Source organism: Lactuca serriola, chromosome 6 (assembly GCF_051521515.1).
Source record: "Lactuca serriola cultivar US96UC23 chromosome 6, Lser_US96UC23_V15, whole genome shotgun sequence".
Lineage (NCBI taxonomy): Eukaryota > Viridiplantae > Streptophyta > Magnoliopsida > Asterales > Asteraceae > Lactuca > Lactuca serriola.
The window spans coordinates 24258062-24330150 of NC_136413.1; the positions used below are offsets into that span (position 1 = coordinate 24258062).

General features: G+C 36.5%; 2 protein-coding genes and 1 long non-coding RNA gene across 4 annotated transcripts; 1 reads left to right on the plus strand and 2 right to left on the minus strand.

Moving 5' to 3' along the window:
* Window positions 1-25477: 25477 nt before the first annotated feature.
* Window positions 25478-26483, plus strand: LOC145059579 (uncharacterized). Its single transcript, XM_079007409.1, has 2 exons — window positions 25478-25746; window positions 25859-26483. The coding sequence occupies exons 1-2, from the start codon at window positions 25478-25480 to the stop codon at window positions 26481-26483; spliced, it is 894 nt and encodes a 297-aa protein (XP_078863535.1).
* A 570-nt stretch (window positions 26484-27053) lies between these two features.
* LOC145057812 (jacalin-related lectin 2-like) lies at window positions 27054-29574 on the minus strand. 2 transcript variants are annotated; one of them, XM_079005715.1, is made up of 3 exons: window positions 29449-29574; window positions 27696-27935; window positions 27054-27582 (listed from the first exon to the last, which is right to left on the minus strand). In XM_079005715.1, exons 2-3 carry the CDS (start codon window positions 27891-27893, stop codon window positions 27298-27300), a joined length of 483 nt encoding a protein of 160 aa, XP_078861841.1. In that variant the 5' UTR covers window positions 27894-27935; window positions 29449-29574; the 3' UTR covers window positions 27054-27297. The 2 variants fall into 2 exon arrangements, with proteins under 2 accessions (XP_078861841.1, XP_078861840.1); XM_079005714.1 differs by having other exon boundaries at window positions 29222-29573.
* Window positions 29575-42212: 12638 nt separating this feature from the next.
* LOC145058276 (uncharacterized) lies at window positions 42213-43454 on the minus strand. The gene is made up of 3 exons (XR_013686305.1): window positions 42895-43454; window positions 42624-42758; window positions 42213-42495 (listed from the first exon to the last, which is right to left on the minus strand). It is a non-coding gene; the product is annotated as an uncharacterized LOC145058276 (long non-coding RNA).
* Window positions 43455-72089: the final 28635 nt, after the last annotated feature.

Below are 72089 nucleotides of genomic sequence, written 5' to 3' on the forward strand. Positions count from 1 at the left end.
TTAATTTATTAGTTTTAATATATTGTTGGATGTAAACCATTATCATTTTAAAGGTATAATTTTTGAACAATTTATATAAAATACTTAAATTATTAATTAAAATATAACATTGTAGGCTCAACTTAAATATAAATTTTATTTAACTTGAACAACCAAAATATTATTTTATAAATAGTTAAAAGTGATAAATTGTAGTGTCTTTCTAATAATGATTGTAAGTTAGTTAATAAGGTTAAATAAATATCAAACCTAAAGTGTAACCATAAATAGACTAAATTCAAATTTTAAAATAATATCTTTACTTCTATTTATAAAGTTATGTCTTTAAATTTTAACATATTATACTTAATTTATTAGATTTAAAATGTTGTTGCATGTAAACCATTATCAATTTAAAGCTATAATTTTGAACAGTTTAGACAAAATACTTAAATTGTTAATTTAAATATAATATTACATTGTCAACTTAAATATAAATTTTAGTTCCACTAAAAAAAACCAAATAATATTTTGTAAATAGTTAAAACTGATAAATTATAGTGATAAATGCAAAAACTAAACTGTAATATCAGTTTAACTAAAATATTTCCTAAATATATTTATATAATCGTTAAAAATTTTCAAATAAGTAGCTTAAAATAACTTATAATAACAATAGTTAAAAATAACTTTATATAGATGATGATATTGTTACCTTTAAACTAAAAACTAATGTTTGATGTTTTAAATAATTATAATGATAGAAATTAAAATATCAAGCAAATAAATTTTAAAAAATTAGTTACAAATAACAACTATAAATAATATTAAACCATATATAATATTTAATTTTATTGATGTGTAACTCGCGAATATTATGACGTTATAATAGATTTATATATTATCATATCAAAATAATCAATATATTATATCAAATTAATATACGAATTATTATATCAAATTTAACAACAACGTTAGTGTTATACTTTAAAAAAATATATATTTGTACAGACTTCAACTACATAGGTGTTTCTGCGCATTAAAATGTCAACTCAAATATAAATTTCAGTTCCATTTAAAAAAACTAAAGAATATTTTGTAAATAGTTAAAAATGATAAATTTTAGTGATAAAAGCAAAAACTAAATTGTAATCTCAATTTAACTAAAATATTTCTTAAATATATTTTTATAATCGTTAAAAGTTTCCAAATAAGTAGCTTAAAATAACTTACAATAACAATAGTTAAAAACAACTCTATATAAATGATTATATTGTTAGCTTAAAAATAAAAAAACAATGTTTGATGTTTTAAATAATTATAATGATAGAAATTAAAACATTAATCAAATAAATTTTAAAAAACTAATTAACAATAAAAACAACTATAAATAATATCAAATCATACATTATAATTAATTTCATTCATGTGTAACTCGCGGGTAGAAGTTATTCAAACGATTGAGATTATGAAGGTATAAAAAATGTATATATTATCTTATAATTCAAAATAATCAATATATTATATCAATTTAGTATATAAAAATTATTATATCAAATTTAACAACGACTTTATTGTTATATTTAAAAAAATCATATATTTGTAAAGACTTCAACTATATAGGTGTTTCTGCGCAACGCGCGGGCATTCGCCTAGTATATTATATGTAGTTATCTAATATCGGACATTAAAAAACATGTTATAATCTCTTTAGTTGGGATACAATAACATGAAAAATATTTAAAAATAATATTTTATATATATAAAATAATTTTTTGGGGGTACTGTAGTACCCCCAACGCCCATCAAGCTCCGCCACTGCTCATGTGGGCTTTAGGAGTGGAACAACACTTGCTTCAAAGTTGCCTTATGCAAAGCCGACAAAACAAGAGAAAACGCAAATGGTAATCAATATTTGTTTATAAAAGGTTTTTACATCGAAAGATTGTAACAGCCCGGATTCCCAGGTATTATTTATTTATTTATTTTTATACTTTGTGAGGAGACTCGGCGAGTTGGAGCCTAGACTCGCCGAGTATAATCGCGGATTTGGACGCAGGTTCGTGTCCGGACTCGGCGAGTCCAAGAGTGGACTCAGCGAGTCCATGCTGTTTAATGAAACCTTAATTTCTCGGGTTTGAGGCGTATTTAAAGGGCCTTATGGCCGTCATTTGCACTCATCAGTCCCCAGAGAGAAACCCTAGAGCGTTTGAGTGATTCAAGTGAGGGAAGGAGCCATTATTGATCTTGGAGTTGTTGTCTAGCAAGGAAAGAGGAGATCTAGCCAAGAGGAAGCAAGAGAGGGGTGGATTCTTGAAGATTTGAGGTCCAGAACATCACAACTGAGGTACAATCTCGAATCATTCTCTTTTATTGTGATGTTCATGTAGATTTAGGGCTTTTGAACCCATTTGTGGCTAGATCTAGTGTCCTCATGGTCCCTTAGCGAGTTAAGGTCCTGGATCTGGACCCATAGAGGTCCAGAGCACCTCATTGCCAAAGCTTTATATGCATCCATGGAGGTTTTGGCTTGGGATCAAGGTATTTGAGGCTAAAACACCATTCATGAGCTATTCAATGCTTGATGAGCATCAAGACTTGGACTTTACGTGGTCAATAAGCTTAAGGAGACTGGATCTATGAATTAGTGAAGCGGATCTGACCTCAGAAGGTCGTTTGGGGTTGTGCATGGAATGCACTCGCCGAGTCCATTCCCCAGACTCAGCGAGTTGGTGTGGGTTGTTCAACAATTATGAACCGGGGGTTGAGTAACCGAGTTGGGTGAGTGACTCGGTGAGTCGGAAGAGATTCAGAGGGATCGGGTTTCCGTAGGAACTCGGCGAGTCCATGCCAGACTCGGCGAGTCGGGTTGACCGTTGACCGTTGACCAGTGTTGACTGGTTTGACTTCATGGTATTAGTCAGCCAGAGTCAAGTAGTATTAAGTAGAAATACACTTGTGTTGTAGGAGGTCGATAGCTCGGGAGATCGAGCACTAGTGGTTAAGAGATTTACGAGTTACCGAGACGCGCGAGGTGAGTCTTCTCACTATATGTTACCTTGAGTGGTATTCTGAGTTGACCGGAGGGTCTTATGTGTTATGTATGAGATTATGTGTTATATTTGAGATTACATGCTATGTGTTATTTGTATGATGTATGACTATATAGACCGGACCGGAGGGTCCAACGATTCAGACCGGGCCAGAGGGCCCAATGAGCTATGACTGGACCGGAGGGTCCGACGAGCTGCGGGGCTGGAGGGTCCCGCTGAGACATCTTGGCCGGAGGGTCGGGTTAGCCTCGAGTGGCGTATTTGTGGTATGTGGTATTTTGGGGAACTCACTAAGCTTTATGCTTACAGTTGTTGTGTTTGATGTCTCAGGTACCAGCGAGGACCGTGGGAAGGCGACAGCTTGACACGTACACACACCGATGGAGTTTATTATGTGTAGAGATCTTGGGATTTGTTTTTGAAAACAATATTTATTATGGATTTTGATTTGTGATGTGATACATTATGTGATTTTGAAAAAGAAAAATTATTTTGAAAACCTACGGTGTTACAAGTTGGTATCAGATCCTTGGTTTGAGGGATTCGGATGCACCTTCGGGCGTATTTGAACTCAAACCGAGGATTTGAGAAATTTTACAACCAAAACTACAAATTTTCTAAAAAGAAAAAAGAAGTTTTGGAAACGAGCAGAGTGGATGGTGTGTACGGTCAGCCAGCGCCCGAACGGTGAATCCCCAAAATACCCTTACATTATATGTTATGAGTTATGAGATATTATATTGTGCATGTTAGAGAGGCTAGGCATTCCTATTAGGACTAGAGTGGGCCTGATTTGTGATGCCTTAGCTTAGGAGATCACTGCTGCTATGAGATACTTTGAGAGTGAGTAGGTAGCAGTGAGGAGCTCAGGAGAGGGCTATTGAGGGTAGCTAGTGCATAGCGACAGTAGAGTATTTGCGACTTGGGATCCTAGGAGGAGGACTTGGATTGTATATTGATTCGATGTGGACAATAGTATTGGGCCCGTACTATTAAAAACACCGGATTGGTGCGCAGTCCAAGTAAGAATCCTTGGGGTACCAGGAGAGAGGATGTTTGAGTTATTGAGTGTGAGTATACTTGAGAGTATCCCTGATATTTTTATGTTGTATTTCAGAGGTTGATCATGGTCGGGACACGCCATAACCCCGAGAGCAGTGGGGTGAGCGATGAGGAGATCCGTCGGATCATCCATGAGGAGGTGGCTGCTGCCATCAGAGTCGAGATTCCGGAGATGTTTGGGTCTATTAAAACCACACTGATCGAGACATTTGACGAGCGTTACGCTGCTTTGACTGATGCTGTTGTTGCTGCAGCCACCGTAGCTGTTGTTGCTGTAAGACCCCAGGGTGGTAATTCGTTGCTGTACCGAGAGTTCAGCAACACGAAACCACCGGAGTTCGATGGTACACAGGATCCGATCGCCGCTATGAGGGGGATCTCAGGAATGGAGGGGTGTTTCTATACGTGCTCGTGTCCGGAGCACTTGAGGGTGCGATTCGCACTCAACCAGCTTCGCTTGGGGGCGAAGGACTGGTGGAAATTTGTGACCGCGAGCTATTCTACGGCTGAGCTGACTGCAGTGACCTGGGAGAGGTTTACTGCAATGTTTCGTGACGAGTATGTTCCCCAGGTGGAGAGGGAACGTTTAGCTCAGGAGTTTCTGACCCTCAAGCAGGGGACCGAATCGGTGACAGTGATTATGAGGATGTTTCATGAGCGGGCGCTGTTTCGCCCGGAGTTAGTGTCCACTGAGCAGGCTCGCATGAGCCGTTATTTGAGTATTTTGAGGAGGGACATCCGTGAGTTCGTGGCGAACTCGACTTATCAGACATTTGCCGAGCTCCAGGAAAATGCTAGGAAGATGGAGATCGAGCTTGAGACACAGGCAAGAGAGGAGACTGAGTTGCAGAGGGGTGATCGGCGACCGGCGCAATCGCAGCCGGCCGCCAAGCGGGCAAAGCCCGCTGATTCGAGGTCAGGCAGATCGAGGGTCCGTACTTGTGGGTGATGGGTTTTATGCATAAGAAACATTCTTATGTGCTCATACAAACCCTAATACTTGGATCTAGGTTTCACTATTGAACATGCTTTGATTCCAAGACTTACAAACCCTAATCTAGCATATAAACAACAAAACTAACATATAGAATCAGATCTAGATGTTTACCTCTTCAATTGTTGGCTTAGATCTTATATATCTTCTTCTTTTGAGCCTAGAGTCACAAATGCAACTCCTCTAATGGTTCACAAACCCCACAAGCAAGAGGGCAATATGAGAGAGGGAGAGGGAGGCTAGAATTCGGCCTAGGGTACTCTTAGAATCAAGTGGTAGCCAAATTCATGCCCTAGGGGTCATATTTATAGTTACAGGTTACTAGGGTTTCACTCTAAACCCTAATGGACAACTTAGCCACCAAGCAGCCCATGGAACCTTCTGGAATAAGGCCCTTGGACGAAAATATGATGGTTACCCATCATAATTTCGTTCCCCCTTAAGCCCATTAGGTTTCCTTAACCTAAAACTCAACTATCACACATTTGACAGTTTATACCCCTTTATTCAATTAATCTCTTTTGACCACTAAATTAATTCCTAATTAATTTATGACCAATACTAATCAAATAAATATGATTTCTCCTTTAATATATTATTCTTATAATATATTAATAAATCATAATACTCTCTCTTTCTCCTTAAATTACCTTGTTAAGTTGCTATGGAGAAGGCAACCCAAAAGGACCATACACAACCGGGTCAAGTACATACCAAATATAGTTACGGGCTTAGACACTATTCCAACAGTCTCCCACTTGGATAAGTCTAGTAACTATATCCCACATATGACTTCAGAATCCGATTAGCAATCGTAGCTCTTATACTTCGCTGTCAACTATGATCAACTTGTCCTTTAGATAAGGGATCGTATAATCCTCTGTTCTGGATATCATGCTGACAATGCTTATTGTCCAGCAGTAGTTCCTTGATTTCCGATTTGTTTGACATAGAATTTAGTTGAACACGTCAACTTCATTCTGACCGGGCCCGTCACATAAGTCAAACCAAATCATCAAGTGGCCAATATATCACTTTTATTCTCATAGAATAAAAGGAACATATCAACTTCGACTCATATGCATCTATCATTTGCTAATGGATCATACACAATAATGCGTTTTATAACATCAAGTTACTGATGCATTTACACATTATCAATGTATAACCAACCAGCAAACAACAACCATATCTCTAAGTTTTAAGACTATATGATGTTATCACTTTGCGATCACTTAAGATAAAACACCACTAAGTGATACAGCAAACTCGGGTTTATTCCAATGCTCAACTCATATTCACAAGCACTCATGAACTTTGCAGCAAACCTTTGCTATGTCCAAAACCTTTCAGACAATCTACAAACAATTCATGACAATCTTAATTCATACCTACTTCCAAAATATGACCGACTGTGGACCTTTTGAATAATCATATCATTCAGGAAGTCAAAACATGCAAAATGGAAACAATAGATAAATAACCAACATAAGATAGTAACTTTACTCATAAATAACACAATTTCATTTATTCATCAAATGTCAAGTACAAACTATCTATTACACATTTCCTATCTAATCCAAACTTATATCATCCTTCAGCCCAATGCTCCTAGCGTGCTGCAAGTGTTTGACCCTACTCAGTCCCTTCGTAAGGGGATCTGCTGGGTTCTCTTCTGATGATACCCTCTTCACAACGAGGAGTCCCTCTTCTACCCGATGTCTGATGAAATGGTATTTTCTGTCAATATGTCGAGATCTGCCATGATCTCTCGATTCCTTGGTCAAGGCAACCACACCTTCATTATCACAGAAAATTTCCATCGGCTCTTTTATGGATGGCACAACTCCAAGGTCTCCAATGAAGTTCTTCAACCATATAGCCTCCTTTGACGCTTCACTTGCCGCAATATACTCTGATTCGCACGTTGAATCAGCTACGGTCTCTTGCTTGGAACTTTTCCAAGTCACTGCTCCTCCATTTAGGGTAAAGACCCAGCCCGACTGCGATCGGAAGTTATCCCGATCCATCTGAAAACTAGCGTCACTGTACCCTCGTACCCATAAGTCATCACTCCCACCGAGGACTAGAAACCATTCCTTGGTCCTCCGAAGGTACTTAAGAATATTCTTAACTGCAATCCAATGTGCTCTACCAGGATTCCCTTGATATCTGCTGACCATGCTCAAGGCGAAGGCCACATCAGGGCGAGTGCAGGTCATAGCGTACATGATAGAGCCTACTGCGGAAGCGTAAGGTACTCGACTCATATCAGCTATCTCTGTCTTTGTACTCAGGCTCTGAGTCTTACTCAGCTTGGTATTGCTTTGGATTGGCAACTCCCTTTTCTTGGAATTTTCCATACTAAACCGCTTTAGTACCTTTTCCAAGTATGTATCCTGACTGAGTCCTATCAGTCTCTTTTCCCTGTTTCTAACTATTCTTATTCCCATAATATAAGCAGCCTCTCCGAGGTCCTTCATAGCGAAACATTTCCCAAGCCAGGACTTGACTTCCTGCAAGGTTGGGACATCGTTTCCTATGAGTAGTATGTCGTCGACATACAATACGAGGAAGCTTACTATACTCCCACTGGCTTTGACATACACACAAGATTCATCTTCGCTTCGCAGAAAGCCAAACTCTTTAACCTTCTCGTCAAAACAAAGATTCCATCTACGAGATGCTTGTTTCAATCCATAAATGGATTTCTCAAGCTTGCATACTCTATTTGGATGCTTCGCATCGACAAAACCCTCTGGTTGATTCATGTAGACATCCTCAGTCAACTTTCCATTAAGGAAAGCAGTTTTCACGTCCATCTGCCATATTTCATAATCATGAAACGCAGCTATGGAAAGCATCACCCTAATAGACTTTATCTTCGCAACTGGCGAGAAGGTCTCATCATAGTCAACTCCGGGAGTTTGAGTAAAGCCCTTCGCGACCAATCGCGCTTTATAAGTATGCACTTTCCCATCCATGTCCGTCTTCTTATTGAAGATCCACTTGCACCCGACTATCTTACGACCCGGTACATTCTCAACCAAATTCCAAACTTGGTTGTCGTACATGGACTGAATCTCACTGTCCATAGCCTCTTTCCATTTTGCAGACTCCGGGCCTGCCATGGCTTCCTTATAGCTGCTAGGTTCATCCAGATTTACTAGTGTACTATCACTAATAAATGTATCCCCTTCAGTAGTAATATGAAAACCATAAAACTGGGGTGGAACACTAGCCCTAGTGGAACGTCGAAGAGGTAAGGACTCATCAACAGGTTCAACATGAGTTTCCTCCTCAAGTTGAGCGCCAGTGTCCGAGGTTCCTTCATCGCTTTGATCTTGAATCTCTTCAAGTTCAATTTTCCTCCCGCTGTCTTCTTGGCCTATCAATTCCCTTTCTCGGAAAACTCCTCTTCTAGCAACGAAGACAACATTGTCACTCGGTCTATAGAAAAGGTAGCCAAAAGACTTCTGCGGATAGCCGATGAAATAACACTTCTCACTACGAGGTTCTAGTTTGTCGTGAGTCTCTCGTCTTACGAAAGCCTCGCAACCCCAAACCTTGATATGTGCCAACGAGGGAGCCTTCCCTGTCCACATCTCGTGAGGAGTCTTGGAAACCTTCTTGGTGGGAACTAAGTTAAGTATGTGGGCGGCAGTCTCTAAGGCATACCCCCAGAAAGCTATTGGTAACGAAGTCCGACTCATCATAGAACGAACCATGTCCAACAAGGTCCGATTACGTCTCTCAGCCACACCATTCAATTGTGGTGTTCTCGGAGGCGTCAATTGCGAAACGATTCCGCATTCTTTTAGATAGTCGTGAAACTCAAGACTCAGGTACTCTCCTCCTCGGTCTGACCGAAGCATCTTGATTTTCCTGCCCAACTGATTCTCCACTTCATTCTTAAACTCTTTGAACTTTTCAAAGGTTTCCGACTTTTGCTTGATCAAGTAGATATATCCATATCTGCTATAATCATCTGTAAAAGTCACGTAGAAGCGGCAAGCATCCCTTGTGGTGGATCTAAAGGGCCCACACACATCGGTGTGTATGAGATCCAATAAAGCCTCACCCCTTTCACAAGTGCTAGTAAAGGGTGACTTGGTCATCTTCCCAAGTAAACAAGACTCACACGTGTCATCGTCCCTAAGGTCGAATGACTCCAATACTCCATCCTTTTGGAGTTGGGCTATGCGTTTCTTGTTGACATGGCCAAGGCGACAATGCCACAAGCATGCTTTGTCTAGACTAGTAGACGAATCAATATTCAAAACATTATTTCCAAAATTATCAACAATCATCACAGATTCATAGATCCCATTACAAGGTAATGCATTGAAATAAAAGACACCATTCAAATAAACATTAATAGAACCATTACTATTATCAAAAGAATATCTGAAACCTTGTCTAAACAACCCGTGAAAAGAAATAATGTTTCTTGCCATATCTGGCGAATAACAGCAATTCTCTAAATCTATTCCTAACCCATTACTCAACACTAAAGAATAAACACCGACTTTGGTCACAGGCAACGATCTTCTGTTTCCCATAATCAGGTTCATCTTCCCATGCTCCATCTCCCTACTTCTTTTTAGGCCCTGCAAATCAGAACAAATGTGGTAACCACATCCTGTATCAAGAACCCATGAAGTATCAAATGATGAGTTATTAGATTTAATAGAATACATACCTGCAAATGTGGGCTTGATCTTCCCATCTCTTATGTCCTGCAGATATTGTGGGCAGCTTCACTTCCAGTGGCCCTTTTGGTGGCAATAGAAGCACTCTGCTTCTTTTGGATCGGAAGAGGGTTTAACGGGGCCTGCTTTGGTCCCACTTGAGGACAAACCATCACGGGGCTTCCCCTTATGGTGGCTCTTACATGGAGCCTTCCTCTTTTTACCCTTTCCTTGACCTATTGCCATCACAGGAGCGGCCACAGCAGGGGACGGTGCAACGGATTTTTCTTTGAGGTTGCTCTCAGCAGTCCTCAAAAGTCCTTGGAGCTTGCTTAAGGAGACCTCCTCTTTATTCATATGGTAGGTCATCCTAAACTGATTGTAGCAGGAGGGCAAGGAGTGGAGGATTATGTCGATAGCCAAATCCTCATCAAACTTAACATTAAGTTTGAGAAGACGATCAACATACCTCTGCATTTTCTGCAAATGAGAGGTTAGGGATTCTCCACTCCCCATCTTAGCGGTGATCATGTTAGTAATGATCTCATAGCGCTCTTGCCTCACGCTCTAGTGATACCTGTCCAACAAATCCTGATGCATTTCATATGGATACATGTCCTCATAGGACTTTTGGAGTTCGAGGTTCATGGTGGCCAGCATGATGCAGTGAACTTTCGTGGCATCACGCTCGTGGGCCTCAAAGGCGGCCAATTCCTCAGGAGTAGCAACATCTGGGATGATCTTCTCAAGCTTTTCATCGAGGACATATTCTTTGTCCTCGTAGAGTGTGATCATGAGGATATACCTCATCCACTCGTTGAAGTTTGAACCATCAAATGTCACTTTCTGACACAAGTTCATCAATGAGAATGACCCAGAAGCGTTGTTGTTGTTGTTGTTAGCAGACATCTGAAAAAGAAAGGAACAAAGTTTGATTAGAAATGAATCCCTAATTAAACACCCAAATGAGAAATTAGGGCTAGGATCCAACAACATTATTTACAACTTAGAAAGGGATGCCGTACTCTAAAAGTAAATAATTTGAAGGTAAGTGAATGACAATTCACTATTTCTCACCATGAAAAACGAAAAAGCAATTTAGGTTTTAAATGTATTGAAAACTCCTAGATCTTTGAGATTCATTGAACTTTTCAATGGCATGTTTAAATCTCGATATGCATTTCAAATTTGCGATTGGGATGCCGAGGATCGCAAACAAATTTTGTGAATAACCATGCGAATCAATGTGGTGCACTCAATGTCTTTATCACCTAATCAATGTGCCGGTAAACCACACACGCTCCATTGATCTATGACAAACATCGTGTCACCCTTCGCTACCTATGTCATCCCCAAATTGATGTGTCGGTTAACCACACGCGCTCCATCAACGTTTGACAAGGGTACGAAGTGTAATTCCATGGATTAGCATCATTTTCACATTTTACCCTAAAGTAACTAGGAATGGGAATTTGTAAAAAAAAACATATAGTTACTTTATATTCAACATTATACTTTTAATGAGGAGATGGTTGCCCTATCCTACCCGTTCGGCTAACGACCCTCCACCATTCAAGCAAACGGTAGATGTGAGTGTACACCCATTAAGCGCCATTTTATAGGCAGCAACCTTATACCCACCTTATAGACCAGCTTCGTGAATGAGGCCTACTAACGGTAAGACTAGCATTTAAGTTATACATATATATTAATTAAGCTTGTAATAATATATAATAGTATAGGGTTGAATTTTAAACTTGTAAAATTCTAAGGGTTTGAAATTTAAATTATTCAAAATTAAACTTTTAATTACAAAATTCAAATTTCAAAACTTGAGGGCAAGTTTTTGAACTTTTCAAAACATAAGGGATCAAATAACAAATAATTCAAATAAACCAATTAATTTCATAATTATCTATATTTGACCTAATCTTAATTTTTAGTCATTAGATAATTACCAAATAACTTTTAAATAATCCATATTTATCACATAAATAACTAATATTTAAAGAGATTTGAAACTATCTATTCTATTGGCAAGGATAAACACTTAATTTAGATAAAATTTGGATTTTAACGTCATAAAAAAAATTAAGCATCAAGTCCAAGTCAAAGCAGCAGCCAAAACCCGAAAATCCCTCTTTCTGACGAACAGACTCGCCGAGTCAGGCATGGACTCGCCGAGTCAGGGCCAACTCGTCGAGTCCATGTACTGACTCGCCGAGTTGAGTTGGGCAGGGACCAAAAAACGTATTTTCAGTAATTAAAGCAGTTAAGCATCACATACAGCTGAAACCAATCAAAGCTCTGATACCACTGATGGGTTTTATGCATAAGAAACATTCATATGTGCTCATACAAACCCTAATGCTTGGATCTAGGTTTCACTATTGAACATGCTTTGATTCCAAGACTTACAAACCCTAATCTAGCATATAAACAACAAAACTAACATATAGAATCAGATATAGATGTTTACATCTTCAATTGTTGGCTTAGATCTTGTATATCTTCTTCTTTTGAGCCTAGAGTCACAAATGCAACTCCTCTAATGGTTCACAAACCCCACAAGCAAGAGGGCAATATGAGAGAGGGAGAGGGAGGCTAGAATTCGGCCTAGGGTACTCTTAGAATCAAGTGGTAGCCAAATTCATGCCCTAGGGGTCATATTTATAGTTACAGGTTACTAGGGTTTCACTCTAAACCCTAATGGACAACTTAGCCACCAAGCAGCCCATGGAACCTTCTGGAATAAGGCCCTTGGACGAAAATATGATGGTTACCCATCATAATTTCGTTCCCCCTTAAGCCCATTAGGTTTCCTTAACCTAAAACTCAACTATCACACATTTGACAGTTTATACCCCTTTATTCAATTAATCTCTTTTGACCACTAAATTACTTCCTAATTAATTTATGACCAATACTAATCAAATAAATATGATTTCTCCTTTAATATATTATTCTTATAATATATTAATAAATCATAATACTCTCTCTTTCTCCTTAAATTACCTTGTCAAGTTGCTATGGAGAAGGCAACCCAAAAGGACCATACACAACCGGGTCAAGTACATACCAAATATAGTTACGGGCTTAGACACTATTCCAACAGTGGGAAGTGCGGCAAGAGCCATGACGGGCTGTGCAAGACTGGGGTATGCTACACATGCGGGAAGGAAGGACATTTTGCGAGGGACTGTCCGAAGGGGTTCTCGGTTTGCTTCCATTGCAACCAGACCGGCCATCGGAAAGCCGAGTGCCCCCAGCTTCAGAGGTCAGCGCAGGGATCTGCGCCTGTGGTTCGAGCTGCTGAGACCCGGCCAGTGAAGGCCGAAGCACCGAAGGCTAGGGGGAGAGCCTTCCAGCTGACTGCGGAGGAGGTCCGCGCAGCACCTGACGTCGTGGCGGGTATGTAATCTTTATCTATTTTATATTGAGTTTATGCTATTGTGATTGCTATATGTTATGCGTAGGTACTTTTCTTGTGAGTTCTGTACCTGCATTAGTTTTATTCGACTCGGGTGCGAGTCGGTCTTTCATATCTATGACTTTTAGTCGGCACATTAGTAGATGAGCGTGAGACGTTGAGTCGACCTCTGCGGGTTTCCATAGCAGATGAGCGTGAGGTATGTGCTACCGAGGTGATACGTGGATGCGTGCTGGAGATCTTCGGGGTGGAGTTCCCGATTGATTTGATTCCGATTGCTATGGGGGATGTTTGTGTCATAGTAGGCATGGATTGGTTGAGCCGTTTCGGGGCTGTCATAGATTGCGAGCGTCAATTGGTGACGATCCGAGATCCTAGTGAGGGAGCGCTGACGTTTTATGGCGAGGGGACTCGTGGTGGTTCGGTGTTCTGTTCGGCCGCTAGAGTGAGGCGGAGTTTGCAGCAGGGTTGCAAGGGGTTCGTAGCCTATGTGTCGGATGTACGAGAGGCCGCTGGGAGGCCAAGTTCAGTGGATGAGGTGCCGATAGTGCGTGAGTTTCCGGACGTGTTTCCTGAGGAGTTGCCGGGAGTGCCTCCCGAGAGGCAGGTGGAGTTTCGTATCGATTTGATTCCCGGGGCTGCGCCTATCGCTAAGGCACCATATCGGCTAGCACCGCCAGAGATGCAGGAGTTATCCTCACAGCTGCAAGAGCTGTTGGGGAAAAAGTTCATCCTTCCCAGTAGCTCTCCCTGGGGAGCGCCGATCCTTTTTGTCAAGAAAAAGGATGGTTCACACCGGATGTGCATTGATTACCGGGAGTTGAACAAGTTGACGGTCAAGAACCGTTATCCATTACTGAGGATCGATGATCTATTCGATCAGTTGTAGGGGGCGTCTTGGTTCTCCAAGATAGACCTGAGGTCGGGATATCACCAGATGAGGGTTCAGGATGAGGATATCCAGAAGACGGTGTTTAGGACTCGTTACGGGCATTACGAGTTCGTGGTGATGCCATTCGGGCTCACCAATGCACCCGCGGCTTTCATGGACCTCATGAACAGGGTGTGTAGGCCGATGTTGGATCGATCGGTAATTGTATTCATTGATGACATCCTAGTGTATTCGAGGACCAGATAGCAGCATGAGGAGCATTTGAGGGAGCTCCTCAGAGTTCTGAGATCGGAGAGGCTATTCGCCAAATTCTCCAAGTGCGATTTTTGGTTACGGGAGGTCCAGTTCTTAGGACATCTCGTTAAACAGAATGGGATATTGGTTGACCCGGCCAAGATCGAGGCTGTGATGAGTTGGGAAGTGCCGAGGTCACCTGTGGAGATCCGGAGCTTCTTGGGGCTGGCAGGCTACTATCGGAGATTTATCAGGGACTTCTCCAAAATTGTTGTGCCACTTACCAAGTTAACCCGGAAGGGTGTTACTTTCTCATGAGGTCCGGAGCAGCAGACCTCATTTGAGACCCTTCGCCAGAGATTGTGCGAAGCTCCCGTGCTTGCATTGCCGGAAGGGATGGAGGATTTTGTGGTGTACTGTGATGCATCGATATCGGGGTTGGGAGCGGTGTTGATGCAGAGAGGGCATGTGATCGCGTACGCGTCGAGGCAGTTAAAGCCTCATGAGACAAGATATCCCACCCATGATCTGGAGTTGGGGGCTGTGGTTTTCGCCCTCAAGATCTGGCATCACTATCTGTGTGGGGTTCGGTGTACGATATACACGGACCACAAGAGCTTGAAGTACTTGATGGATCAGCCAAATCTGAATATGCGGCAGAGGAGATGGTTGGATGTGGTAAAGGATTATGATTGCGAGATCCTGTACCACCCGGGCAAGGCTAATATGGTAGCTGACGCCCTGAGTCGTAGGGCAGAGAGTGCCCCATTTCGAGACATCTGTTTGAGGTTGACGGTGATGACCCCGATTTTGGACACCATCCGAGGGGCTCAGGCTGAGGCTGTGAGATCAGAAAATCAGAAAAGAGAGTGGGTGGTTGGTCAGGTATCGGAATTCGTTACCGATAGTCGGGGACTTATGATGTTTCAGGGTCGGATTTGGGTACCGTTTGTGGGCGGGACGCGTACCATTTTGATGGAGGAGGCACATCGATTGAAGTTCTCGATCCATCCTGGGGCTACCAAGATGTATTTGGACCTAAAGAAGGAGTATTGGTGGCCCTGTATGAAGAGGGATGTTGCTTGGTTCGTCGAGAGGTGCCTAACTTGTCGCCAAGTCAAGGCCGAGCACCAGCGTCCGCATGGTATGCTGCAACCGTTGGAGATTCCCGAGTGGAAGTGGGAACAGATTACCATGGATTTTATCACCAAATTGCCAAGGACTGCGAGAGGAGTCGATGCAATTTGGGTGATCGTGGACAGGTTGACGAAGAGCGCTCATTTTCTTGCTATTAATAAGAGCTCTTCTGCTGAGAGGTTGGCAGAGTTGTATGTGAGGGAGGTGGTATCGCGGCATGGGGTTCCGATGTCGATTGTTTCAGATCGAGGCGTGCGATTTACTTCCAGATTTTGGAAGAAGTTTCACGAGGAGTTAGGTATGAGGCTGCATTTCAGTACCGCGTACCACCCACAGACCGATGGGCAGAGTGAGCGGACGATTCAGACGCTCGAGGACATGCTTCGAGCATGTGTGTTGGACTTTAGCAGGAGCTGGGACGCGTATTTGCCCTTGGCGGAGTTTTCCTACAACAACAACCATCATTCGAGCATCGATATGCCACCCTTTGAGCTATTGTATGGGAGGAGATGTCGTACCCCTATTTGCTGGGGTGAGGTAGGGCAACGCGTGATGGGTAGTATGGAGATTGTGCTTCAGACGACCGAGCAGATCCAACAGGTCAGGCAGAGGTTGTTGACCGCTCAGAGTCGCCAGAAGAGTTATGCAGATAGACGTCGAACCGAACTCGAGTTCCAGGTCGGTGATTATGTTCTCCTGAAGGTATCTCCTTGGAAAGGAGTGATCCGATTCGGGAAGAGGGGCAAGCTAGGACCCCGGTATATTGGACCGTTTCGGGTGATCGAGAAGGTGGACAGGGTAGTATATCGCTTGGAGCTACCCGCGGAATTGGAGCGGATTCATAATACCTTCCATGTGTCTCAGTTGAGGAAGTGTATAGCCGACGAGTCGGCGGTAGTGCCGTTAGGGGACATTCAGGTGGATACGAGCCTGAATTACGCGGAGAGACCAGTTTCGATTGAGGATCGAAAGATCAAGGTTCTACGGAACAAGGAGGTGCCCTTGGTTTTGGTTCGGTGGCAACATTAGAAGGGGTCCGAGATGACTTGGGAACCAGAGCGTGAGATGTGTGAGCAGCATCCAGAGTTATTTGTAGAGCGAGACTTCGAGGGCGAAGTCTAGTTCTAGTGGGGGAGAATTGTAACAGCCCGGATTCGCAGGTATTATTTATTTATTTATTTTGGTACTTTGTGAGGAGACTCGGCGAGTTGGATCCTAGACTCGCAGAGTATAATCGCGGATTTGGACGCAGGTTCGCGTCCGGACTCGGCGAGTCCAAGAGTCGACTCGGCGAGTCCATGCTGTTTAATGAAACCCTAATTTCTCGGGTTTGAGGCGTATTTAAAGGGCCTTATAGCCGTCATTTGCACTCATCAGTCCCCAGAGAGAAACCCTAGAGCGTTTGAGTGATTCAAGTGAGGGAAGGAGCCATTATTGATCTTGGAGTTGTTGTCTAGCAAGGAAAGAGGAGATCTAGCCAAGAGGAAGTAAGAGAGGGGTGGATTCTTGAAGATTTGAGGTCCAGAACATCACAACTGAGGTACAATCTCGAATCATTCTCTTTTATTGTGATGTTCATGTAGATTTAGGGCTTTTGAACCCATTTGTGGCTAGATCTAGTGTCCTCATGGTCCCTTAGCGAGTTAAGGTCCTGGATCTGGACCCATAGAGGTCCAGAGCACCTAATTGCCAAAGCTTTATATGCATCCATGGAGGTTTTGGCTTGGGATCAAGGTATTTGAGGCTAAAACACCATTCATGAGCTATTCAATGCTTGATGAGCATCAAGACTTGGACTTTACGTGGTCAATAAGCTTAAGGAGACTGGATCTATGAATTAGTGAAGCGGATCTGACCTCAGAAGGTCGTTTGGGGTTGTGCATGGAATGCACTCGCCGAGTCCATTCCCCAGACTCGGCGAGTTGGTGCGGGTTGTTCAACGATTATGAACCGGGGGTTGAGTAACCGAGTCGGGTGAGTGACTCGGTGAGTCGGAAGAGATTCAGAGGGATCGGGTTTCCGTAGGAACTCGGCGAGTCCACGCCAGACTCGGCGAGTCGGGTTGACCGTTGACCGTTGACCAGTGTTGACTGGTTTGACTTCATGGTATTAGTCAGCTAGAGTCAAGTAGTATTAAGTAGAAATACACTTGTGTTGTAGGAGGTCGATAGCTCGGGAGATCGAGCACTAGTGGTTAAGAGATTTACGAGTTACCGAGACGCGCGAGGTGAGTCTTCTCACTATATGTTACCTTGAGTGGTATTCTGAGTTGACCGGAGGGTCTTATGTGTTATGTATGAGATTATGTGTTATATTTGAGATTACATGCTATGTGTTATTTGTATGCTGTATGACTATATAGACCGGACCGGAGGGTCCAACGATTCAGACCGGGCCAGAGGGCCCAATGAGCTATGACTGGACCGGAGGGTCCGACGAGCTGCGGGGCTGGAGGGTCCCGCTGAGACATCTTGGCCGGAGGGTCGGGTTAGCCTCGAGTGGCGTATTTGTGGTATGTGGTATTTTGGGGAACTCACTAAGCTTTATGCTTACAGTTGTTGTGTTTGATGTCTCAGGTACCAGCGAGGACCGTAGGAAGGCGACGGCTTGACATGTACACACACACACACCGATGGAGTTTATTATGTGTAGAGATCTTGGGATTTGTTTTTGAAAACAATATTTATTATGGATTTTGATTTGTGATGTGATACATTATGTGATTTTGAAAAAGAAAAATTATTTTGAAAACCTACGGTGTTACAAAGATAGATGTCAAAAGGCTCGAGACCGATTTTAAATGATTTCGAGCTTAATATTAGGCTCGTTTGTTAAACAAGCTCGAACCTAATCGAGCCTATATATAATATAATTTATTTTTCTTTTATATGCTGAAATAAAGCATATTTGAGGAATTATAAATTTAGGATATTAGTAAACGAACTTCTTAACGATTCTGAACCAAACTTAAACTTATTTAGGCTCTGAAAGAAAACCAGCCGTATAATCCTTGGCGAGTTCAAGAGCTCCACACTATAAAGTACAAATCGAGCTCCATATAACTTAAAGGAGCCGAGTCAAGCTTAGACAGACTGGGCTCGACTCAACTCGGTAGCATCCAAAGAAAATACCATGATCCGCCAGAGTTTATTAACCGGTTAGTTATGTTGATAAACTGTAGAATTACTTCCAATTTAACTTGAAAAAAAACATGTAACATGATATTATAATCCACAAAAACAAAAAATAAGCTCAAGTAATTTAGATTCAAAAGTACATAAATAAAAAATAGATCAAGAAATTTAGAGTTTACAAAATTAGATTAAACACTTAAACTTACTTGACTAATGTGTCAGTCTAATTCCACTAGGACGGGGGTGGAGAGACAAAAAAAAAAAAAAAAAAAACTTCATCGGAGTGTGGATCGTGCTCGCCTTGTCTCGTCGTCGTCAATGGTCGAAACTAGAAGAAAAAAGAGGTAAAGGCCATAGACACATAAACGTGTGAGTTGAAGATTCGTATTTTTTCACTTTTGAGTCAAAATTAAGCACCTTTATTGATATATCTTATAAAAACATATTTAACGACTCAAATTTTGGAATTAAGAAAAAATTGGTCCAATCGTAAAAAAGGTTGGTAGGAAAGAGAAGAAAATCTACAACAGTCTTTTGATTTGATAATTTTTTTTAAAATGACAAAATTTCATAAATGTTGCTTATAGTTATCATTTTCTCTTTACAAAAGTCCTTATTAAACCATTTTTTGCTTGAATGGTCCTTTTAGGGCAAATCTTTGCTAAATTGATATGTTAATTCGAAAGAATTTTAGACAACAATCATTTTTATGTATGTTGTGAAACTCTGTCTAAAGACCATTTGTGAAATTTCACCCAATGTCATTTGTGAAATTTTATAAAAATCAATTAAATCTCGTATTAATTATCATAAATAAAAAGACAAAAAATTAAAATATAAAAAATGTAATATTTATATAAATAAAAAAAATTAAACTTACAAATTTTAATCATCATACAAATATATTTTATTTAATGTATAAAATTTTTTTGTTGTCTAAACTTTATCTAAAATATTCAAACTACAATACATTATCAAATATTTTTATTTTCTATTTTTTATCTAAAAAAATTTGAAGTATCAAAACATAATTCTATTACTTTTTAATTTTAACATGACATGATTTTCAAGATTTATCTTATACAAATATAAAAAAAATTCGTTGTTATAAAAATAATAGTATGCTGCTATTTTATTCTAAAAAAATATAAATATGTAGTTTTGAGTTAAAAGTAAAATATGTTTGGATTTAGGTTTCATAACATAAGTACATTAAATTTTATATTGATTCAATATAAATTTTTGATATTAATTTTTTTTTAAATTAGTGTTAATAAAATTTGAATATATTCTTTAATAAAGACATAAACTTTTCAATACAAAACTAACTACATTGTTACACATGTTAAAATAATCAATCATAATTAACAGATGTTTTTTTAATTTTTCTTTGAAACGTTTGTATTTATTAATGAATAAAATTAAATATTTAAAAAAAAAAAAATATCAAAAGTTTATATCGAACCAATATAAACTTTATCTTACTTATATTATGAAATCAAAATCGAAACATATACTTACATTTAACTCAAAACCACATACTTATATTTCTAAAATAAAATAACAACATACTGTTACTTTTATAATAACACATCATATTTTTTTTCATAAAAATATATATAGTTGTATAAAAAAACAAAGATAAATCTTGAAAATTTTATCACGTAAAACTTATAAAAAATGATGTTTTTATGCTTCAAATTTTGTTAGATAAAATATTGAAAACGAAAATATTTAATAATGTATTGTAGTTTCAATATTTTAGATAAAGTTTAGAAAACAAAAATTATCAATATATTAAATAAAATATATTTGCATGATGATTAAAATTTGTAAGTTTTAATTTTTTTATTTATATAAATGTTAAAATTTCTGTGAGTTCGCACAGCATACTTGTGCACTAAGAAGGAACATGGAGGCCACCTAGTACGTTGGACGTACCCCTTGGTATGATGGGCGTACTAGGCTCAGTTTGCAAACCCTAATAATTTTGATGTCCTTATTTGAGGAACATGATGACCTCATTTCTAGCCACCTATATCAGCCTCCAACCTTTCCTTAACCCTAAATCTCGAGTGTGTGCTTGTGGGTGTCATCCAACTTAAAGATCCAACCTCCAACCTTGAATCAAGTGTTACAAAACAGGAGCATGATTAATGTACATCTTATTGGAGATGTACATCTTGGTGAGAGTCTAGTACTTAAAGACGTACTATATGTTCCTAGGTTCCATTTTAATATGATTTCCGTTGGGCTTTAATAGCTGACAAAAGTTTATTTGTGGTTTTTCGTTGGAACTTTATTATAGTTCAGGAGGAACTACCCATCAAGAGGATGATTGGCAGGGGTAATAAGCAAGTTGATCTATATATGTTAGATACGAAGAGTTTACATTCTATCACAATTTCACACAATGTCAATTTAGTTTCATTTGATGTATGACATAAAAGATTTAGGCATCCTTAGGGTGTCATACGTTCCTGTAAAAATGCATAATTGCCACATAAAGATTTGACTTCTGTTTCAAGCACTCCATGTATGGTTTGTCCACAAGCTAAACAAAGAAAACTACCATTTGTTTCTTTGAATAATATTTTAGAACATCCATTTGATCTTATACACTTTGACATATGGGGACTATACCATGACCCATCACACCAAGGACATAGATTCTTCGTAACAATTATTAATCAAACATAAAAGTGATGTGCAAACCATTATTCCCAAGTTCTATAACATGATACTTTCTCAGTTTAATGCCAAGATCAAAGCTTTTAGATCAGACAATGCTAAGGAATTACAATTTCATGATTTTTTAGCGATAAGGGAATTCTTCACCAATTTTCATGCGTTGAGCGACAACACCAAAATTCTGTTGTTGAAAGGAAGCATCAACGTTTACTTAACGTTGCAAGGGCGTTACATTTTCAGTCAAATGTCCCATTACATCTTTGGTCTGAGTGTGTTCTCACAATCACTTTCTTGATCAATAGAACTGTTGGATTAGGTATCTAATCCCACAACTATAATTGGGATGTACTTGACCCGATAGTAGCATGGTCCTTTTGGGTTGTCTTGACACTGGTGACTAGACAGGATGACTATTGAGGAGAGAGGCTGATTTATTGTGAAGAATAATAAATTAGGGCATAAATATGTCTTATTAATATATTATAAGAATAATATATTAATTAGAAGTCATATTATTAATTAGTATTTAATCATAAATTAATTTGGAATTAATTTTGGGATTAATGAAAGTGATTGAAAGTGCAGGGGCTGTTTTGTAATTATTTGATAGTTGAGGCTTTGAGCCATTGGATCACCTTATTAAGAAAGAGCCAAAAATCCCTAGAAGGATCTAGGAATTTTCATCCAACGCTAAAGGGTAGGAGGTCCATGGACTTTCTTAGGCCCTAAGCTAAGGAATTAGGGTTTCCACCCTAAAACCCTAGCTAGCCTCAAGTATAAATAGACCCCCTAGGCTCTAGATTTCGAAAAAAACGCCTTGTAGAAATCCTAGTAGAGCCGTTTTTGGAGCAATCTACCCTCTTTCCTCTTTCTCATATTCATCCTTTCACCTAGTGTGTTTGTGAGCCACTAGAGGTACTATATTTGTGGTACTTGTTCTCACGAGCAAATGAATTCAAGAAACTAGTTGTTATTACTAAATAGCAACAAAGGTATGTATTCTATTCTTTGATTTGTATTTTTTGAAAATAGTAGATGCATGCTAGGTTTCCTTTTGTGTTCATTTGTTGTATTTCTAATAGAGAAAACATAGATCTAAATTAGGGTTGCATACACACATAGGATTATTTGTATAAAACCCATCAAGAACACCATACAAGCTCCTTGCACATAAGTCACCATTTCAGAAACTTTATAATAAAGCCACTAATTATTCTTCATTTAGAATATTTGGTTGTTTAGCATTCACTACAACTCATTCTTTACAACGTACAAAGTTCGATTCAAGAGCAAAAACTTGTATTTTTGTTAGTTATCCTTTGGGAATGAAAGCCTACAAACTCTATGACGTGGAAAACAACTCGATTCTTATTTCAAGAGATGTGGTATTTCACGAAAACATTTTTCGGTTTCATATTTCTTGCAATAATGAATCTCTTGAGAATTTTCCACTTGTGGTTATTCCACGCATCCCTATCATTGAACCCTTAGACTCATCGCATCTAATGGTATTTCTATATCAATTTTTATTCACAATCGTCTATCGACCTTACTTCACATCTTGTCGAACCTGCTATCCTACAAACTTCAAATGTACGACAGTCCACATGACCCCACCATCTACCTTCTTATTTGAGGGACTTCCATTGCAATCAAGCATCTCATACAAGAATTGATGACAAACCATACTCCATTTCAAAATACATATCATATGACAATTTATCTTTGCCATATAAAGCATATGTTCTAGCTTTATCATCTCATTTTGAACCTAAATTCTATCATGAATCAGTTCAACATCAAGTATGGAGAGATACAATGAAAGTTGAGCTTAATGATATGGACGCCAATCATACATGGAGTGTAGTTCCTTTACCTCCAGATAAACATAGTATACGATGTAGATGGATTTACAAGATTAAACAAACAACTAATGGCACTGTGGAACATTACAAAGCTAGGTTGGTTGCTAAGGGTTTCACCCAACAAGAAGGGGATGATTTTATAGACACTTATTCTCCCGTGGCTAAACTTGTTGCTATCAAAGTTCTTCTAACACTTACTGCTCAACGTTCTTGGCCTTTGATGCAACTAGATGTCAATAATGCACTCCTTAATGGATATCTTGATGAAGAGGTTTATATGGATATTTCCATGGGATATCTCACTAAGGGGAGAAACAATCTAAGACTAAACTTGTACGCAAATTACATAAATCAATATATGGCTTATAACAAGCATCCAGACAATGGTATACCAAATTTTCTTCCTTTATTCTAACAGAAGGGTTTTCTTAGTCCAAAGCACTTGTTTTACAAAGGTACAAGCTCTACTGACATTGCACTACTTGTCTATGCTGATGACATTGTCATCACAGGTGCCTTTCTTTCGGAAAGCAAGACTTAGTACTCATTTTAAGCTTCAAGATCTAAGCTCATTGAAAGATTTTCTTAGTCTTGAAATAGCAGGTTCTAATACTATAATCTTTGTAAGTCTAAGACATTACACTCTTCAACTTCTTGAAGATGCAGGTCTTCTTGCTGCCAAACCAAAATCATGCCCAATGGATCCATGATTGCGATCGGCACATCATGAAGGAGAGATTCTTATTGATCCATCTCCTTTTCGTAGGCTTATTGGAAGATTAATATATTGAGCTATCACACGACCCTATATTACATTTTCAGTTCAAAATCTTAGTCAATTCATGAGTGCTCCCCATGTTAATCACATGCAAGCTGCTACGTATTTGCTGAAGTATCTCAGAAATAGTCTAGGTTAAGGAATAATTTTATCTTCAAAATCTCCTCTACAACTTAAAGCCTTTGTGAAGTGGGAAGAGTTATTGATTCATCACTTCGGTTAAAAGCTTTTTCTGATTCTGATGGGCCACATCCCAGGATATCAGAAGGTCCATCACCAACTACTATGTTTTTCTCGAGGATTCCCTTGTATCTTGGCTTTCCAAGAATCAACCTATTGTCTCTAGATCGTCCACTAAGGCGGAATATAAAGCAATGGCCTCTACTACATGTGAACTTGTATGGCTTAAGCAATTACTTCATGATTTTGATATTACACATGATACTCCTGCATTTTTTTTTCTGTGATAATACTTCTGCTATTCGCCTATCAACTATTCCAACTTTTCATGAGCAAACCAAACATATTGAGGTTGATTGTCATTATATACGTGACAAGGTGTTGGATAACACCGTCAAACTTATGCTAATTCATACTCACCTTCAACTAGCGGACATGTCTATAAACCCTTATCACAATAAAAAAATACTAACATTAATGTCCAAGATGGCTCTCAAGGATATTTTGGTCGCTCATCTTGTGGAGGAGTTTTACCCTTAGTTACTTAGTCCATATGTTAATATATGTGAGAATTAGAATTAGAATAGAACTAGAAGTTTGTTAGAGTTTCTTTATTAGTCTAACTAGTTACCACTTGGTTACTTAGTCAATAAGTCAAATGTATTTATCTATAAGTAGCATGTAATGCTTTCTGATTATTTCAATTTCTCAATTTCTCAATTTGGTCTTCCTCACCTTTTATCCAAGTCACACTTTCACAGACTTGTGTCATGTAATATAGGGTTTAGGGAAGGTATGGCATATAGCTATATTAAAGTTGCAAAAATAGTTTTAGACCTTACCTAAATCAATTACAAACAATTATGAAGCTTTAAACCACCCATTTCAGGCACATGGTTATCTCTGTAACATAATGATATCAAAAAAATCACAATCAGAAAAAAAAAATTGATGATGACAAAAAAACCTCGCATATTAAGAAACTCAATAAGCATATGGAATTGATTAAAAAACAAAAGAAAGTGAAAGTAATGACTCAATGCAATTAAGACCATTTGGTACGGGTCCAACGAGAAGCAACGGGGGGTGAGGTGGCACCCCTCAACGGCGTTATGACACGGGGAACACCGCCCCCTATTCGTTATTTCTCGTCGAGAGTGGATCTCGTGGCCAAGGCGACATGATGCAACGAGTAAATTTAAACGTTTGATAATGTTTAAATTGCAACGGTTATAAAAAAAATTAACTATTAAAAAAAACCATTTATACTCTATAAATACCTACCATTTTATAAAAAAATTTACACATTTTCTCTTCTCCTCTCTACATATTATCAATTATCTTCAAAAAAAAAAATATGGATCCTTTCGACTCGTCCGATGATTCAGATGATGATATTTTCTTTAGAATGATGTATCATTATTACACTACCGACCTGCTACAACCAGACCCAACCCCGCTACTAACAAGACGTGCGATGTTAAACAGAAATCGCGAGGAAGGACACGGACATCTATATCGCGATTATTTTACGGATAATTGTGTATACGGGGCGAAGGACCTCAAAAGAAGATTTCGTTTGAGTAGGGATGCGTTCTTACGAATCGCCAACGCCTTGGAAAGCCGGTATCGCTTCTTTACTATACTTTTATACAAAATAAATAAAGATGTACTACATGTTTCTGTAATTTTACAACATATGCAATATATTTTTAAACTATAGTTTATTTATGTTTAGGTACGAATTTTTTCAATTAAGATATGATGCTAGAGGTAGACGAGGGTTTACAACGTTGCAGAAATGTGCTGCGGCCATTCATTTGATGGCTATGGGGGAGTCACCCGACACCATTGACGACTATATGAGAATGTCCGAAAGAACCGCAAGAGAGAGTTTGTATACATTGTCAAGGGGTGTTGTTGAAACTTTTGGAGACGTGTATTTGCGGAAACCTTCGTTGCATGATTTGCAAGAATTGTATGCGGCACATGAAGAACGCCATGGGTTTCTCGGAATGATAGGAAGCATTGATTGCACACACTGGAAATGGAAAAATTTTCCGGTAGCATGGAAAGGGCAATATGCAAGTGGTCATCACGGATCACCTTCGTTGGTGTTAGAGGCTGTCGCTTCTCAAGATTTATGTATTTGGCATGCATTTTTTGGGGTTGCAGGTTCCAACAATGACGTCAACGTTCTTGATCAGTCGCCAATATTCGACGATCTTTTGAATGGAAAAGCCCCGGATGCTCCTTTCACGGTAAATGGAAACAAATACAAATATGGGTATTACCTTACAGATGTAATATATCCTCAGTATTCCAGATTCGTGAAGGCATTCCGCCACCTAGTTGAAGAATGAGACATTTTTTAAGAGAAGACAAGAAGGAGCACGTAAGGATGTGGAACGTGCTTTTGGAGTGTTGAAGGCGAAGTGGCATATAGTCGAACATGCAGCACGACCATTGGATTTAAAAACTCTACGATATATCATGTATGCATGTATCATAATGCATAACATGGTAGTAGAAGATAAAGGGATAAATATTGCATACTATATTCCAACAGAGCCCAGACACGTTCAGTTTCAGCCAGGAACAACAGATTATTTGCATCACGTTGTTGACATTCAGGACGCAAATAAACACAGACAACTTCGAAAGGACTTGGCGGATTATATCTTCTATGGTAACAATAACGATAACGAATAGCGTTGTTGTTGTTGTTTTTTTTTTTTTTTTTTTTTTTTTTTTTTTTTAAATTTGGATGTTATTTCTTTATTTGTTTTTGGATATTATGTGTAATTTAGTCTTTATGTTAGTTTTAATCTTTAAAAATTTTTAATTGTTTTTTTATAATTTTTAAACATTATGTTTTATTTATTATTTATATTTAAAAAATATTTGTATCAATTTAAAAAAAAAAATCGAAATAAATAAAAAATAAATTATAAAATGGAAAAAAAAATTGATGTCATAACAAGATACAACATGTTGCTCATTTTCCCACTTGGTGTTATAACACCATTGATGATGTGGCATGTGATGTGGCACCAAAATAGTATTACATCTAGTTGCCCACACCTTACACTAATAAAACAATAACCTTACACTAATAAAACAATAAAACCGATTTGCTACTTTTAGCCCATCCATCATGAACAAATAGTACTTTGATCATGCATCTTCATCACCTTTATCAGGTTCAACATTCAATCCAAGGGGCCTAACATAGACCCCAATGGAACACAGACACGACTTGTAAACACTACCATGAAATCCCCCAAACGAAAACGCGGGTATGAACTTATACACAAACTGCTGATCCCAACTCTTAAGAGTACTTCCGTAGGGTCCATACGTACTCTTGTTGGTGCCAAATGTAATTGAACTCAATTTCTTTTTTCCATATTGACCACTTACACAAGTCAAATACTCCCCTTTTTGCTCATCAAACATCACCTGCATTTTTCAATTTCCGAAAGTAAAAACAGAATTCCGTTCAATGAAAGAAAAGTTAAAAGAGAGATGAGTATATATATGGACATGGTAATTAATAATTAATTAATACTTACAATATCAAATTTTGAACCATGGGGTTTTCCATGAATTGCTGAAGGACGCATTACCCCATTTACAGCATACACAAACTGGATCGAATAGACCGTATTTTTTCCATATGAAATTAGAATTTGCATGAGTTTACTCTTGCCACCGTCATCCCATGTTATTCCTTTCATTTTTTTGGGACCCAACTTCAAAATTTGTTCCATTTGACAGCTTGTAAAAGATGCTTGAGGTTCGATTTCAAAACCCTGAAGAATGCATGGGGATGTTATTAGCATTCATATATGTAACTAGCAACTTCGGTCCAAGTTTTTTATTTCGTTAAATTGGCGAATCATAATCATTGGGTCAACACAAGATAGTAACCGAATCACAAAATACAAAAGACGTATATAAAATCCAAATCGTAGTGGATGTTTAATGGAACCTAAGAAATTCTTCAACCAAAATTAGAAATCGAAGTTGCTAGAAAATGAAACCACCGGTGTAATACAAAATCCACGGTATTCAAATGTCGTCGAATCCAACTCCATTAAACACACATGAAACAAGAGCAGTGTTTGGATTATAAGAACCAAAATAAAATGGATTGGAAATATCAATTGTGGCAGATTAAGGTGATGAATTGCTGGATGCAGACATGATTCCAATTTCCGAAGATGAAACAAAGAGAAAATCAACAAAAAAAAAAAAAAAAAGACGAACAAGATGAATGATTGTGGCAGAATAGATCTCTAGACTTATACCATGTTAGATTTGAAACTGATGAAGAATTAAAAAAGAAACTTTTCTTCTCATTACATTGAAATGAAAAACAGAGCATAAGTTCAAATATATAGACACAAAGCAACTGAAATACCTTTCATGGTGATAACTAACTTTGTGGTCATGGTGATATACTTATGATATACAAACTCGATTGAAAACACATCACATGAGAAGGATTATGTGATGTCTTTAGAGTCCAGTTTCTTTAGATTTACGGATTAAATAAAAACTATGAAATTAGAATTTGTCAGCTTTTGCTCTTTTCATCCCAAATAGTCCCTTTCATTTCTTTGGGACTCAACTTCACCATATTTTCCATTTGACTGTGGGTAATTAGGAAGCTATAATTAGCATTGTTGAACCATTAGAGAAGTCACTTCGTGAACAATGTTGATTCCCAGCCGTTGATTAAAAGGCGAAATGACAAAGCCGTTGACTGTTGACAAATGTATAAAGTTGATTCTTGAAAATAACTAAGCCATTGCCATATGAAATTTTCAATAGTTTATTAGATTTAGAAATATATATTTTTCTTAGACTAAATACATTATGATCTGCCGATTTCTATACTCAAATTAGACAGCTATTAATGAATTTGTGGATCTGGATCATCAAATTATTATTATAATAAAAATAAGAAGAAGAACTGTAGTTCAAGTAATGTAGATTCATAATCGCATATAATACATAACAAAAACAACGTCAATTACTGTAAAGTTTGAAATTTTGAATTTTAATAATCAGGTTAAAGCACTTATAAACTTACTTGACTAAAATGTTGAATTGCACTGGGCATTCACGACGAGAGTGCGAGATAAAGAGCTTAGACAGATGCGAATAGTGATAGCCTCTTCAAGCCGGATAGAAAATAAGAGGCGACATAGCGACGTGAGAGTTGACTTTAGATAGAATAAGTCTAAAACCGGAAGAAACTCACAAATTCCTAACTTAATTAGTTCATTTAAAAAGGAATCAGATTGTTAAACATCATACCAATACATGAAAATCTCTCTACAAGAACAATGAGTCTCTCAAGTCTCAAATTTTATAGAATACAAGTGAACGGCTTACAGAGAGAAAATGAGAGATCTACACCTAACCTGTTTGGGTATTGTTCCCATACGGAAGTCATTTTATATACAGCTACACAAAATATCTCTATTTACCAGAAGCCCCAATATTAATTGAAATGTTACACTTTCTATCCATTTTATTAGTACCTGCATAATAACAAAATAAATAATAAAAACCAACTATAACAAACTATTGAATGTTTTATGTTAAGTTTGTAATAATAAAAAACATCATTTCTCAAAACCCACTCTCAAACTTAAAATATTATCATCATGTTTTAAAAGAGGTTCTAACAAGCCGAGTCGATTTGCTAAAAAATTATGTTGAGTGTAAATCAAAGATTTTGTAAAGATATCTACATTTTGAAAAGTTGAACTAATTTTCAAATTAAATCTCCAAAATTCCATCCATAACCTTTTCTCTAACAAAACATAAATCTACTTCCAAAATGTTTTGTTTTTACATGAAAAAAATAATATTTAAAAGTAACTTTGTTACAGAATAATAATTATCACAAAAAAGACATAAACAGGAGTTAGATAATCAATATGTAAATGTTTAAAAATAATTAACACCCATATAAGGGGGAGAATGTCACTTTAACGCAATAAACTTTTGCTGTTTGTCCGATTTGATCACTAAATTTTTTTTTCTTGCTTAATAGACCATTAAACTCATTTATAACCTGTGAATTAAGCAATTTTGTTGGAATTCAACAGGTTACCTGGTAGCAAAATATTGATGTGGCATTAATAATTAAATTTTTATAGCCATGTCATTAAAATAACTAAACTAGTTACCCACCCTCTTTCCTATCTGTATTCTCACTTCTTTCTTTCTCATCATATTTAATAAACATCATCGCTATCCTCCACCTTCTTTACTGGAACCACCATCCAGCCATCAAATCCAACACAATCACCCGAGTACCCTCCTTCCCCCTTTCCTGATTATAGCTTCAATTCGCCACTAAAAAAACCACCTTATCAGCACTTTCCAGTGTCTTCATCTTCACCATCACACATCCAAACACGATCCTTATTCCTCATTTCAATCCACTACCAAACCACAAACCATTCTCCATCTCCACTCTATAAAACCTGTAATAAATACATCTACGATCAATCAGCCACCATAACCAAGATGGAACCAAATACATGCCCTATCTCCATCCCCTTGATTACTATGATTTATCCGTCACCATTATCCTTTACAACCGATTACCCTCGCCCGGCCACTAGGGGATATTTGTTCATACGCAACCATCATCACCAACCCTTACCTGTGCAAAAAAAGAAAAGACATAAACAAAATAAGAACACCGAATACATAGTTGCACACACAAAGGGGTGCGAGGCTAGCCTTATTGTTCAATTTTTTTTACCTGCACTTCGATCCAACAAATCAGCAAAAATATCCCAAAGGAAGAGAGAGGGGTGCATGAAGAAGAAGCATAGGAAGAGATGGCACCCACTTCGAGTCTCATAGGACTCGACCAATTACCATATTTTGATCTATCATCGAGTCCAAAAACGGTAAACAAAACAGAGCTCTGATGATCGGCATCTGAAAGGGTTACCAGAGATCTGTTTCACTTAGAATCGAGAATGCTTCCAAAGACATCAATTTTGACTTTAATGTTCACATCTTTGACTTTTCTTGAACATCTATACCAATTCACGCACCAAATATGTTCATTTTACTAAAAAAAAATTAAAAATATTAATATGATTGACCAAAATGCCACATTGATGCGAATTCACCCATATGACCGGGTGACCCTTCATATCATGGTGATATTCCCCTTTTTAATACCAAATTTGAAACTTTAATGACTTAGAATGCACAAAAAAAAAAAAAAAAAAAAAAAAAAAAAAAAAAAAAAAACTTGAGTGATCAAATAAAATAAATTTGAAAAAGTTTGTTGAGCTATACTGATATTAATCCTTCCACTTATTACATTTCCATGTATTTAGATTTAGTAGATAATCAGGATATAGTATTCTGTTTTTTTAATTCTCTAAGAAACAAGAGAGTTTTCAAAATAAAGCAAATAACCAGTAACAAATCTACGAGTAGCTAAACAAAAAACCTAGTAAGTATCAACAAAACGATTTAAATTCAAACGGTCGCTTTTAGTTATTGAAATATCTTTTCCAGGATTACCCTTTAAATAACTAAGTAACCAAAAAGAACATTTAAATGAGATTTTCTTGGCTTATGCATATATTGACGAAGGATTTTGAGCAGCATATGAAATATCAAGCCTTGTAGCAATAAGGTAAATAATTTTTCCAATCAAATTCTAAAATTCAATTATCCTAACCAAATAACTATCATTTTTATCACTACCATCACGACTAACAAAAAAATTGGCATCTAATGGTGTTTTAACATGTTTACATCTAAGTATACCAAACTCATGTAATAATTCTAAACGATATTCTCTTTTATTTAAACAAACACCATTGAAAATATCAATAAATTCAATTCTAGAAAAAAATTTGATCTTTCTTAATCCTTAATAAGGAATTAAGATTTGTTTACTTTATCTATTTCATCCTTATTATTACCTGTAAGAATTATATCATCAACATAATTAAGAAAACTAACAACAAAATGATCTTGATTTCTTACAAACAATGGAATAATCATTTATACTTTGTTTAAACCAAAACTAAAAAAAAAAATGAACAAAGTTTTTCATTCCATTTTCTAGGGGTCTGTTTAAGCCCATATAAAGCTTTTAACAACTTACACACTCTAGTATCTCCTTTAGAGTGATATCCTTGAGGTAATGTCATAAAACATCATTAAAAAGATCACTATAAAGAAATGCATTATTAATGTTCAGCTGATAAAGGAGCCAAGATTTATTAACTGCAAGTGTTATAATAATTCTTGATGGGTTTTGAGCAAACAATCCTATGTGTGCATGCAACCCTAGATTTGGATCTATGTTTTCACTATTAGATACACAACATTATGAACACATGAAGAACCCTAGCATGCTCCTAGTATTTTTGAAATTCACATAGAAAGATAGATCACATACCTCTTGTTGTTATATTGTAATAACAACTCAAATCTTCAAACCCTAAATCTTGAAAGCAAGTACCACAAGTGTAGTACCTCTAATGGCTCACAAACACCACAAACAATTGGAGAGGCAATAGAGAGAGAAGAGGAGAGGTAGAAATCGACTCTAGGAACCCTAGGGATCAAGTGGGGACGATTTCTATGGCCTTAGGGGTCTTTATATAGGGCAGAGATTAAGGTTTCAGTCCTTATCCTTATCTAGTTGCTTGCCCACCAAGTAACCAAAAGATAAGCCTTGAAAGCCCTATCCTTGGATGATCTCATAGATTCCTTATCCCTTGAATTCGTCCAACCTATATCTAGGGTAACCATTGCCCTACTTTGCAACTATTACATAATTACAATTCAGCCCCTCTAGTTTAATTAATTACACTTGATCACAAAATTAATTCCTAATTAATTATTGACCAATATTAATTAAACAAATATGATTTATCTTTTAATATATTATTCTTATAATATATTAATAAATCATAATAACCTCTTTCTCTATTTATTTCTCCAGTCATGTTGCTTTGGTGAAGGCAACCCAAAAGGACCATGAACAACCGGGTCAAGTACTTACCAAATATGTTTACAGGCTTAGACACTAATCCAACAGTCTCCCACTTGGATAAGTCTAGTAACCACAAATGCAAGTACAACTCGATTAGCAATCGTAGCTCTCAAAGACGCTGTCGAACTCTGATCTCATCAGTAACCTGTCCTTTAGATAAGGGATCGTATAGCCCTCTGTTTAGATATCGTGCGGACAATCTCATGAAACATTGTCATACTTATTGTTCCAGCAATCAGTTTCTCGATCTCAGATTCATTTGACATAGAACTTAATTGAACACATCAATTTAGTCCTGACCGGCCCCGACACATAAGTCAAATCAAAATCATCGAGGGGCCCTGATATCGCTTTTACCCTCTTAGGATAAAAGTAACAGATAAACTTCGACTTATATGCATTTACTATTCACTAATCCATTATACACAACAATGCATTTTATAACATCAATTTACTAATGCGGTTTTGCATTATCAATGCACAATTAATCAGTAAACAATAAACCATATATCTTGGTTTTAAGACCATGTGATATGATCATCTTGCGATCACTCGTGATAGATGAAGTGATTCTAGCAAGTGCAGGTTTATTCCAATGCTCAAAACTTATTTATAAGCACTCATGAATGTTGTAACAAACCTTTGTTATGTCTAATACCATTCAGACAATCAACACACCAATTCATGACAGTCTTCATTCATACCTACTTCCAACATATGAACGACTGTGGACAGTTTGAATGATTCGATTATTCTTAATAAACTAAATCATTCTGGAAGTCAAAACATGCAAAGTGAAACAACCAATTAACATAAGACAGACACCATTAAATAATAATCCATTATTTAATCATCAAATGTCAATTACATTTATCTATTACAAGTTTCCAAACTATCTAATCCAAACTAATATCGTCCTTTAGCCCAATGCTCCTAGCGTGCTGCAAGTGCTTAACCCTACTCAGTCCCTTCATAAGCGGATCTGCTGGGTTATCCTCTGACGATATCCTCTTAACTACGAGGTGCCCTTCTTCTACTCGATGTCTAATAAAGTGATATTTTTTGTCGATATGTCGAGATCTACCATGATCTCTCGGTTCCTTGGTCAAGGCAACTGCTCCTTCATTATCACAGAAAATTTCCATAGGCTCCTTTATGGCTGGTACAACTCCAAGCTCTCCAATGAAGTTCTTCAACCATATCGCCTCCTTTGATGCTTCGCTTGCTATAATGTACTCTGGTTCGCACGTTGAATCAGCTACGGTTTCTTGCTTGGAACTTTTCCAAGTTACTGCTCCTCCATTAAGGATAAAGACCCAGCCCGACTGCGAATGGTAGTTATCCCTGTCGGTCTGGAAGCTGGCATCACTATACCCTCACACCTTCAAGTCATCACTCCCTCCGAGAACCAGAAAGCATTCCTTGGTCCTCCGAAGGTACTTAAGGATATTCTTAACTGCGGTCCAATGTGCTTTGCCAGGGTTCCCTTGATATCTACTAACCATGCTCAAAGCAAAGGCCACATCAGGGCGAGTACAAGTCACATCATACATGATTGAGCCAACTGTGGAAGCGTAAGGTAATGGACTCATCTCTGCTTTCTCGGCTTCGGTACTCAGACTTTGAGTCTTACTCAATTTGGCATTACTTTGTATCGGTAATTCTCCATTCTTCGAGTTTTCCATACTAAAACGTTTTAGTACCTTATCCAAGTAAGTATTCTGACTAAGTCCTATTAGTCTCTTACTTCGTTCTCTCACTATCCTTATTCCTAAAATATAGGAAGCCTCTCCGAGGTCCTTTATAGCGAAACACTTCCCGAGCTAAGACTTAACTCCTGCAGAGTCGGGATGCCGTTTCCTATGAGCAGTATGTCATCAACATACAAAACGAGGAAGCTAACTATACTCCCACTGGCTTTGACATATACACATGATTCATCTTCGCTTTGTACAAATCCAAACTCTTTGACTTTCTCATCAAAGCAAATATTCCATCTGCGAGATGCTTGTTTAAGTCCATAAATGGACTTCTCAAGCTTGCACACTCTATTGGGGTGCTCTGCATCGACAAAACCCTCTGGCTGAGCCATGTAAACATCCTCAACCAACTTCCCATTAAGGAAAGCGGTCTTGACATCCATTTGGCATATCTCATAATCATGAAATGCAACAATGGCTAGCATCACCCTAATAGACTTTATTTTAGCAACTGGTGAGAAGGTCTCATCATAGTCAACTCCGGGAGTTTGAGTAAAGCCCGTCGAAACCAATCGCGCATTATATGTGTGTACATTCTCATCCACGTCGGTCTTCTTCTTGAAGATCCATTTGCACCCAACGGTCTTACATCCGGGCACATTGTCAACCAAATTCCAAACTTGGTTGTCATACATGGACTGAATCTCGCTGTCCATCGCCTCTTTCCATTTTGCAGACTCTAAGCCTGACATGGCTTCCTTATAGCTGTTAGGTTCATCCAGATTTATTAGTGTACCATCACTAATATATGTGTCCCCTTCAGTAGTAATATGAAAGCCATAAAACTGGGGTTGAAGTCTAACTCTTTCGGAACGTCTAAGAGGTAAGGACTCGTCAATCGGTTCAACCGGAGTTTCCTCCTCGGGTTGAGCGCCAGCGATAGAGGTTCCTTCATCATTCAAATCTTGAATCTCTTCAAGATCGATTTGCCTCCCACTATCTCCTTGGCTTATGATGTGTGTAAAACCCACTAGTTTTAAACCTACTTTTAATTATCAAATAACACACAAAAGGCAGTGAATCTATCAATTGTGGTATAGCTAAATAAGCAAGGTATCAAACACAGGGAATGGCAAATTAAACTAAAAACTAATTTAATCTAAGTTAATTAAGAAGCAGGGGTTTTTCTCTAGTTTTACAAGACTAGAAACTTACTAATTATTACTAATTTAAAGCTAGAAAATAACGATTTAACTAGATTTAATAATTGGAAAGGAACTTCTGTTTAGTTCAACTTGGTTAACTCTATGGTTGATTTTCAAGGTAATAGTGCAATGGATTAATTCTTTCGTTGGTTACCGATTCAAATGATTATATTTGTGTTCACTACCCTAATCCTTAGCAAATAAACTAACTCAAACAGTGGCCAATTGTCTAATTTAATTATATTTACTAGATTAATTATTCGGGTTAAGTTAGACTTGCAATGGTTAACTAATTTAGTCTTTTTAATTAACCTCTTGTTTGATAGTCATCTTACAAGCTTGCACATGAATTTACTCAATTTTCTTATTAATTCTAGTTTTATATTCATTAATCCTATACATATAACTATGTGGTCACAATATATCATATGAGGACAATAATCAATAGATGTTCATTCTAATCAATTATCTTCCTATTAACAGGAAATTAATTATTATTCACACACAAGGTTCTTTAGCAAGCTAAAATAACAAAAATTCACCAACTTAGAATTAATCCTACCAATCAATCAAACCATATTGTCAACTTTGTATCCCCAAACAGAAGTCTAAAGGTTTTAGCTCATAATTAAAGTAAATAACAGCAAACAATCAAAGTCAAATTGCTTAGTCATGATGAATAAACAAAAGAATAAATGGAATGATGAAATTTTGCCTTAATTACTCTCCGGAATTGAATTCTAGCTTCCTTCGTCGTCTTCTAGGCTTTTTTAGGCTTCTCAATCGTAGCAAGATACTTCTGAATCGTCCCAGAACTCCCCCTTATCGATCTGTGGAGTTATCTTTAAATAAGCGATCCGACTCGTCGAGTCAAGTGATGACTCGTCGAGTCCCTCTCACATTCCCCGTATTGCGATAACTCTCTGGGATTCCGAATCATTATCCTTCTGATTCCCCGACCGGACTCGTCGAGTAGCTATCTGACTCGACGAGTAGAATCTTTTTTTAGTGTTTTTCCTTCTTCATTCCACTCTCGAGCTCCTAACCGCTTCTCTTGCTTCCTTTTGCTTCCGAGCTTCATCTTTGGACTGAAAAACATAATTTAACACTTTTAAGTACCTTTTGTCCATAATATGCGATAATTTAGCTAATATATGAATAAAAACTATACTAAATACACACTAAATATGCACATATCAGCTTATGAGTTCTCGCTCTCGGAAAACCCCTCTCCTTGCAACGAAGACAACATTGTCACTCGGTCTATAGAAGACATATCCAAAGGATTTCTGCGGGTAGCCGATGAAAATACATCGCTCACTACGAGGTCCGAGCTTGTCGTGAGTATCTCGTCTTACGAAAGCCTCGCAACCCCAAACCTTGATATGTGCCAATGAGGGAGCTTTCCCTGTCCACATCTCGTGAGGTGTTTTGGCAATCTTCTTTGTAGGGACTCGGTTAAGGATATGGGCGGCAGTCTCTAAGGCATACCCCCAGAATGAGATAGGTAATGAAGCACGACTCATCATGGAACGAACCATGTCCAACAAGGTTCGATTACGTCTTTCTGCCACACCATTCAGCTGTGGTGTCCTAGTTTATAAAAAAACTATTATTTAACAATTTACCATATTGTTGTAAATCAACTAGTGTAAATTTTTCTTATACGCATTATGATTGTTTTACCTTGAAATAACCAGTTCACACAAAAAATACTACATTATACAAAATTATATGACTTTTTTGTGACATTGTATATTATAGCAAGCACGTTATAAAATTGTGTAGTATATCAAAGATTTAAGCTATTACTAGGCATGTTCATTTATATGTTTAAGTACACAACGTTTATACATGTACATATGTTCATTAATTTGAAACATTCATTTTTATAAAAGCAAGCACATTACATTTTTACACACATGTCAAACATGTTCAGCTTTTATAAACCTTATACATTGATATTCATTATGCCTAGTGACTTAATCACAATTAAGTTAGAGTTGAGAGTTATTCACCAACTTTTTAGTTAAGGCCTTTTTAGTTAGATGTTATGTGATTTATTAGTTGAGTCTAAACACTTAGCATATGTACATTACTGTAACCGTTAATCTTTGGAACCGATACATATGTATAGATCAATATTGGGTTGACATTCCCACCTGTTGTTGCTAGCTACAACCCTCGATTGATCAATGGAAACGGGTGATAGGTGTCTAGAATTTTTACTACAACCTCCGATGAAGCGTTGTAGGGGGGTACACACAAGTCATATAGCTCGGTTATAGGACTCACTATAAACATTAACTAGAATATATATATATATATATATATATATATATATATATATATATCCCTCTTACTATCAGCCGTGGGCTTGGTTGCCTTCAAAACTATTTTAAGTATAGAATTACTTATGTAACAGTGCAATTTGGGTTTAAAGATATTCAAAAGTTTATTACGAACACAGTTTAATGTATGGTTTTACATACATAAAAGATACAATTTGGCCTTCAAGGATTTATCACAAACACCGTTTAAAGCATGAATTTACTTATACTGAAATAAATTTTGGGCTTTTAAAGACTCATTGCAAATATTGTTTGAATTATTATTATACATACAAAGATAATACTTTTTAGACATATTAAAAGTATTACTCCTTTTAATAGAAAACCTGTAACACTCACCAACCTTGTATTGACCCTCAAAACTACATGTATTCTCATGAAATCACTAAACAGACATTCAAGAAAGATTAGATTACAGGTGACCTAGTTAGTTTACTGGCTGTATTATATGCCTATCTGTTAAGGCAATTCATGTATTATTATTATTTGTAAAAACCTTGTATTCAAATATCATGATGGAACATGAATGTTATTTGGTTTATTGTTGTACTTGTGCTATATATGTTGGATAAGGTATCTAAGTCCATAACTATATTTTTATGTACTTGACCCGAGAGTAACATGGTCCATTTGGGTTTCATTTCACCAGAACAATCTGATACAATGGACTTTTGAGGAGAGGATATTTATGATTTATTAATATATTATAAGTTCTAATATATTAATATGAAATCATATTATTTAATTAGTATTGATCAAGAATTAATTTGGAATTAATTTAGTGATTAAAAGAGATGAATTAAATATATATGATTGATTGTGTAAATTAAAGATTCTTATAATGTGGACCAATGATCCAAACCGATTCCAGATTAATTCTGATTAATATTTAATCCATTCTAACTGATTTCATATTAATATATTAATTCTAATTAATCCCAAATTAGTTTTAGTTATTTAACAATTGATCTCATATTAATTTATTAATCACATATTAAATTAACAAATCAAATATCTATTTACAATTAATATATTAATCATATAATATATTAATAAATCATTTCCTCATAATTTCTAACTAGTTTATTAATCATATAATAATCTAATAAATTATCTCTCTCTATAAATGTCATTATAAGAAAGTTCTAGTTATAAGGGCAACCCAAAAAGGATTTTGCTTCTAATTACAAGAATATACCAATTTAGTTATGAACTTAGACACCTTAATACAACAATATACATATCTAGGTCGTTTGAGAGAAAAAGTTAAGGTGATAGGTGAAGCACTACACAAATCATCAGTCATCCAGCTTAACGAGTGAGTGCATAGTTGTTTTCAACTTACACATAGATATCAAGTAATTAATTTGCTTTAACACCTTATGTGCTTACCGTATGTGTATCTTGATATTTGTAATAAATGAGATGATATAACTTGAGTTTACTTGAATTAATAATATATGTAATTTACCGTATTTATAAAAATATTGGGTAGGAAAGGGTTGAGAAAGAGATAAATTAGTGGTAAGAGAGCATGCCAGAAATAAAATAATGGTGAGAAACCATGTCAGAGATAAAATAATGGTGAGAGACCATGCCCAACATTATACTAGTCCACTAGTGAGAGCAGTCATCTAGCAGAGCATTGATGAAGATCACAAGCTCTTCTAGACAATCTGATAGAACGTTAGCAGACTCGTAATCTATATGTGTTAATGAATCATACAAACCGAGAGTATGGAGTATGTGTTCATTCGAGTACTCTATCCCCCTCATGGTTGCCTTATGGACATATATTGCTATAGAATCCCCAAAGTAATATTGTTTACTCGTTACTTCCAGCAATCCTTTAGGAAAGGTCCCTTTAGATCATCAATTTAGGATCATAGAGTAAGAATAACAAGATGGATAATCGGGTACACTTTGACGATATATTTAAGAGATTATAATTAAATTATTATGGATTGAAAACCCTATATGCTCACCAGGATCTCAAGCCTGACCCACTCAGTTTCTTTTTATCACAGGTAATGGTATGAAAGTTCAAGGATTTTGATGTTTGACTCTGCCAAGAGATTTAAGGAGTTTTAGGCCATTAAATGATTTGATGTAATGCATATAAAGACTAGTTTACGCTTATGTTTATGTATCGTTTATGACGTCCCAAAATTTTGAATATTAATGAAAAATATTTCTTCAAAAATGCTTTTGATATTGATATCATTTCTCATTAATAATGTTTTGAGACAAATTCCGCACTAATAAAACATAAAAACAATAATCAATTTTAAATAAACATAAAGACATTTTTTTAATCAAATGTAAAATTGGGGATGTCACACTTGCAATACAGCCTCTCATTCCTCAACACCCCAAGTAACTCTCATCGGTGCTCTTCACTGTGACATTCCAGAATTTAGGTTAAAGATTATAAACGGCCAAGGTCATAGTAAATTTATTTGTAATTTTATGCATTAAGTTTTAATGCATCTTATGTGATTTAAATGAGATATTTCAACTATTACAAGACACCTGAAGGTATATTACTTCCAAATATTTAATCTGACAAACAAGACAAACAGCTCAAACGACAACCTTTGGAATGCGTCTGAAAAAATGAAATTTCGTATTAAGCCGTTTTGAGAATAACAAACACTCTGGTCTCGAAGTACGTGTTTCCTTGTTTCTGAAAATATAAAAAACGTCCAAAACGGAGTTTGTATGCAAAAGATACGACTGTTTTAAGAATCCAAAACCAGTATTATACTGTTTTTCTTAAAACCACTAAAACTGTTTCTATCCGTTGAGGGACATGCACATCTCGAATGGAAATTCCGAAAGCATTTTTGGACGCAGGTTATAGCCTATAATTAATTTCATATTTGATGTATATATATATATATATATATATATATATATATATATATATATAGTTAGATTCAAATGTTTTAATATCTAGTGTGGTTATAGGATTTATTCTGGACCAATCATTTTAGTTATTTTAAGAAAGTAATTAATGTATATTAAATGCTGAAGATCTAATTAATGCTCATTATATCTTTAACATCTAATATTCATTGATTATTTTCTTAAAATAATTAAAATGATTGGTCCAGAATCAATCCTAAATACACACAATAGATATTTAGAACAATATAATCTAACCCTATATATATATATATATATATATATATATATATATATATATATATGTTAAAAATATCATGTGTTTTTAGATTATTAATCGCGAAGTCTTAAACTATTAATTTCGACATAATTTCTATTATTGGTAATGTATTCCGGCAAAATATAGGAATCCAAACCAGTTGTTATGGATTTTAACGATGAAAACAGCCCAACACTCAACAGTTTCATGAACAATTTTATATATATATATATATATATATATATATATATATATATATATATATATAATTGTTCACGAAACTGTTGAGTGTTGGGCTGTTTTCATATATATATATATTATATATATATATATATATATATATATATATGGGTATGGACATTTGTTATGATCAATTACACGTGGTTGATTAAATTGTTATAAATATGCATTATATATGTTTATTTTAAATTTAACAAAACAAGGTTTAACAAATTTATAAATTTTACATTCCTAACGTATGACTTTAAAGTCATATATACGTATTATACAAGTTATATAACAAATTAATGATAATTGGAAATAGATAATATTTATTAAGAAATGATTTCTAAATGTTATATATATATGCTAGAGGAAAACACCAATAATATATACAAAATCAAACAAATAAACGCAAATACATACCCAATTAAAACATACATCAATACTCACACATTACATGTTGAAACAAATACATAATACACAAAATACAGACACAAAAAAATAAAAAATAAATAAAAACAAAAATAAAAATAAAAAACCTTATACAATACAACTTATGCCTGTTAGTGTACAACCAGTTACCAGTCACTGATTACTTCCGAGCTTTATCCTAAACAAAACCGCAAGCAAAGTTCCTGTTATACTTCCATTGAAGCCATTCCATCTACTGAACATTCAAGGAGGAAAGGAAGAATTAACACTCAAACTCAACTTAAAATTAAATCAAATCTAAGGATCAAATTCTTTTTTTATACAATCAAAAGTTAAAATGTGAAATAAAAGAACGCCCTTCACCTGTTCATAGCTTTCACTGCCTTCAATCATCCCCATTGATTTTTATCAAACAACCAAAACCCAAACACCTCCATGTTTCCTTTCATTGTGCATCAGTTCCAGTCAAGAACACAAGAGCAAACACCCATCGATTCCCTATCAAACATCAAACAATCCAAAACATCTATTTTTTTATTCTATCAATTTCTGCCCAATAAATTTTGATCAATAACAATAAAAAAAATGAAAGAAGAAGATCAGGGGAGCTGCCAGAGCAGCCCCGTTCACATACCTTTCAACCACCGAGAACAAAACCCACCGAAGTGGGTGTTTCCCCAGAGCCCCTTGTCACCACTTTCGTCCTTCCCCTGCTCCATTCGTCAATCCTTCCTTCTCCTTCCTGTGTTGATGACGATCGAACCAGCCAAGAAAACGAACCCCTTTTACATTCATATTCTTCCTTCTGTGCTGTTCCCATCGACGACGAAGCCCCAGAGACCACATCGACTTGCGAAGCCGGACCACGCACCTCGCAGCCGGACGGGAAACAGGGAGAGCCTCGCTGGTTTTACCTCTTCTCTTCCTTCGGTTCGACCAAACACCGGAGCGACGCCACTACCCTCGTGCGCCTCTTCCCCGCCGCTTCGATCTTTTTCCCCTTCGGCCTCGCAAACGCCGGAGACAGCCTCCACCTCGCAATCGATCCACTGTTTCTTTTGCTCAAGTTGAAGAAAACGGAGACCCGATTCCCTTTTTGCCTTCGTCGTTCCTCCTTGATACGGGCGTTCAGTCGGTTTTTGTCCCTATGGCCGATAAAACGAAGATGCGATTTAAGCCCTTTCCCTTTTGTTTGATCCAGAAAACGGGTTTCGATTTGACCCAGTGAAAATTGAAGGTCCACTCAAACTTGCATTTAAATTATCAAAATTGACCCCTTACAAGAGGAGTCCAATCCCCAATCATTGAATCCATTTATTCCAAACAACTCCTCCTTTGAAATTATTTTAACCAAGTCAGTCCCACTTCGGTTAATTGAATGACTAAACGATCCCTATAATTTACCAAAATTATAAAACAACCCCTATAGTGTAAATTTGTTACGAAATGGTCCCGGTAGTATTTCAAAGTTTAAGAATTGTGGATTTATGATTTTTCACATAAAGCTTCTCAAACACACTGATTTCGAACAATTGGAACTCACACTTCAAGGGTGAGTGTTTATGGCCCCTTCTAAATATTTTAATTATTTCCGGGGGGGGGGGGGGGGGGGGGGGGGGGAATACATGTGCCTAAATAATTTGTTTATACAAATCAATTTCCTTTTTTTTTTTTATGTAAAAATACAATAAGCCTAGTTTATAAAAAAACTATTATTTAACAATTTACCATATTGTTATAAATCAACTAGTGTAAAATTTTCTTATACTCATTATGATTGTTTTACCTTGAAATAACCAGTTCACACAAAAAATACTACATTATACAAAATTATATGACTTTTTTGTGACATTGTATATTATAGCAAGCACGTTATAAAATTTTGCAGTATTTCAAAGATTTAAGCTATTACTAGGCATGTTCATTTATATGTTTAAGTACACAACGTTTATACATGTACATATGTTCATTAATTTGAAACATTCATTTTTATAAAAGTAAGCACATTACATTTTTACACACATGTCAAACATGTTCAGCTTTTATAAACCTTATACATTGATATTCATTATGCCTAGTGACTTAGTCACAATTAAGTTAGAGCTGAGAGTTATTCACCAACTTTTTAGTTAAGGCCTTTTTAGTTAGATGTTATGTGATTCATTAGCTGAGTCTAAACACTTAGCATATGTAAATTACTGTAACCGTTAATCTTTGGAACCGATACATATGTATAGATCAATATGGGGTTGACATTCCCACCTGCTGTTGCTAGCTACAACCCTCGACCAATCAATGGAAACGGGTGATAGGTGTCTAGAATTTTTACTACAACCTCCGATGAAGCGTTGTAGGGGGGTACACACAAGTCATATAGCTCGGTTATAGGACTCACTATAAACATTAACTAGAACATATATATATATATATATATATATATATATATATATATATATATCTTACTATCAACCATGGGCTTGGTTGCCTTTAAAACTATTTTAAGTATAGAATTACTTATGTAACAGTGTAATTTGGGTTTCAAGGATATTCAAAAGTTTATTACGAACATAGTTTAATGTATGGTTTTACTTATACAAAAGATACATTTTGGCCTTCAAGGATTATCATAAACACAGTTTAAAGTATGAATTTACTTATACTGAAATACATTTTGGGCTTTTAAAGACTCATTGCAAACATTGTTTTAATTATTATTATACATACAAAGATAATACTTTTTAGACTTATTAAAAGTATTACTCCTTTTAATAGAAAACCTGTAACACTCACCAACCTTGTCTTGACCCTCAAAACTACATGTATTCTCATGAAATCACTAAATAGACATTCAAGAAAGATTAGATTACAGGTGACCTAGTTAGTTTACCGACTGTATTATATGCCTATCTGTTAAGGCAATTCATGTATTATTATTATTTGTAAAAACCTTGTATTCAAATATCATGATGGAACATGAATGTTATTTGGTTTATTGTTGTACTTGTGCTATATATGTTGGATAAGGTATATAAGTCCATAACTATATTTTTATGTACTAGACCCGAGAGTAACATGGTCCATTTGGGTTTCATTTCACCAGAACAATCTGATACGATGGACTTTTGAGGAGAGGATATTTATGATTTATTAATATATTATAAGTTCTAATATATTAATATGAAATCATATTATTTAATTAGTATTGATCAAGAATTAATTTGGAATTAATTTAGTGATTAAAAGAGATGAATTAAATATATAGGATTGATTGTGTAAATTAAAGATTCTTATAATGTGGACCAATGATCCAAACCGATTCCAGATTAATTCTGATTAATATTTAATCCATTCTAACTGATTTCATATTAATATATTAATTCTAATTAATCCCAAATTAGTTTTAGTTATTTAACAATTGATCTCATATTAATTTATTAATCACATATTAAATTAACAAATCAAATATCTATTTACAATTAATATATTAATCATATAATATATTAATAAATCATTTCCTCATAATTTCTAATTAGTTTATTAATCATATAATAATCTAATAAATTATCTCTCTCTTTAAATGTCTTCAAATAAAGTTCTAGTTATAAGGGCAACTCAAAAATGATTTTTCTTCTAATTACAAGAATATACCAATTTAGTTATGAACTCAGACACCTTAATACAACAATATACATATCTAGGCCGTTTGAGAGAAAAAGTTAAGGTGATAGGTGAAGCACTACCCAAATCATCAGTCATCCAGCTTAACGAGTGAGTGCATAGTTGTTTTCAACTTACACATAGATATCAAGTAATTAATTTGCTTTAACGCCTTATGTGCTTACCGTTTGTGTATCCTGATATTTGTACTAAATGAGATGATATAACATGAGTTTACTTGAATTAATAATATATGTATTTTACCGTATCTATAAAAATATTGGGTAGAAAAGGGTTGAGAAAGAGATAAATTAATGGTAAGAGAGCATGCCAAAAATAAAATAATGGTGGGAAACCATGTCAGAGATAAAATAATGGTGAGAGACCATGCCCAACATTATACTAGTCCACTAGTGAGAGAAGTCATCTAGCAGAGCATTGATGAAGATCACAGGCTCTTCTAGAAAATCTGATAAAACGTTAGCAGACTCGTAATCTATATGTGTTAATGAATCATACAAACCGAGAGTATGGAGCATGTGTTCATTCGAGTACTCTATCGCCCTCATGGTTGCCTTATGGACATATATTGCTATAGAATCCCCAAAGTAATATTGTTTACTCGTTATTTCCAGTAATCCTTTAAGGAAAGGTCCCTTGTGTCACACCCCGAAACCGAAGGCGGAAACGTTCCGTGGCGGAGGACGTCATGTAGTATCGCAACCAATGTACATAGTAAGCATAGTAAACACAACCATTACATTACATAGGAAATTTACATTTGTTTGAAAGTAAAGTGTTACAAGTGTTATAGATATATATCATATGAACAAAAGCTAAGAGGAGTCTTCTATACACTCCGTCTTCTCCAAAAGACCGCGGGGTACCTGTCTAATGTGGACCTGAGAATACAAGCAGTTTGAAAATCAGCATAAAGCTGGTGAGTTTATAAGCGGTTTGTTTTTCTGAAAATGAACAAGTTTCCTTTGGTTTTCTGAAAAAGTTATGAATCCAAGAAAATCCCATATTTTCTTATAAGTAAAGTTTAGTTATCCATTAGTTACACGGTCTAGTTAAGAACAGTTCAGTTATCCCACGAAAAACCCTTATTTTCCTAAAAGTTTGTGGTTGGTTATCGAATCCAAATGTAATGTACAAGTATCTACCATACTTAAAATGTTTGTGTGAAGTTTCCTGAAAGCCTAGTTATCCTTGAAATGTATGTTAGTTTTAACACATATATAAAACTATTTTGTGGAAAGTAAACTAATTCTTAAGGTTATTAGCTTACTAAATTCATTATTACCAACAAGTAAATCTCTGTTATCTAAATTGTGAGTTCTATAACCATACGATAGACTAGATATGACAACAAGAAGTCCAAACCATTTTATGACTTTTGTCACCCTTGAACCTTTCGGTTCGGCTGTAGCTAGCAGCCAGGTTCGGGGTAGTCAGCCCCGTATAGATCTATACACTCAAGTCACGCTCTCCCTCCAGGAGATTCTGGTTACAAGGGTGGTCCTCCACTCACGTATCTCTGTGGAGTGTTACAAAGGACGTGTCTCCAATTATTAAGATTAGCGAATTTACAAGTAATAATGCGGAAAATCCTGTTTTAAATTCTAATATACTTTGTTTTCACGTTCTCAACCTTTTTGGTGTTCTCATTTGATCCTACTCCTATATGTATATATATATATATATATATATATATATATATATATATATATATAGAGTTAGGTTCAAATGTTTTCACTATCTATTGTGTGCCCGTATGATTGATTCTGGACCAATCATTTTAGTTATATATAGAGTTAGGTTCAAATGTTTTCACTATCTATCGTCGGTCCTTCCTCCTCCTTCGTGTGTTGATGACCATGGAACCAGCCAAGAAAACGAACCCCTTTTACATTCATATTCTTCCTTCTCTGCTGTTCCCATCGACGACAAAGCCCCGGAGACCACATCGACTTGCGAAGCCGGACCTCGCACCTGGCAGCCGAACGGGAAAGAGGGAGAGCCTCTCTGCTTTTACCTCTTTTCTTCCTTCGGTTCGACCAAACACCAGGAGCGACGCCACTACCCTCGTGCGCCTCTTCCCCGCCGCTTCGGCCTCGCCAACGCCGGAGACAGCCTCCACCTCGCAATCGATCGACTGTGCTCAAGTTGAAGAAAACGGAGACCCGACTCCATTTTTGCCTTCTTAATTCCTCCTTGATACCGGCGTTCAGTCGGCTTTTGTCCCTATGGCGGATAAAACGAAGATGCGATTTAAGCCCTTTCCCTTTTGTTTGATCCAAGTCAGTCGAATACGGGATTTCAATCAGAAAGGGGTTTCGATTTTGACCCAGTCAAAATTCAAGGTCCACTCAAACTTGCATTTAAATTATCAAAATTGACCCTCATTTGACAAATCATCATTGAATCCATTTATTCCAAACAACCCCACCATTGAAATTATTTTAACCAAATCAATCCCACTTCGGTCAGTTAAATTACTAAACGATCCTTATAATTTAGCGAAATTATGAAACAACCCTTATATTGTGAATTTGTTACGAAATGGTCCCAAGAGTATTTCAATGTTCAGGTATTGTGGATTTATGGTTTTTCAAACAATGTACCAGTAGTTTCACAATGCAACATTGATACAATAATGAACTTTGTATGCCTAAGGGCATGTTTATATAAAGTTATTATGTGCATTACACTTATTTATAAACTACAATAAATTATGAAGTTATAATGTGTCAAAATTCATGACAACACCGACACGATACTAAGGATAAAAAAAACAAGTTTTCAATAGACTACTTTTAAGCCTGTGTGACCTAAATGAAAGCTGTAGATTTTGTCTCCGCCGTCGCGTGGATATAAAGAACGTTAAAAGCATAGTTCGTATGCAAAAGTTATGACCCACCAAAGTTTCTGCTGTCTGAGAGCTTGACATGTGTCCGAAACCCTAGCTTGATCGAGCTCATGACGTGAGCATATATGGCTCACAAAGTGAGGTAGCCAATCGAAACCTTTCAAGCCTAGTATCCATACGGCAAGTCTACGGAGTGATTCATCAAAAACTCATGACGTGAACAGTAATCCCTCATGACGTGATGAGTCAACGGGACACCCTCCGAAGCTAGGGACGCAGATGGCGGGTCTACGAGCTGATTAGGACAAAGCTCACGACGCGAGTGTCAAAATCTCGGACTATAAATAGAGAGCTTGCCCTCTTTGTTTTGGTTACACAAATACACTACTCTCTCTCTCTCTCTCTCTCTCTCTCTCTCGTTTTGTTGATTTCGAGCCTTTTCCCGAGTCGTCGGTCTCTAATTGCTGACAATTTTCTAGCTAAATTCTACCCGCAATCATATTTAAGGTGAGTTCATACGCCTACATTTTCATGTCTTTTCCTATGTTTTAGGAGGGAATATAAGTAAACACACGGAAACTCGTGTTAATCTACAAACTATTGTTATTGTTTTCTTACAATTTATATAACTACTACATGAAAACATTTACATACAGTCCATCTTACGACACAACAGTTATCAGTTCAAATGAAACATACATTGTAAACTATAATAGGTAGAGTTTGGGAAACATTCACATTATTTTACCCTTTTGGGACAAAGAAACAATAATATAAAAATAAGTTTATTTTTATATTTTACAAACATAATGAAAGGGTAATACTTACTTTTACAACAACAAGTGTTTTATAGTTATTTACAAAAAACACGTATCTCGTTGGAAATTTGTGAGTCAATGTCTTCGTCGTATCTACCAAGGTATACAAGCAAGTCCTGTTTTATAACCCAAGTCTCCTTTCTAAGAGTGTGATAATTGTGTATAAATCTATACGAGATTGACGACCCCCGCACCCTGGTTGTTAGCTACAGCATGACCGGCAGGTTATGGGTGACAAATATCAAATAGGGCAACACCTGAAGAACGTCGAGGCAGGCAAATCATTTATTAGCACGGTTATGAAAACTCGCACAATAAACGACTATACGTGGATTTTTACATGAAAACACATCTCTTCAAATGGTTTTATATACAAATAAAACTAGTTATAACTATTTTAAGTATTGAAAATACTTGTACCTTTTCGGTCTAGGAACATATTAGACTACAACTCAACTCATGGGGAAAAAGTCTATATTTTATTTTACGTAAAAACACATCTCTTCAAGTTGTTTTATAAATTAATAAAACTACATATCATTAATTTAATTATGGTAAAATACTTGTACTTTCGGTCATGGAATGTTTAAGACAACAGTTCAGTTTTATGGAAAATAAAGGATTTTCCGGGATAAACACCATCATTTTACAACAAACGGCTAACAACTCATTTTATAGAAAATATTGGATTTTCTGGAAACAAAATTGAATTCATAACATATAATATTTCATACAAATGCTTATGAACTCACCAACTTAATTGTTGACACTTTTTCAAATAACTTGTAATCTCAGGAAATCAGTAATACATTTAACCACAACTTTTGAGGACGGAGCGCTAAGGGGTGAGTTTAAAACATTTTTTGTCATCATATGATAATTTATTTAAAAACATGTAAACTTTATACCAATGTAACCTTTTGAATTATATATATGATGTTTGTGTTTGCTTTCTTTACTCGATAATTGTTATGATACTGCACATGACGTCCTCCACCCCCGAACGTTTCTTCCGTTCCGGTTTGGGGGTGTGACAGATTGGTATCAGAGCGTTGTTTATAGTGAACTAAGTATATCGAACCATATGATATACAACTATAAATACAATGGGACTAAAACACTCTGACCAAGAGTTATACTTTTAAATATAATAATATTTTTATAAAAAGTATACATGCATACATATGTATTAGAACAGAATCATAATAAGAACAAAACAAAAGTATTAAAGATGCATTGAACACTACGAGTATGCCTTGGGATATGTAATCAGGTCTGGGATAAATATATCCTGCTCAACTATGTTTATCCGAGAGGTGGCCAGCATATGCCTGGGAATAGTCGTAGCGAGCAACAAGTCTAAAAGCTTACCAACCCTAAAAACTCTTAAATTGAACATAAAATTTAAAATACTATAGGAGTATTTTGCAAGAACCATAACTACAATATTTAGGTTTCGACATTTATTTTCATACACTTTAGTTTTTCATTTATTTCTCATATCCCTATTCTCGTACAGACACAATGGCAGGATTTCACCTACATGGAGACCCTTATTTCCCAAATCAAGGCAACGGTGGTTGGATTGAAGAGGATCCGGAGGATGATCATGAAGAAATAATGGAAGAGGAACCAATGGAAAACGAGGAAGAGGAAAAAACAATGGAAGATGAAGAAGAAGATTCGAATGGCACTGACTCGGACCCAGAGGTCTACAACCCACCACGAGCTATTCGATACCCTGCACCTAGGCAAAACTTCCTCGGCCCAACACCCAGATGGGCTGTGGAGTTAAGAATATGGAGCCAAGAGCAAGTCCAACATTCTCCTTATGAAATAGAAAGAGGGTTCTATAACCTCTCCAAAGGAGGTTCAGCTGACAGAGCTCTTTGTCACACCCCAAAACCAAGAATGGAGAAAACGTTCTGGGGCGGAGGACGTCATGTAAAGTATCACAACAGTGCAAAGTAGTAAACAAGAAACAACATTATCCATTTCATTAATAGTAAAATTTTAATACATGTGTATTATTTCATAGAATAAGACACCATAATAAGAAATCAAAATAAAAGATGAGTCTTGACTGCTCCGTCTTCTCAAAACCTGGTCATCGTACCTGTCTACTGGTGACCTGAGAATACAAGTTATTTTGAAAGCGTAGATCAGCATAACGCTGGTGAATTCATAAGTACTTTAGTGTCATTGATTTGTAAAGTTTTGAAGAAAAGACTTGTAAATATTAAATAAAAAAATTTGTATAAGTATGAAAACCCTAGAAAATCCCATATTTCCTACTAGTATAAAAACTAGTCTTCTACCAAGACCCGACTGTTTTGAAGGTTTGCTTCTCTGTAAAATGAAGGTTTTTCCCAAGTACAACTATTACTATCAAAATATAGATTACCTCATCGGTTATGTGAATGTGTCACATTATAAAAGTAATAGGGAAGATTATATAATCGTTGAAATCGTATCCATTTATCTAGGATAAACACGGCGCGGTAAATCGCCGAACAGTACAACTAAGGTCATCCATGGATGAGCTGATCTCACTGTAGCTAGTAGCCGAGTGTAGAATGGTCAGTCCCGTAGTGTGTAAACATCTTTCTAGTATAATATGTAGTATTCTTCCTAGTATAGTATATTGCAATTCTCTTCGTATAGTATACTTGTATTGACTCATGTGTGATTCCTTGTACTAGGAATAGTAAATTGTATCTCCTAAACTATACCTAATACATCTTACTAGTAATGTATGTATAAGAATGAATGAAATCATGCCTTTTCTACCCAAAGGTACTGAACCGACTGATGTAACTTTTATGTCTACATATGTATACATAATATATAACTAATATTTAGACAACATTCGGACAAATAACTGATACCCTAAGGCCGCATCCAAACAAGGAAAAGGAATTAAAACGAGTTAGCAGTCCTAAGTCCTTTAAACATTACTTACATAACTATACATATATAGGCATGCATTTGACAATATATAAAAGTTTAAAAGAAGTTTTGTAAAACATTTAAAGAGTTTAATAATAATTATTGATGACTTGATGTCAATTTATAAAACAAGTTAAAAGCAGTTTGTTTGATATAAACAATTTAAAGTATAAGAAATCCTTTGTCCAAAACATAGTTTGAAGTACATGAAATCCTTTGTTTGAAACATAGTTATAATAGAATTTGAAAGGAAAGATTTAGTATATAAAACAAGTTTGATAAAGAGTTTAACATGTAAAAATGTTTGAGAAAACATTTTGAAGTAGTTTGCTTGGTAAAACAGCTAAAAGTGTAGTAAATCCACACTTTGATAGTTATTAATCACATGTGATTGATATAATAACTATAATGATTCAACTTGTATCCCCCCCCCCCCCAAAAAAAAGCATTTAAAACATTTTAAAGGTTGATTAAGAGGTATGAAGTCACCTGTTGTGTGTGGTTCGGAGGAAAGTGCTCGATAGGATGCTAAGTGTCAAGTGAAGACTTAAACACAACACATTGATCCTATATAACATATATTGATATACGTATGCATACAATTAGTGTTTAAACAACTAATTAAGTAAGTAAAACACCCTAGGACTTGGAAAGCAATATATTGGACCAAGGGGGTATTGACATGAATTGTTGAATCACATGTGATTCAACAAAGGCAAGAGAAATCACCATGAAAGGTGTTTACAACCAAGGGAGTTTACGGCCATAAACTCATGGTCAAATGTACAAAAGTGTGTTTTTCAAGATCCTACAACATCCTATGAAGGTCCACGGTCCTAAGCTTGATTACTAGAGGAGTTTAAGGTCTGATTGATCAACAATATTGAGTTTATGGCCAAGGGAGATCTTGGGCCGTAAACTCAAGATCTTCATGTGTTCTTGGTGATTTCAAGGTCTAAACTAATTGATTCATGTATACAACAAGCTAAGGGTAGTGTACTTACAATATAGAAGGTTGAAAGGTTTAATTTTGGTCAACAACACTAGTGTGTGTTCTTGGTGTTTCTTGAAGATAAAAGAAAACTTGATTTTGATGGATGAATCATGAGTATGAAGCTAGTTATGAAGGACTAATAACATACTAAATAAAGAACACTTATGACTTTTGAAGATCGGGGATGAAAGTCGAGATGATACTTGAGAGCAAACCCGAATTCTAGACTTGAAATGGTAACAATGATTGAAAATGGCCAAGTTTTCCTTATATAGGCATGGAGTTTACGGCTCCATGAGTTTACGACTGTAAACCTATGGTCTCATGGCCGTAAACTCATCCTTTAAGGGTTTAAGGCTTGTTTGATGGTTTGGAACCCTAGTTGACCCATCCTACTATTTGATCCTTTGATGTACTAAGCTCAGAAAGCTCAAAGTGACTCAAAACAATGCTAAAAGTTAGCAGATACAAGTATGACTTTGATTGAATTGAATGAGTGTACCATATAAAATTTTTGGGCTGTCACATCATCCCCCCGTTAGAGAGAATTTCGTCCCGAAATTCAGATTCGAAAGTGAATACTCAAGAATCATGAAAAGAATAGGTACTTCTATTCCATTTGCATCTCTTGTCATGATCGGTGTGAAGTTCTAAGTTTGGCTTCTAAGTTTATTTGTATGGTAGCACAATCACTCGTTGTCTGGAGACAGTCTCCGTCCTAAAATTCATATTAGAACTCATACATGGTTCACCAATCACAGCCTCGCGTATACGAGTCATATATAACTACAATTGAAAAGGTAGTCGAATAAATGATTCTTCTCTAAGCTCACATCCAAACAAGGAAAAGAAGCTAAAGTGGAATCATTAATTCTTAGCCTATAGAACCTTGATTATGTACCACCCTTGCGTATACATTCCTCCATGATAGATTAACCGTATGGGCCTTCGGATTGAACTTGACGTATTGTACGAGTGGTATTCCGGAGAGGTGGGCTGAGGTTACTTCGGGAAAACTACGAAGCATAAGGAAATCTATGCATGAGTGCCTCGGAGTTCTGGAACGACGGCTTCGCTAGAAAGTCGATTACAAGAAAAAGAATTTTCGCATGAAACTGGCATTGTGAGGTTCAATCGACTCAACTCAAATGACAATGTCGAACTACTCGGAAATAAAAGGCGTTAGACTAGGTCAAAAGGTGTTACAAAAACACAACAGTGCAATCTATGAAAGAGTTTAGGTACTTTGGTTTCATCTATGATATTACAGCTGCGAACAGGGCATACTGCAAAAAGCAAGTACAAGCAGCACGAGGGTCCCTAGAACTGATGGGATCTCGCAAAAGATATGACTCTAGTTTCACTAGTTTTTAAAAGTTTATAAGTCTAACATAAACGCTACTGAACGTACTAAAATTTCAACGTGTATCCGAAGTAGTCTCTCCCGCAGCGGTGATCATTAGTATTTCCCTGTCTGCTCTAGCATTCGCTGTCCCCGGGCAGTTTCTTTTGTAGTGCCCTATCTCCCCACAACCATAGCAGGCTTGGCCCACACCAGCGCCGGGAACTTGAGTGATCGGCCTTGCTGGATTTTTGCAGAACCAGGTAGTATGTCCCTTTCTGTTGAAGTTAGAGCACTGCAATTCATGGCAGGGTCCATTATGATGGAAACTGCATCTGTTGCACTTTGGGAGATTACCAGCGTAAGGCTTAGCTGGTAATAGATTAGTAGGTACAGTGACAACATTAACTGTAACTAGCTGTTGTTTCTTTGAGGATTCTTGTGAAGAATCGTCCTTCCTCTTGTTCCAACCCTGCTTCCTGTTGTTTTTGTTGTTGTTGCTGTTGTTGTTTTTGTTTCCTTATTGTTGATCTGGTGCAACAATTATTGAATTCTTATAGTTCCCATGGTCAATAATAGATTGTGCTAGTTCTTTGGCACTGTCAAAAGTATCAGGCCTTGATGCTAACACACTTGACTGAATTCTGGGCGACAGTCCCCAAATATATATCTCTCTCTATTTTCTTGCTATCAGGAGCAACCATATCCAGGCACAGAATTGCCAGATCATAGAATCTACTCGTATAGGCTGATGTATCAGTACCGCCATTCTAAGATTCCACAGTTCATGCTCGAGTTTTTGAATTTCTCCCCGTGGACAATACTCTCTCATCAGCATGATTTTTAAGTTCTCCCTTTTTATCCAATTAGCCACTATTAGAGACACCGCCTTAACGTGGCCATTCCACCAAGTTAAATCTCTCTCAGAAAGGGTACAAGTAGCAAACTTGACCTTGTTGTTCTCTGGACAGGAACAGATTTCAAAGACTGCTTCTGTCTTTTGTATCCACTGCCTCAATATCATAACTCCTCTAGTCCCATTAAAAATCATGGGTTTGGCATTCGTAAAGTCTTTATAGGTGCACTCTCAGGGGTGGCCATGACTCTCGTCATGGTTGGAAAGATGTGCACCAACTCCCGAACCAGTAGCACCAGAAGTATTGATATGCGACATGGCAACCGCTACGGCTGCCGTGACTGCTGCTTGGAACATAACAGCGTCAAACTGAGGAGGTGGAGGCGGTGGTGGTATAGGTGCTTCCTTACCAATGTTACGCCTTGGACTTCTATGAGGTGGCATTTTTCAACTATAAGTTGAAAATATAGAAACATTGATAAGAATCCAATAGTATAGAAATGAATGTGTCCCATGAACTAAATCGCCATAGTTCAACAACAGGTGATAAAATGAATTTCTTGATGGGTTTTGGTCATAAGAACATCCTATGTGCTCATATAAACCCTAATGCTTGGATCTAGGTTTCTCTATTGTACATGCAAGTTATCCAAGACTATAAACCCTAGATCTAGCATATGATAATCAATATAACATATAATTAGGGTTTAGATCATACCTTGATTGTTATATAGCAATAACAATCCCAAATCCTTCTTCTATTGACTTTAGAAAGCTCAGAGTCACAAATGTCACTCCTCTAATGGTTCACAAACACCAAGAGCAAGAGGATGAAGAGGAGAGAGGAAGGAGGCTGCCCTAAAACATGTGAAACCCTAGAAGAAGTCTTAGCCACGTTTTTGGGTCATAAGGGATCTACATATATATATATATATATATATATATATATATATATATATATATATATATTGATGGGTTTTAGCCATAAGAACTTTCCTATGTGCGCATGCAAAACCCTAATGCTTGGATCTAGGCTTTCTAATAAACATGCTTTGAATCCAAGACTTCTAATGACTAATTAGGTTAAATAACAACATTGAAACAGATCTAGAATCATACCTTTGAGTTCCTTGTTGATCTTGAGGTATTGGAGCTTCTAGAGTCACAAATGTCACTTCTCTAATGGCTTACAAACACCAATAGCAAAGGAAGATGATTTAAGAGAGAGGAGAGGGGAGGAAATCGGCCAGGGTTCTCTTGCTTTAGGAGAGGTGCCGATTTCCTTATGCCATGGGGTCTATTTATACTTGTAGACTCCTTAGGGGTTACAACCTAAACCCTAATTGGATAATCTTCTCTTAAGGCTATCCAAATCCTTTCCATAGATAAGCCTTGGACGAATTAGCTATCCTTTTAGCTTCTAGAATTCGTCCCTAGCATATCCATAAGGATTTACAGTCTAAAGCTTAACTATCAAACAATTGACAGTTTATACCCCTTTATTTAATTAATCTCTTTAAGTCACCAAATTAATTCTAGTTAATTCTATGACTTATATTAATCAAATAACAAATATATTATTCATTATATTATTCTCATAGTATATTAATAATATTTACTCTCTCGTAATAAATCATCCTATCAAGTTGCTATGGTGAAGGCAACCCAAAAGGACCATGCACAACCGGGTCAAATACTTGCCTAATATAGTTGCAGCCTTAGACACTATTCCAACAGTCTCCCACTTGGATAAGTCTAGTAACTATATTCACAAGTACAATTCGGTTTGCAATCATAGCTCTCAAAGACGCTATCAAACTCTGATCTAATCAATCTTGTCCTTTAGATAAGGGAACGTACAGTCCTCTGTTAGATATCATGCTGACAATCCTATGGAATGGTTAGTCAAGCATTTAGGTTTCTCAATCTCTGATTTATTTGACATAGAACTTAATCGAACACATCAATTCAGTTCTGACCGGGCCCGGCACATAAGTCAAATCAAATCATCGAGTGGCCGAGATATCGCTTTTACCTTCTTAGATAAAAGTTACAGATAAACTTCGACTTATATGCATTTACTTATTCATTAACCAACTATACACAACAATACGTTTTATAACACCGAGTTACTGATGCGTTTTCGTATTATCAATGTACAATCAATTAACAAATAACAAATCATATATCTAGGTTTTAAGACCATATGATATTATCGTCTTGCGATCACCTTTTATATCGTATTCCATAAGGTGATTCCAGCAAGCGCGGGTTTGTTCCAATGCTCAAAACTAGTTCATAAGCACTCATGAACGTTGCAGCAACCCTTTGCTATGTCTAACACCATTTAGACATTCTACACACCAATTCATGACAATCTTCATTCATATCTACTTCCAACATATGAACGATTGTGGACCATTTGAACAATTTCTATTATTCTTAATAATCTCAATTATTCTGGAAGTCAAAACATGCAAAATGAAACAATAGCTAAACAATTAACATAAGATAGTAACATTACTCATAAATAAAACTCCTTTATTTAATCATCAAATGTTAATTACATTTATCTATTACACGTTTCTAATACTATTTAATCTATGCTAATATCATCCTTCAGCCCAATACTCCTAGCATGCTGCAAGTGCTTAACCCTACTCAGTCCCTTTGTAAGCGGATCTGCTGGGTTATCTTCTGATGATATCCTCTTCACTACGATTTGTCCTTCTTCTACACGATGTCTAATGAAGTGATACTTTCTGTCGATATGTCTTGATCTACCATGATCCCTCGGTTCCTTGGTCAAGGCAACCGCGCCTTCGTTATCACAGAAAATCTCCATTGGCTCCTTTATGGCAGGTACAACTCCAAGATCACCGATGAAGTTCTTTAGCCATATTGCCTCCTTCGACGCTTCGCTCGTTGCAATGTACTCTGATTCGCACGTTGAATCAGCTACGGTTTCCTGCTTGGAACTCTTCCATGTCACTGCTCCTCCATTTAGGGTAAGGACCCAGCCCGACTGCGAACGGTAGTTGTCCCTGTCGGTCTGAAAACTGGCATCACTATACCCTCGCACCTTCAAGTCATCACTCCCTCCGAGGACTAAGAACCATTCCTTCGTCCTCCGAAGGTACTTAAGGATGTTTTCACCGCAAAATCCAATGTGCTTTGCCAGGATTCCCTTGATATCTGCTAACCATGCTCAAAGCGAAGGCTACATCAGGGCGAGTACAAGTCATAGCGTACATGATTGAGCCAACTATGGAAGCGTATGGTACTCGGCTTATTCTGCTATCTCAGCTTCGGTACTCGGACTTTGAGTCTTACTCAATTTGGCATTACTTTGTATCGGTAATTCTCCCTTCTTCGAGTTTTCCATACTAAAACGTTTTAGTACCTTCTCTAAGTAAGTATTCTGACTAAGTCCAATTAGTCTCTTACTTCTTTCTCTTACTATCCTTATTCCCAAAATGTAAGAAGCCTTTCCGAGGTCCTTCATAGCGAAGCACTTTCCGAGCCAGGACTTAACCTCCTGCAGGGTCGGGATGTCGTTTCCTATGAGTAATATGTCATCGACATATAGAACGAGGAAGCTTACTATACTCCCACTGGCTTTGACATATACACAAGATTCGTCTTCGCTTCGTACAAAACCAAACTCTTTGACTTTCTCATCGAAGCAAAGATTCCATCTGCGAGACGCTTGCTTAAGTCCATAAATGGACTTCTCAAGCTTACACACTCTATTCGGATGCTTCGGATCCACAAACCCCTCTGGCTGAGCCATGTAAACATCCTCAGCCAACTTTCCGTTAAGGAAAGCGGTCTTGACATCCATTTGCCAAATCTCATAATCATGAAATGCGACAACAGCTAGCATCACTCTAATAGATTTAATTTCCGCAACTGGTGAGAAGGTCTCATCATAGTCAACTCCGGGAGTTTGAGTAAAGCCCTTCGCAACCAATCGCGCTTTATATGTGTGCACCTTTCCATCCACGTCGGTCTTCTTCTTGAAGATCCACTTTCACCCAACGGTCTTATGTCCGGGCACATGATCAACCAAATTACAAACTTGGTTATCATACATGGATTGGATCTCGCTATCCATTGCCTCTTTCCATTTTGCAGACTCCGGGCCTGCCATGGCTTCCTTATAGCTATTAGGTTCATCAAGATTTACTAGTGTACCATCACTAATATACGTGTCCCCTTCGGTAGTAATATGAAAGCCATAAAACTGGGGATGAACTCTAACTCTATCGGAACGTCTAAGAGGTAAGGACTCGTCAATCGGTTCAACCGGAGTTTCCTCCTCGGGTTGAATGCCAGCGGTAGAGGTTCCTTCATCTATCGACTCTTGAATCTCTTCAAGTTCGATTTGCCTCCCACTGTCTCCTTGGCTTATGAGTTCTCGTTCTCGGAAAACTCCTCTCCTTGCAACGAAGACAACATTGTCCTTCGGTCTATAGAAGAGATATCCAAAGGATGTCTACGGGTAGCCGATAAAAATACATCGCTCACTTCGAGGTTCGAGCTTGTCGTGAGTATCTCGTCTTACGAAAGCCTTGCAACCCCAAACCTTGATATGTGCCAACGAGGGAGCTTTCCTTGTCCACATCTCGTGAGGTGTTTTGGCAACCTTCTTAGTAGGGACTCGGTTAAGGATATGGGCGGCAGTCTCTAAGGCATACCCCCAAAAAGAGATAGGTAGTGAAGCACGACTCATCATAGAGCGAACCATATCCAATAAGGTTCGATTACGCCTTTCTGCCACACCATTCAACTGCGGTGTCCTAGGAGGCGTCAATTGTGAAACTATTCCACACTCCTTGAGATAATCGTGGAATTCAAGACTTAGGTACTCTCCTCCTCGATCGGATCGAAGCATCTTGATTTTCCTGCCCAATTGATTCTCTACTTCATTCTTGAACTCTTTGAACTTTTCAAAAGTTTCTGACTTTTGCTTGATTAAATAGATATACCCATATCTACTATAATCATCGGTAAAGGTCACGTAGAAGCGGTTCCCATCCTTCGCGGTTGATCTAAACGGTCCACATACATCGGTATGTATTAGGTCCAATAAACCCTCGCCCCTTTCACATGTACTCGTGAAGGGTGACTTAGTCATCTTTCCAAGTAAACAAGACTCGCATGTGTCATCTTCCCTAAGGTCGAATGACTCCAACACTCCATCCTTTTGGAGTTGGGCTATGCGTTTCTTGTTGACATGTCCAAGACGACAATGCCACAAGGATGCTTTATCCATACTAGTGGAAGAATCAATATTCAAAACATCATTTCCTAAGTTATCAACAATCATAACGGTTTCATATATTCCATTAAATGGTATAGCTTCAAAGTAAAAGACACCATTTAGATAAGCCAAAATAGAACCATTCTCATTATTAAAAGAAAATCTAAATCCTTGTCTATATAAACCATGAAATGAAATGATGTTTCTAGCCATTTCTGGTGAATAGCAACAATTGTTCAAATCTAAAACCAAACTATTCCTAAGCACTAAAGAATACACTCCAATCTTGGTCACAGGCGACGATCTTCTGTTCCCCATGATTAGATTGATCCTTCCTTGCTCCACATCCCTACTTCTTCTTAGTCCCTGCACATTAGAACAAATGTGATAACCACAACCGGTATCAAGAACCCAAGAAATAGCATGATTAGAATCGTTAGATTTGATTGTGTATATACCTGCGAAAGATGGCTTGATCTTTCCCTCTTTGATTGCTTGCAGGTAATCTGGGCAGCTTCTCTTCCAATGTCCTATCTTGTGGCAGTGGTGGCACTCTGCCTCCTTTGGGTTAGGGCAGGGCTTAGCGGGATCAACTTTGGTCCCACTAGAAGAGGCACCATCTCGGGCTCTAACCTTGAGATGGTTCTTTGATGAAGCCTTCCTCTTCTTTCCCTTTCCTTGACTAATAGCCAAGACAGGAGCAGCGGGCGGATTGGGAGTAGGTGCAATAGACTTGTCTTTGAAGTTGCTCTCAGCGACCCTCAATAGACCTTGGAGTTTGCTTAGGGTGACCTCTTCTTTGTTCATGTGGTAGGTCATCCTAAATTGGTTGTACATCGGAGGCAAAGAGTGAAGCACCATATCAATCGCCAAGTCTTCACCGAAGTCAACATTTAACTTGCGAAGGCGGTCAACATACCTTTGCATCTTTTGCAGGTGCACGGTAAGAGATTCTCCATGACCCATCTTAGCGGAAATCATGTTGGTGAAAATCTCATAACGTTCTTGTCTCGCGTTTTGGTGGTATCTCTCCAATAAGTCTTGGTGCATCTCGTACGCGTACATATCCTCGTAGGACTTTTGGAATTCGGAGTTCATGGTAGCAATCATGATGCAATGTACCTTCGTTGCATCTCGCTCATGAGTCTCAAAAGCGGTGATTTCGGCCGGAGTAGCGATTTCGGGGTTTATTTTCTCGAGCTTCTCATCGAGGACATACTCCTTATCCTCATAGCGAGCAATGGTGCGAATGTATCTTATCCATTCGCTAAAGTTCGTTCCATCGAAGGTGACCTTTTGGCAAAGGCTCATCAACGTGAAAGAACTAGCAGCAGCGTTGTTTGCGTTCGACATCTACAATTAGAAAGGACAAAGATAGATTAGAATAAGAATCCCTAATTATCACCCAATAAGAAAAATTAGGGCTAGGATCCAACAATAACATTTACATACTAGAAAAGGGATGTCGTAATTTAACATGCAAATAAATTGAAGGTAAGTGAATGACGATTCACTAATTCTCCATCACAAAACTTAAACTATTAGTCCTAAGTGTATTGAGAATTCCTAGGTTCGGATGAGATTCATTGAAACTATTCAATGGCATGTTTAAATCTCGATATGCCCCTCTTGTTTGTGACTGGGATGCCGAGGATCACAAAGCGGGTGTGAATTACCATGCAAATTCACATGGTGCCTTCATTGTAACGATCACCTATTCGATGTGCCGGTAAACCACACACGCTCCATCAAACTATGATAAACAATGAATCACCCTTTGCCACCTTCGCTTAGAACCAATTAGTGTGCCGGTAAACCACACACGCTCCACTAACTTCTCAGCAAGGTGCAAAGTGTAATTTCATGGGATTGCATCAATTCACTCTTCCTAAAGTAACTAAGATTGGGAAATTTTAAAAAATATGTGTAGTTACTTTATATTTCTTATTATACTTTTAATGAGAGGATGAGGTTGCCCTATCCTACCCGTTCGGCTAACGACCCTCCACTAATCAAGCAAGCGGTGGGTGTGAGTGTACACCCATTAAGCGCCATTTTATAGGCCGCAACCTTATACCCACCTTATAGATCGGCTTCGTGAACGAGGCCTACTAACGGTAAGACTAGCATTTAGTTATACATATATATATATTATTCTAGTAATATCATATTAGTATAGGGCTATATTTTAAAACTTTTAAAAATCTAGGGTTTGAAATTTAAGTTGTCTAAATTAAAACTTTTAATCACAAATATAAATTTCAAAACTTGTGGGTAAGTTTTAAACATTTAAAACATGGAGGATCAAATAACAAATAATTCCAATTAACAATTAATATCCTAATTATCTATATTTGATTTTACTCAAGATTTCTTTGAAAGATAATTATCAAAATAATTAAAATAATTAATTAATTATCATATAAGGAAATTAAATATTTTATTAGTTGATAAATACCTTTAACTAGATCAAGATAATAGTCATATATATCAAAAAATCGGATTTAGATTGATCTATTATGATTAAGGTAAGTTTCCATAAGATAATTATGAAAAAATCCCGAATCTGGCCATTCCTGACGCCTGGACTCGCCGAGTGCACAAGGGGACTCGCCGAGTCAGGCCTACTCGCCGAGTCCATGACTCAGAAACCTAAAAATCGAATTTTGCAGGTTTGTTTCAGTTAATCAAGCAACAATTTAAAGAAAACCAAGCTAGGCTCTAATACCACTGATGGTTTTTAGCCATAAGAACTTTCCTATGTGCGCATGCAAAACCCTAATGCTTGAATCTAGGCTTTCTAATAAACATGCTTTGAATCTAAGACTTCTAATGACTAATTAGGTTAAATAACAACATTGAAACAGATCTAGAATCATACCTTTGAGTTCCTTGTTGATCTTGAGGTCTTGGAGCTTCTAGAGTCACAAATGTCACTCCTCTAATGGCTTACAAACACCAATAGCAAAGGAAGATGATTTAGGAGAGAGGAGAGGGGAGGAAATCGGCCAGGGTTCTCTTGCTTTAGGAGAGGTGCCGATTTCCTTATGCCATAGGGTCTATTTATACTTGTAGACTCCTTAGGGGTTACAACCTAAACCCTAATTGGATAATCTTCTCTTAAGGCTCTCCAAATCCTTTCCATAGATAAGCCTTGGACGAATTAGCTATCCTTTTAGCTTCTAGAATTCGTCCCTAGCATATCCATAAGGATTTACAGTCTAAAGCTTAACTATCAAACAATTGACAGTTTATACTCCTTTATTTAATTAATCTCTTTAAGTCACCAAATTAATTCTAATTAATTCTATGACTTATATTAATCAAATAACAAATATATTATTCATTATATTATTCTCATAATATATTAATAATATTTACTCTCTCGTAATAAATCATCCTATCAAGTTGCTATGGTGAAGGCAACCCAAAAGGACCACGCACAACCGGGTCAAATACTTGGCTAATATAGTTGCATCCTTAGACACTATTCCAACATATATATATATATATATATATATATATATATATATATATATAGGAGGCTATTAGGGTTATCTAACAAGGAAACCCTAATTTGGATGCTTAAGCCCTAAGCAACCCATAGATTCTTTTCCTTAAGGCCTTGGACGATTTCTTCTTGGGTTTCCCCATAGAATTCGTCCACTCCTTAATTAATATAATGCAATCCATGGCCCAAATTTCAATTATCTTATAATTACAATTCCAGTCCCTTAGGTTTAATTAATCTCTTTTAGTCACAAAACTAATTACCAGTTAATTCTTGACTAATATTAATTAACCAATATGATTTCTCCTTTAATATATTCTTCTCATAATATATTAATAAATCATATTTAATCCTTTCTCTCCATAATTCATCCTATCAAGTTGCTTCGGTGAAGGCAACCCAAAAGGACCATGCACCATCGGGTCAAGTACATACCAAAATAGTTATGGATTTAGACACTAATCCAACAGTCTCCCACTTGGATAAGTCTAATAACTATTATGCGTATGACTTCAGATCTTGATCTGTAATCGTAGCTTTCCAAAGCTGCTGTCAACTCTGATCCTATCAGATACACGTGTCCTTTAGATAAGGGATCATATATTCCTCCATTCTAGATATCGTAAGACATGATTTCTAATCATTCTCTTTGTACTATTTCTCGACTTCCGATTTATGACGACTGACTAATTGAACAAATCAAATTAGCCCTAGCCCGGCCGAGCATTTACGTTTGTCATCACTAAATCATCGAGGGGCCCAAAGATATCGCATTTTTCCTACTTTTGATAAAAGGAACGAATAAACTTTGATTCAATGCTCACTTGCACTCACTCACTGAATCACACACAACAATATGTTTTATGACACCAAGTTACTGGTGTGTTTACATATTATCAATGTGCAACCGATTTGCAAGATACAACTCACACATCTCGGTTTCAAGAATATAAGATGTTATCGTCTCACCAATCACTCGTGATACAATCCATGGAGTGATCTAAGTGAGCGTGGGTTTAATCCAATGCTCAAATCATATTCATAAGCACTCACGAACATTGCAGCAAACCTTTGCTATGTCTAATACGCTCTAGACAATCTACAAACCAATTCATGACAGTCTTCATTCATACTTACTTCCAACGTATTTCATAAGCACTCACGAACATTGCAGCAAACCTTTGCTATGTCTAATACGCTCTAGACAATCTACAAACCAATTCATGACGGTCTTCATTCATACTTACTTCCAACGTATGACTAACTGTGGTCCGTTTGAATAATTCGATTATTCTTAATAAACTCAATTATTCTGGAAGTCAAAACATGCAAAGTGAAACACAAGAATAATACTAATCCCATATGGCCTCAACCCTTTGAGCATAAATAAAACACCTTTTATTTATCACCATATCGATTACTCATTATTTGTCGTTTCGGTTAATCAACTTCTTACTTGAATTACAACACTTGTCCCATGCTCCTAGCATGCACACAATGTTTACCTATGGTTCTTACTTTGTGAAATAGATCACATTGAACACATTTCCAATCATACTCATTTCACAACTCCAAATCCTTTTTCATAAGTGAAAGAATATCAAATTCTTGCCACTTATAGAATATGCCAGATTCTAACATTTTATGCAATGATCCTTTCGTAATATCACTGCACCAAAGTCACAAAGACTATTGCCAATTATATTAAAAAGTCCTCTATCGGATATTGTTACAATACAATTCCTTAGATATGATGTCTCTCACTCAAAATACTTTCCTTTGAACATCCTTTTGCATAAAAGTTTCTAATCTAGTCATAGGTTTTCAATATTTAATTTCCCAATATGGACACGTTTCCATATTTTCCATATGACAACTCATTCTTAATAGAATCTTATCTATTCATAATAATGTCGATATGGTCCATCCAATATGGAAACATTTCCATATTTTCCAATACTATACTTCCAACTACTCATAAGCGACCAATCCTCAGCGAACTTTGGATTGTCCTTTGATAGTTGTTTATTTTAGCCAAAACCGATTCTTGTCCCTTTTCCATCTAAATGTGCTAGACATTTGGAAAATTTTAGAATGGTAAAATATTATATCATTTGCAATCAATCCTACACCCGAAGCGTATGGGACACGATGCATAAAGATTTGATACTTCATCAATCTTCTACCATAATATTTTATTTGCTATGTTCTCAAAATTCGAATTGTGAAGAGGAATGCCATAATCATAATCGAAATTTTAAGAACACACTATATACCTTTGACTAAATTTATTAACATTCCACAACCTAAGCCTTTAGATTTGAAATGAAGCATAATATTCTCTCCCTTAATTATAGCAAAACAACTATTCCATCCTCACAACTTTGCAAAGAATGACTCTTATTTTCTATAATTAATATTGCCAACTTGCAATACTTTCCTTAATAATCATAAAATCATAACATTTATGCTCCCACTATCATGATGATTATTATAAACATAACACTTATGCTCCCACTAGCTTTGACATGTATTCAGAAACAGCTTAACTTTCAGAAAATCAATGCTTATTGAATTTCTTAAGTTCATGTTTCTAATACTTAGTGCTGTGATAATCTTTTATCAAGGATTCTTGAACTTATACACCTTTTCCTTATATATATAGTTCATATGTGTGTCTAAACAATTGCCAAACCTCATAATTCAAATTATGGAAAGGGATACCGTAACCATAATTGAATTCGAGAATGCAATTTTACAATCACTATCTTCTTAAAATCTTTCTTAGTGAAAGTATTTCCTCACAATCATTTTCATGAAGGAGGAAATCTTATGACACTTAGATTTAAACGGTGTATTTGTTCCTATCCATGTGAATTTGTCAAAACCAAAGTTTACGACAAATTCAAACTCATATGGATCGAACGTTCTTAATCTCGATTTCTTGCCTTATGGTAGCACAGCTGCCCACCATGTCTTCCAAGTAGTTAAGCAGCTCACCCTTTCCTATCAATGTACCTTTCATTGATTTAGGTGCCTTGCCTTTTATGCGTTCAAATGAGAACTCATAGGACTCACATGCATAATTAACTCAATTGGAATGGCACAGAAACAAAATAGTGTCAACACGATAGGTTGTAAACCTCAAATCTTGTGCTAGTGATGATCGATAAGGTCTATTTTGATTTGTTCTTGAAACCTTTCAAGAGCATTAAGACTCCCACTGACTCCTTGACATATAAGATTCTCTTGTCAATAAACATTTCTTGACAACCAAATATTCAAGAGTTAGTGTAGTTTTTATCAAAACACTTCATAAATTGGTCTTAGTTGGTCTTTGTCTTATCCAAGACATCACAACTTTCCACATTTGATGAATGTTATAAACCTTCTTAATACTTTTCACTCAATGTCACAATATTAACTCTAAGACTTGTTTTGGAACGAAGTATGATTGACTTCTTGATTTAACCATTTCTTCAATTCTTGAATCCTCTTCTTAGACATGCAATTGTACTAAGACTCTCTTAGAGGATTAATTGAGATATGGTTCTTAATCATTAAGACCTATCATAGAGCATAAAAGGTACTCTCCCTTCTTCTTAGAATGGAGAAACTTTTATCTTTCTGCCTACTTGATTCTTTTTATTCGTTCTGCTATTGATTTAAACCTTTTTTAATCAATTCAGAATTACACTTAATCTTATAAGTATAATCATATTTACTTAACTTTTAGTAAATTATGACGAATGTCTTGTTACTCTTATGGTGGACTTTGACCAACATACAACCTTGTGTACTCGATCTCCTAGTCCTTCTCTTGACACTTTGTCAATGAATTAGTCTAATTTCCAAATATGAAAATTCTCATTCATCGTGCAACCAAGTTGCCTGATTCCAAGTTTCTGTCCAATTGAAACTTGAGCGATGAGAAACTCTCCCTATTTGGTAAATTCTCGACATTTCCACAAACAACATAATTAAGAATAAAATCCATTATTGCTAATATTAGAAACATTCAAACATCAATTTTACATACACGCCATTGCAAGGATAAATAAATAAATAAAATCAAAATTTATTTTATTGTGGAAAAAATCTGTCCTTACAATGCAATTCATTGAAAAACTATGCTAATACATATTTCTTAGCAATACAATTCTAACTCTATGTAGTAGCTCAAGAATCTAATGATCGAAATCCATTTCTTCACGGTTAGATTTTGCTCACTTCTTCCCTTAAGCTTCCTTTCTTTTCTTCGATCCTACAAAACATCAATTGTAATCTTATCACATTATGTATTAAGAATCTAGAATAGAAGCTTAAAAGAGTTAGTCAATGGATTTTACCTAAAGCAGGGCCATACATTTCGACTCTCCCATCTCTTATATCTCTTAGGTAAATAGGGCATCTTTGTCTCCAATGCCCCTTCTCTTGGCAATAAAAGCAAATCGACTCTTTTGGAACAGCACATGGAACTACTTCAGACATTGCCTTTCTCTTACGATCAAACTTTTCGATCATAGCATGTCTTCCGTTGCCATTTCCTATATCCATAGAGGTCTGGAAGGCAGATTCACCAATCAACTTTGCTTCTCTATTGCGCCAAACCATTGCTGATTCAGCATCAATAAGCATATAGGTGAGATCTATAAGGGTCACGTCGCAGTTCATCATATAGTACTCTCTTACGAACTCACTATATGAATTAGGAACTGACTGAAGAACCCAATCAACAGAAATTTTCTCACAGACAACGGATCCCAACATTCTTAACCTATCAATGTGTGACTTCATCCCTAGGGCGTGTGCACACACCGACTTTCCTTCTTTATGTTTACTTGCCAAAAGGGCTTGAGTGATTTTGAACTTTTCAAGACTTCGAACTTGTGGGTTAGGGAGAATAATTGGAGGAGGTGGAGGAAGTGAAGCATGATCTCTTGTTCCTCGATCGAATCGTGGAATATCATCTTCATGTGGAATGCTTGTTCCACGGGATTTGGGAAGACCATAGTTGTCGTACTTTGACATCTACAAAATGGGAGAAAACGAATTCAAGTTAGTTGATTGATTTGAGTCCTTAGCAAATCACCCAAATGAGATACTAAGGCTAGGACCCAACACAATATCCTACAACTCGGGAGAGGGATGCCGTAACCCAAATTGCATAACATTTGAAGGTAAGTGAATGACGATTCACTAATTTCCACCATGAAAAACGAAAAAAAAATTAAGTTTTAAATTTATGAAAACTCCTAGATCCTATGAGATTTATTGAACATTTCAATGGCATGTTTAAATCTCGATATGCCCCTCTTGTTTGTGACTGGGATGCCGAGGATCATAAAGCGGGTGTGAATAACCATGCAAACTTACATGGTGCCCTCACATGTTACAGTCATCTATTCGATGTGTCGGTAAACCACACACGCTCCACCGAAGTATGACAAACATTGAGTCACCCTTTTCTACCTTTGCTTAGAACCATTTAGTGTGCCGGTAAACCACACACGCTCCACTAACGTCTTCGCAAGGGCACAAAGTGTAATTTCATGGAATTGCATCAATTCACTTTTGCCTAAGTAACTAAGATTGGGAATTTGTAAAACATTTAGTTACTTTTGTAATTCATTATACTTATAATGGAAGGTTTCATCCTATCCTACCCGTTCGGCTAACGACCCTCCACTAGTCAAGAGTGCGGTGGGTAAGAGTGGATACCCATTCAATCGCCATTTTATAGGTAATTTCCTTAAACACCCCTTATAGACCAGCTTCGTGAATGAGGCCTACTAACGGTAAGACTGACTTTTTCTCATACATATAATGTTAGACTTTTAATGTTATATATAGTATAGGGTGTATTTACACTTTTAAAATACTATGTGGTCAAATTTAATAATTATACCTTTAATTCAATTAAATTGTAAACCAAAACTTTTATGGAATTATCAAACCTCTTTTAATTATACACCTTAATTAATTAATAAAACCATAAGGGTGTGATTTGAACTTCTCAAAACATTACTAGGGTTTTAGAATTTAACATTCCTAATTAAACCTTTTAATCAACTTTTAAATTCCAAAACTTGAGGGCAAGTTTTGAAACATTTCAAACATTAGGGTTTAGAATTTAAATATACATCAAAATTAAACTATTAATCAAAATTTAAATTCCAAAACTTGAGGGCAAGTTTTGAAACCTTTTTCAAAACATTAGGGTTTCAACTATTTAAATTTCAAAACAACAAAAACTTTTGAGGTCAAATTTAAACTATAAAACCTAAAAGGGAAAATATGAAACATTTCATAACATAAGGATCAAATAACAAATAATCTAAATTATCATTTAATCATATAATTATCCATATTTGATTTATTTAATGATTTCTTGCAAAACAATTTACCAATTTAATCAAAATAATTAATCAATTATCACATAAGGAAACAAATATTTTATTAATTGATAAATATCTTCAATTAGATCAAGAATATAGTCATATATATCAAAAAATTGGATTTATATTGATCTAATATGATAAGGCAAGTATCCTGAAGCAAAAACAGCAAGAAATCCCGGTTTTCCCTCATTCTGACCAGCCGACTCGTCGAGTCAGCATGGACTCGGCGAGTTCATCTAGAAACTCGGCGAGTTCAGCAAGTAGAACCACAAAAAACGAATTTTTTCAACATACAAGGGCATCAATACAATAGAAACCAATCTAGGCTTTGACACCACTGATGGGTTTTGGTCATAAGATCATCCTATGTGCTCATACAAAGCCTAATGCTTGGATCTAGGTTTCTCTATTATACATGCAAGTTATCCAAGACTATAAACCCTAGATCTAGCATATGAAAATCAATATAACATATAATTAGGGTTTAGATCATACCTTGATTGTTATGTAGCAATAACAATCCCAAATCCTTCTTCTATTGACTTTAGAAAGCCTAGAGTCACAAATGTCACTCCTCTAATGGTTCACAAACACCAAGAGCAAGAGGATGAAGAGGTGAGAGGAAGGAGGCTGCCCTAAAACGTGTGAAACCCTAGAAGAAGTCTTAGCCACGTTTTTGGGTCATAAGGGATATATATATATATATATATATATATATATATATATAGGAGGCTATTAGGGTTATCTAACAAGGAAACCATAATTTGGATGCTTAAGCCCTAAGCAACCCATAGATTCCTTTCCTTAAGGCCTTGGACGATTTCTTCTTGGGTTTCCCCATAGAATTCGTCCACTCCTTAATATAAGGCAATCCATGGCCCAAATTGCAATTATCTTATAATTACAATTCCAGTCCCTTAAGTTTAATTAATCTCTTTTAGTCACAAAACTAATTACCAATTAATTCTTGACTAATATTAATTAAGCAATATGATTTCTCCTTTAATATATTATTCTCATAATATATTAATAAATCATATTCAATCCTTTCTCTCCATAATTCATCCTATCAAGTTGCTTCGGTGAAGGCAACCCAAAAGGACCATGCACCATCGGGTCAAGTACATACCAAAATAGTTATGGATTCAGACACTAATCCAACA

What these genes read in the sequence shown, in the direction of transcription:
- LOC145059579 (XM_079007409.1), top strand. Translation starts at nt 25,478, where the DNA reads ATGGATCCTTTCGACTCGTCCGATGATTCAGATGATGATATTTTCTTT. An exon ending in GCCAACGCCTTGGAAAGCCG is followed by an intron (nt 25,747 to 25,858) that starts GTATCGCTTCTT and finishes ATTTATGTTTAG; the next exon opens with GTACGAATTTTTTCAATTAA.
- LOC145057812 (XM_079005714.1), bottom strand. Translation starts at nt 29,251, where the DNA reads ATGCCCAGTGCAATTCAACATTTTAGTCAA. An exon ending in CAATTCAACATTTTAGTCAA is followed by an intron (nt 27,936 to 29,221) that starts GTAAGTTTATAA and finishes TGCATTCTTCAG; the next exon opens with GGTTTTGAAATCGAACCTCA. An exon ending in ATGGTTCAAAATTTGATATT is followed by an intron (nt 27,583 to 27,695) that starts GTAAGTATTAAT and finishes TGAAAAATGCAG; the next exon opens with GTGATGTTTGATGAGCAAAA.